At 38.4% G+C, this 71667-nt stretch overlaps 6 protein-coding genes, 1 long non-coding RNA gene and 4 pseudogenes across 8 annotated transcripts; 4 read left to right on the top strand and 7 right to left on the bottom strand.

Annotated features, from left to right (window-relative positions):
• Positions 1–11792: 11792 nt before the first annotated feature.
• Positions 11793–19583, top strand: LOC147482948 (rho GTPase-activating protein 1-like). The gene is made up of 5 exons (XM_086575677.1): positions 11793–12584; positions 15546–15666; positions 16274–16393; positions 18419–18649; positions 18761–19583. The coding sequence occupies exons 1-5, from the start codon at positions 12154–12156 to the stop codon at positions 19352–19354; spliced, it is 1497 nt and encodes a 498-aa protein (XP_086431803.1). The 5' UTR covers positions 11793–12153; the 3' UTR covers positions 19355–19583.
• LOC147482949 (uncharacterized) lies at positions 17124–18312 on the bottom strand. Its single transcript, XR_015203655.1, has 2 exons — positions 18173–18312; positions 17124–18125 (listed from the first exon to the last, which is right to left on the bottom strand). It is a non-coding gene; the product is annotated as an uncharacterized LOC147482949 (long non-coding RNA).
• Positions 19584–20948: 1365 nt separating the features above from the next.
• LOC147482947 (uncharacterized) lies at positions 20949–22260 on the top strand. The gene has a single exon (XM_086575680.1). The coding sequence runs from the start codon at positions 21236–21238 to the stop codon at positions 22034–22036; it is 801 nt and encodes a 266-aa protein (XP_086431806.1). The 5' UTR covers positions 20949–21235; the 3' UTR covers positions 22037–22260.
• A 486-nt stretch (positions 22261–22746) lies between these two features.
• On the bottom strand, positions 22747–27349 carry NLP1 (nitrilase-like protein 1). The gene is made up of 9 exons (XM_086575679.1): positions 27144–27349; positions 27010–27058; positions 25792–25883; positions 24517–24668; positions 24383–24429; positions 24261–24294; positions 23970–24136; positions 23266–23362; positions 22747–23171 (listed from the first exon to the last, which is right to left on the bottom strand). The coding sequence occupies exons 1-9, from the start codon at positions 27227–27229 to the stop codon at positions 22996–22998; spliced, it is 900 nt and encodes a 299-aa protein (XP_086431805.1). The 5' UTR covers positions 27230–27349; the 3' UTR covers positions 22747–22995.
• A 193-nt stretch (positions 27350–27542) lies between these two features.
• LOC147482945 (vesicle-associated membrane protein 727-like) lies at positions 27543–32204 on the bottom strand (annotated as a pseudogene). Its single transcript, XR_015203654.1, has 7 exons — positions 32113–32204; positions 30496–30543; positions 30194–30390; positions 29910–30104; positions 29697–29817; positions 28008–28070; positions 27543–27903 (listed from the first exon to the last, which is right to left on the bottom strand). The product of XR_015203654.1 is annotated as a vesicle-associated membrane protein 727-like (transcript).
• Positions 32205–32468: 264 nt separating this feature from the next.
• LOC147482944 (uncharacterized) lies at positions 32469–34335 on the bottom strand. The gene is made up of 2 exons (XM_086575681.1): positions 34172–34335; positions 32469–32876 (listed from the first exon to the last, which is right to left on the bottom strand). The coding sequence occupies exons 1-2, from the start codon at positions 34333–34335 to the stop codon at positions 32564–32566; spliced, it is 477 nt and encodes a 158-aa protein (XP_086431807.1). The 3' UTR covers positions 32469–32563.
• A 163-nt stretch (positions 34336–34498) lies between these two features.
• Positions 34499–35617, bottom strand: LOC147482943 (uncharacterized). Its single transcript, XM_086575678.1, has one exon. It carries the CDS (start codon positions 35615–35617, stop codon positions 34547–34549), a length of 1071 nt encoding a protein of 356 aa, XP_086431804.1. The 3' UTR covers positions 34499–34546.
• A 10607-nt stretch (positions 35618–46224) lies between these two features.
• On the bottom strand, positions 46225–47487 carry LOC147482942 (uncharacterized). The gene has a single exon (XM_086579457.1). It carries the CDS (start codon positions 47485–47487, stop codon positions 46225–46227), a length of 1263 nt encoding a protein of 420 aa, XP_086435583.1.
• Positions 47488–61958: 14471 nt separating this feature from the next.
• LOC147482941 (rhomboid-like protein 15 pseudogene) lies at positions 61959–62771 on the top strand (annotated as a pseudogene).
• A 4-nt stretch (positions 62772–62775) lies between these two features.
• Positions 62776–63320, top strand: LOC147482940 (uncharacterized; annotated as a pseudogene).
• Positions 63321–65947: 2627 nt separating this feature from the next.
• Positions 65948–67842, bottom strand: LOC147482939 (uncharacterized; annotated as a pseudogene).
• Positions 67843–71667: the final 3825 nt, after the last annotated feature.

Raw genomic sequence — 71667 nt, 5'->3', positions numbered from 1 at the left:
TAGTAGTCATCGAAGAGAATAACTATCCCACATTTTTCGCATCTTTCGTCACTTTAGTAATCAGTGGTTTCACCGCTTGAACATCCAGGAAGAGGCATGTTGATAACTTTGGTAGATTTAACTTTGGTAGATTGTTGCTTTGGTAGATTGTTGCTAACAGAAAGAATATTAGAATGTGAGAGAGATCAAATTTTAGATGACTATTTCAAAGATAAATGTTTGCGGGAAACGAGGCGTTGTAATTATGTGGGGTGGTTAGTTTTCTTTTTCACCTTACCGTAAATGGTCATCATGACACACAAACAATGAAGGGACAGGCAAGACCAAAATTAATTTAGAAAATGAAGTGAATTTTGACCCTTTGTCAAACCCAATGTAATTCGTTTGTTGCCATATTAGAGGACATGCAAGTATGCAACTCGACTAAATTACCCCGAAATTAACCCATAAATGGACCCTAAATGGATTGAATGAATAATTTGGGTACCCATAAATAATTATCAATGTACAAGAAAGTTATCGATAGTCTTAAGGCCACAATATAGTTATTCATCGAATGACTAATATGAATATCATTATTTTCATGGAAATTTGAGGATTGACATGTGTCCCCAATTTGTAGAAGACCTTTTATTTATTTAAAGGCAATCAAACCCTTTTTTTCTTTTTTCAAATACCCATGTTTATTTCATGATATCTAGTGGCAAGCATGCTTCGGCATGTTAAAAAGCTTCATGTAGAATGTTAATCTTTATCTTGAATTTCTTGAATTTTTTTTTAACCTTATTAGAATTAATTATTTAGACAATGTATAGTAAAGTTCTTTGATAGTTCTAGGGTAGGAATATGTTTGTTCATTTGATAGAGGAATCAACATGGACATCAAGATATTTTATGGAAATGAAGTTGGGTACCCAATGAAGTCCGACACGTGGAGGGAAATCACCTTGGAGCGTCGTGTCACATTAACCTAAACTTAAAGAAATCAATTGGGAATTAGGGAAAAATTGTCCTAGTGAAGCTCAATTAAATTTGGAAACCCTAATTTTTAGTTTCACTTCAATCTCCATATTATAACCCCACCCTCATTTTATCTTTACGGTTCGAATTATTGGTGGAGAAATGAGGAAGCTTAACCTGACATGTAGAATGTCATTAGATAAAATGCAGAAATTATTTGGTGGATTTAGTAAGGAAGAAATGGAGGATTTTGAGAATTCCTGTTTTCGAAGCTTTTTGCAAATCCAAAAAAATATGCACACAACAACTACACTAGTTTGTGCCATAGTTAGCCATAAAGTTGGTAGACTTTGCTATCGGATTGGTAACAAAGATTTGGTATTCAAGAAGAGTGATGTTGCATTGATTATGGGTCTTAGTGTAAACTCTGTTGCTAACTCATTCTACACCATCGACGTGAAGAACAAACATCAGAATTTTCGTGCTAGGTTTTTAAAGGAAGCAATCATTAGTGAGACGTAAATATTAGATGTTTTAGTGGTGGCAAAATCCAGTGGTAGTGAAGATAAAAGTGATATATTTAGGCTCAATAGGTTGTATGTGCTGCTCCAAGTTGTGCTTCCTGGATCTTCTAGGACTGTAGATGGAAGGTATGTTGATCTTGCAGAGGACCTAGCTGCTTTTGATCAGTTTCCATAGGGCACACCTTGCTTTGAGATGTTGGAATACTGTTTGGATGATATTTACAAAAATGTGTTAGCTGAGAAGGACTCCTTTGCAGTTTATGGTTGTGTTATTTGTTTTGATATTTGGGCATACCTTCACATCCTTTCTCTTGGGGCTCGTAGGGCATTGAATGGTAAATTCCCAAGAATACTAGATTGGGTTCAGTTGCCTCCCAAGAACTTACATCTCCAGACCTGGAAGAAGAAGCTCGAGCCTCTTAAGGGTAAGGTTGTTGCCTTTGACACTTTGGATATTGAAGAAGAAGAAATGAATGAAGATGTAATGAAGGTGGCTTTTCAACCAACAGCCACACAATAAAAGCGCCGGTTTTTTGAGGAGATGCTTCAGAGACAGGCACACCTACTGAAAGGCCTTGTAATCATATGATTGAAACTCTGCATTGTTGATTATAAACTCTACATTGTTGATTATAAACTCTGCATTGTTAATTATATTCTGCAACTAGATACATCAGCATTGCATTTGACATCTGTTGCATTTATAAGAAAGGTTCTTAAACTGAAAATATCAGGGAAATATATATTACATTTGTGTTGACTCACAAGATAGGTTCTTAAACTTGATATATCAGAAACTCTATGGTAGTTTTATGTTAACTGATAAGATAGGTTCGTAAACTGGATATATCAGGAACTTTATGTTAGTGCTCATAAGGTAGATAGGACTCATAAGATAGGACTCTATGATACACGGCAATGCTTACTTCAACTAACTTTTGAATACTGAGGTTAGGGTGGTGGCTCGGAATGACATCAAGTCTGAAATTAAGAGACAGTTATGGAGACAATACATCGCAAAGGGGTTTTGTGGTGGGAAGAAAAGTGGATTGGGTGAACCATCATCATCCCGGGGGTTGTGAAGGGACCAAGAACAAAGAAAACAAGGGGAAGAAGTCGTGGTACACACCAATGCTTTGATGTTGTTGTCAAAAACCTACTACACGGTTTGTTAAGAATAAGGTTAAAGTTGTTGTGGAAGAAAGCTGCGGTCTACCCCACCTTCTAAGAGGAAGTCATCATCCCCACCTTCTAAGAGGAAGTCATCATCCTCTAAGAAAGTTACATTTGATCTTTCACATGAGGTTGAAGAAAATAGAAAAAGAGGAGTGAATGCGGGGTTTAAAATGGTAAGGAGGAGGGTGAAGAGAAACATAGTATGCAAAGAAGTGAGTCCAAACCACCAAGATTAAGTAAAGTATAGGTGTAAAGGCTAGCAAAAGGCAAACAATTTTGAAAAGAAGTCAAGTCGATTGAGAAAAGAAAAGACATTGGAGGCTAAGAGCAAGGAAGCTAACAAACCAAAAGAAGAAGAAATTTGATTGGTTTAGGTGAGGAAGAAGAAGAAGATGGAGAGGGAGAGGGTAGTGAAACCGATCTTGTTGCAGCAAAGCGGTGATGTTTTTGAGAGATATTAGTGAAGAGTTACCCAAGACTCCTCATGATGACCAGGTGATGGGGGAAGACCATGTACATGGTTTTTTCCAAGAACCTGGACATGAACATGAAGGCCCTTATGATAATGATGAGGGTGCTCCAGAGTTTTTAGTTGAGGAGGTTGAAGAGAGGGTTGTAAATACCTACAAATGTCAAGAGAATGTGGTTCAGGAGTCTTTGAGCAATGAAGTGCAGGAAGAGGGTGTGAAAGATCCTATTGATGAGAATGTGGTTGGCCAAAGTTCCCTAATGGAAGTCTATAATATGGATGTTGTTGAGCATGTGCCATTTATTAGTCCCTTGGACATTGCTCCTGGTGATGGTCCCTGGCCTACACCTAATGTTGATGTTCCCTCCAATGATGATGTTGATATTGATGGGGAAGAAGTCCTGAACTCAGAAATGGAGAAGGTCACATTTTCTCGCTTTACTTTCTTGCAAAGATCGACATAACCGACTTGCTGTATTGTCACCCACAACGCTCAAACCTTTGAGGTAGATAGTCACTAAAATCTATTGTTGTTATGAAATCTAAAAATGATAATGTGATGTTGGGAGAACGTGATAATGATGTAGATGATGATGATCTTTGTGGAGGGGAAATGGTGGTCCCACGATGTAGTGCGATACTGAGTCAAATGGCAAGTGAAATGGAAAAGAAAACTGAAGAAACACACCAAAAAGAAAAGAAGGGAAGGGAAGGGATGCAAGGTCAGTCATGGGAAGAAAACATTGGACGAGGGAATGTGATGAACCGATCAAGTCCGCTCCGCCAAAAACATTTATCAAGAAAACCACCACCAAAGGTGACCTCCTCGCAAATCTTCAAAGATTACTATTGGAAGATGTTCACAAGGTTATGCAGTCCACAAAACTGTTTAGATGCTAGAGTGTTTGGATACAACCGGTCTATTTCGGTGCAAAGTTTCCATTCATTGCATGGAAAGAGTGGGTAGATGGGGGAGGTCAAGATAACAACTAACATATTATCTTACATATTAACCAAAAACAACTAACATATTAACCATCAAAGAACTAACATATTAACCATCAGCAACTCGTGATAATAATGTTTAAAATTCTATGACTCGGTGATCACCATATATGTGAAGTTGTTGATCGTGGAACATCCAACATTGTAAGGAAAATGGCATTCCAGAAGAAGAAACATATACTATCATTGAGGATGTATACTTTTCTGTAAGTTGTATCTCATTGGTTGATGGAATTTGTTTTGTATAGTTCACCTTACTAATGAAGTACTTTATGATTTTGTTGATGTAGAAATTCATGAACATAGAGTATACAAACTTTAAGAAGAAGATGGAAGACCAAACCTTGATTGGTGCAACTCCCCGATGTGAGTAGATAGTCTCGCTGCGTATCATCCATATGGAGTTGTTAAAGAGTACTTAGACCCTTATGAAGGAAGAATTAGAGATCAAGCACACCCATCCAGGGCAATGGGTCTTATCATTCCTCTTCAAGTTGAAGGTAGCCTTGGGTTCTTGAAGTCTACAATTTTGGAAAGAGAAAAATCTACAACTATGATTCTCTTGGTGCGAAGAAAGTTTCGATGAGCAACTTGCTATAGAGACTTGTCTTACTTATGTCATGAGGTGTCTTTGATCCATCGTCACCTCATGATTTGGGAGCCCCTTGGGCTCGTGAGTTAATGCCTATTACTCAACAACCGGATACAAATAGTTGTGGCCTATTTTGCCTAGCCTATCTAGACTGCCTTCTGAGGGGTGTACCTGAGGAAGTAAACAAAATAGATATGCAACCCCATCGAATGAGGAAGAGGATTGGAATGGATATAATTAATTGTGGGTTGAATCCAGATACTGTTTCAAAAAGCAGACAAGAGCAATTGGAGAAGAGTTTGGAGGATGCTAAAGAAGTCGGTACGTGAGCAGGGGAATCACTATGAAACAGCTTGGTGGATGCTACTTCTTCTATTTTGTGTTTAGTGAAACAAATAACTTCTTCTATTTTGTGTTTAGTTGTCTAATTTTAGTATGGTAATATCATTTTGTGGTGCCGTTAATATCATCAGCTACGAATTTGTGATGATGGAATTTGTCATTCATTGCTTCATGCTTTCATGGAGTGATGAGTTAAGTTTTTAGTGAAGCATTTTTTATGGAATTAGTTGCTTTGATAGGTCCCGCGAATGCAATATGGTTATTGGAATATTATGTTTCATCAAACATTTGTGTATAGTTTAGGCGGAAATGTTTTGGAATAGTTTGGCCAACACCACTTGGGCTTGGGGAAAATAATGTGTTTCCTTTTATAAGTACAAACTGGGTTGCCTTTCTTGGTCCATCCCATTTCTCTTTTTCTTTTTTTCTCGTTCAAAATGGGTGGGGGTGAGGATTCTACCAAGAATAATACAAATGTTGGTTCATCATCAACCAACTATAGCAAAAATGTTTTGAGTGTGGGGAAACTGGGCCTTCGGAAGATCAATCGTCCATGGGCAACCACGCGATCATCCGCTATGCTCAAGTACCTAATATGAGGTATGGTGTAAGTACAAAGCCACATAGTGCGGGAAGAAGGTTTCTCTCATGGGGGCCGATCCATGCAAGGGTTTTAAATGGATAGATCTAGAAGGTGAAGGGACACATAAGGCTAAAGCACCGCTAGTGGGTGACAAAGGAAAACCGGTTGCAAATCACCATTGATGGTCCTATTAAAATGAAAATAGAGGGCGTGTTGATGATGTTAGCCTACTTGTAAAGAAACTATCCATTAGAGATCGATATTAATAGTTATCGGTGTTGATGACCATGTCATTGTTATAGTTCTTCGATATATTAATAGTACAAGAAGATGTCCGTTCAAACCAAATTAATTCTGAAACCAAAATTGCCAACCAAAACTATCCAAAATATCAACCCCGAAGTAAAGCCAAGAGTAACAATTTACCACCTTACATATATGCAACTGCAAGTGCCAATTTCAAACAAACAAACCAAAGCTGCCACTATTGGTGATTGGTTAAAAGAAAGATCATATGTACTCTTCATATGCAAAATGGTGGAATCCGGCTGAAAAATCAATCCACTTTCGCATCATCATCGGCGGCGTGCAAGTTGCCTTATTGTGTCCAAAACCACCACAACGCGTACACTTTCTTCTTTGCACTGGGACTCCCTCTCCTTTAGAGCGCTTTCTCTTTTTCTGTGGTCTTCTGGGCATCACCTCATCAACGAGTGGACGGACGATGATGCCATCATAAACCCAAACCCACTGTTCTTTTCCTCTTAATGGTGTCTAGTTCTCTCTATATGTATCCATCATCGTTCCTTTTGTGTACCAATGCAAGCAAAAGTCATATGCACATAGCTTACAATGATCGATTGCCTTCATAGCATGGCTACAAGGAAGACCAACCTGTTGAAAGAAACCGCATGTGCAAGTCCTCTCCAAAAGGTCTACGGTGTCAGTACGGTCTAGTGATTGCATAGAGTTAGGGGTGCAAACGGATATGTTCGGATGCGGATATGTCTGTATCCGAATCCGAATCCGAAAATTTATACCGATATCCGAATCCGAATCCGAATCTGAATCCGAATCCGATGGATATTAAAAAAATTATCCGAATCCGATTTCGGATATCCGAAACAGATATCGGATAATATCCGATCCGAAAATAAAAATTAATTAAAATTTTATTTGCTTTGAATAATTCATTTTACCACTATAAAAACTAGTATAAATATATATATATTTGTCATTTATTATTATTATTTTGTTATTATAGTTTTATATTATTAGTTTATGATTTTATATAATATTTTATAAAATAAAAAATAAATAAATAAATTATATATAAAAACTATTAATTTTTTAAATCGGATCGGATATTATCGGATGCGGATATGTCAGTATCCGAATCCGTATCCGAAACCAGTTCGGACAAAAAAAAATATCCGAATCCAAATCCGAATCCGAAATTTTCGGATAATATCCGATTTTTCGAATACGAATTCGAATCGGATTCGAATATTTGGATATCCACTTGCACCCCTACACAGAGTAAACGTGCTCACTTGCCTTTGTTGCTGTGAAACATCTACTCGAATATCTCGACGAGATGAGCCCTTCCTCAGCTGATTTGGTCAGTTTTGTCTTCAGCTTTGACGCCATCACCCGGTAGTCATAAAAATGTTTCATTATGTTCAACCTGATACCATTGACAAGAGATGTCACTGGCATAGCTCTCTCTGGAAGTATCATCTTGTTCCAGCTCTCTATGTGATTTGTGTAGCAAATGTCATACCTTCTCATTGGAGCAAAAGCACAACACCACGACTCTTTCGGAATCTTTACAATCTTTGCATAACCTTTGCTGTCGGCACAATAAATTTGGCTCATAAGTCTTACAAATTCTGCCTGTTCATAAGTTTCAGCAGCTCTCTTCACCTTCCCTTTTGTCTCTTGCTTAGTCATACAATTTGAAATGTGTTGTGCACAAAAGCAATGGACCGCATTAGGAAGTATTTTAGGCACGGCTTGAAGAATGCTTAGATGCCTATCAGAGAGAAGAACAAAGTTTTGCTCCGTCCCAACAACAAGGTCTCTTAACTTTTCCAGAAACCAATCCCAGTGGTCATTATTTTCCTTTGGGACTATGACAAATGCAATTGGAAACACGTGGCTATCGCCATCATCCGCGATATAGCAGTTAGTATGATTGACTTGTACCTACTGTCATGAAAGTGCCATCAATCATAATCAATGGACAAAGACATCTTTTGTAAGCTTCGGACGGTGATGGACCGTCAGAGCTCACAAACAAACGTTCAAACTTGTGCTCGAGGGCGATGGACGTTTGCAGCTCGGTGAAACAATCTGAATCCACTCTTTTAAGTTCTTTACAATAATTTGGCAACATTTGGTACGACCGACTAAAGCTTCCCCTTATGCGCAAGCAAAAAGCCAAACAAACATAAGTTAGTTGTTGCTACTATTCGTTCATTAGTTCGATATATAACAAGCGATTACCTTTTGCATTGCAATTTCTTTTGCTTTCCAAGCAACTTTATACGACACATTTGTGCGGTGTCGCCTTAACCTCCAAACAAGAATTGTTTGAGAGCCATATCAATATTGTCCCTAAGTTTCGATTTCACAACTTCTGAAACCCATTTTGTATTAGCTTGTTTATTAGTTGCAATTGCTTTATCTTGTGAACACGTATGTACTTCTCTGAAGGTTATAATAACCCATATATCAGAACCAGTGGTCGGTTTTGCAAACAAATGAAATGTGCAACCAAGAGACTTACACTTCATATAAATCCTCTCAGGAGAAGTGCTCGCACGACGCAAATCAAACATGTTTGCTATTGCGTATGACTTCATGTCTTTTATAAGATCATCCCGAGTAGGATAGTGTTGTCCTACTTTAGGAGGAACAAACTTCAGGTTCACATGAGGAGGAGTTACATCCACTTTAGCTGGTGTTTCTGGACTATGGGGAGAGCGAAGAGGATCATATCCTTGATGTAAGTCTTCTGAATTGAGATCTTCTGCACCGAATAGCGTAGCATCAACCATTCCATTTGTTTCGATATTAGGTTCACTTTGGCCTTCCTCATCATTAACAGTCATATCAAGTTCACTTTGGCCTTCCTCATTATTAACAGTCATATCAGGTTCACTTTGGCCTTCCTCATCATTAACAGTCATAGGCGTGCCTCCCCAAAAAAACTCTTGATTACGGTTAGGAGTAGACCATACATCACAATCATCATCCAATAATTGAACTTCATCATCATCATCCAATAATTGAACTTCATCATCATCATCTTGATTACCACCATTTACTACTCTAACTTCATCATCATCAGCTCCATCCTTTACTTGTACTACTTCTTCTTCAAAATTAACTTCATGTAGTATTTCAACTTCATCATCATCACCCTCATTATTGTCAATATTTTGATTCATGGAAATTCTATATTCCTCAGGGACGTCCTCTGTATCACCATATGGATTTTGGGAATCAAAGTCATCATAATCAGATTGATCAAGATCTGGTACACCATCTTGCTCATCACCATCATTGACCGTCCCTATATTATATCGATGAATTAGCTCCCCACTATCAGCAACTGGAACTATATGTTACCTTGCAAGGCTATAGAGTGTACCTTCCATAAACAGAGAAGGCGGTGTGACCATTTCTCTTTTATGTACTGAAGGTTCATGTGTAACTTCAGAGGAAACACCCTCTGGACAAATATTTATATTTCAATGAACACTCAGTAAGTTCCACACACTATCTATCAACGGCAGGTAAGCTATCATCTATCAACATATCCCATTGATATCGAAGACTTACCTACCATCACCTTTTCGAACGTTGACAAGCCGTGGAGGTTGAATGTGTTCTTCGGACGCCGTGAATCTCCACATCTTCCCATTGATGAGTCCCCACTCTCCCACTCGGGGTTGGTCAAGGGGACTTTCTAGAAAACCAAAGATTCATAACTATCGTGAAATAAAGCATGTACCCACCCTCACTAATAATGACCTAACCAAATGGAACTCGCATTACTTACCAATTGCTTCATCGACAAGTTTAAATTGGTTAATGGGGACGAAAACCGACGAGCTAGCTCCTTACGTTTTGAAAAGAGTGTTTCACAGAGAAACAATGCTTGGAGAGTCAGCGTCTTTCTTAAACAACTCAAGAGCAACTTCTTTCTTCTTAACATTAGGCTATCCATTGCTTACCACTTCTACTTCGTTGATAACCCAAACCATCATTGTTTTTCTTGGAGACTTTCTTTGTTTCATAATCATGTTCAAATTATTTGTTTCTTCATCAATTCGACACGGGGACTTCTTCGTCAAGTATCTTATAGAAAAAGTAGATCTCTTTCTCGACAACACACCTTCCACGGTACTCATGAATCCTTCAAATGAAATACCCCCATCACAAACTCTCAATTTCACCTCGCCACCAACATACTTCATCCGGCCATACTTGTCCGCTTTCATCTCCCCATTGTAGTGAATAAGAACATCCAAAGAAGTACCTAACCAAGAAGTATAAAAAACAACAAAAAGCGATGGTTACAAAGAAGTACCTAACCATAAACCATAAAAACTGAAAAGTAAATTCAAACATTTAAGCACAAACTAGTTAAACTAACACTTTTAGGACATTTATGACATAATCTATCTTAAATGCCTTAATATTAAACCCAACATTAAATATAGAATCAACATGGAAACCACAAACATTCTACCACAACTATATAATCAACAAGCATTTATACATGGAGACGTCATAGCTGTCTTCAAAACCCTCTTCCTTGAAAGATGAAACATCAAACAAACAAAACACTAAACTACGTGGAATAAAACCGTAGACCCAAGGCCCTAGATAGCTTAAAAAACAACAAACTATACCTTTATCATGTGAATGTGTCATGTTTTCCATGTCAAACCTTAAAAAATACAAAAGCGGAGGGACAATGGCGAGGAAGAAAAGAAACAACCAAGAAAAAGCGAAACTTTGAGCTTTTGTCCTTATTTTTTAGGTTGGCTCAAAATCTGAAGTAAAAGTTGTAAATGTAATCGACAACCAAAATCACCGAGAGAGTTGCGATAGTTTATTAGTCGGGTTGCTTCTTCATTATAGCAACCACAGATACTACAACATGTTTTGATTAACGTGTTTTCTTGATCAAGATCCAACGGTTGTCTATCACTATAAAGTCAAACTCATCGGTCTGATATGACATAGTTATCTTGCAGATAGGTAAAAAGAGGGAGAGAGAGTGTTGCAGGTCCACGTGGGCATTGTTTGAAAATAAGAAGAAGGGCAAAAGTGTCAAAAGTGAGGTTGAAAAGTCAAAATTGAAGAGTGGTTACTACTTGGGAACAGATTGACATTATGAGTTACTAATTGGGAAATTACCCTTGTATATATGCAGAGAGAATTAATGATAGAGAAGGATAGAGAGTAAAACCATTTGTATATATGCAGAGAGAATTAATGATAGAGAGTAAAATATATTGACTTTAACTCTATTTTTAAGAGAAAATTAACGATAAAAAGTAAAATCTTGATTTTAGCTCTATTTTTAAAGGGACGGATAGTCACTGGACTCAGCCTTAGTCACTAGAATTTGTAATGTAGACTTTATGTACTTTTGCAGCATATGGTCTGTACTAATAATTGACTAATGAGATGAACTCTTGAGATACAAATCTAAGTGAACGCCGAGAACTCCAAAAAAAAATTTCCGCTAGTATGAAAAAGGAAAAGGTCGAAATCAACCTAAGAATTTATTTTTATTTTTTTGGTAATCAACCTAAGAATTTATTATCTTAATCCTTAGCCATCAATCAATCAGACCCACCACATTATTGCTGACAAATACAAATGCCAAACATTTACTCAAAGAAATATGTACATCAAAAGTTTCATAAACCACATGTCATGTAGTTACCAACAAAAAAAACCACATGTTATGTGTCTCCCACTCCCTATATTCGTTGCCAGTTACCTATGTAGGAATCTAGATATATATAGGTATCTTAAACTGCAAAAAGGGTCACCCTATGGAAGTTGGTTGGAGTGGCTTACCCCCAAAACAGTTGCCTTAGATTTGAATGAAAGTGAAAAAGACAGAATTATAGCAAAGGCCTATCTCCATCACCACATTTCTTTATACTCAAAAAAATTTCATTTGTTTATAAGAACAAAATTTTTCTAGTCTTTGCTTCTTCAACAGTAACAACAGAGAAAAAAAAAAACAATAAAAAATTTCCTTAATGATTCCCACGTCCCACCAACACTCCACTCAAATCTTTCCTTCAATCCAACTCTACTAACAAATTTTCAAACACCCCCTCATGTCTTCAATCCAATTTTCTCAAAAAGATTTGTTTTTTATCATTTTTTTGACATTTTGTTGAACCATTCATGTGAATTTTGTGAAAAAGAATTGATTTTGATAAATTTTTAAGTCTTGCCAGGCATGACAGAAGTCCTACACTCCCCATCTCATTTTCCTTCTTCACCAAGTTCCTTATCTTGTGCACCCACACCCAATGATGATACACAACCTCAAATCTCAACACAACAACCTCTTATTAACAATATCAGTAGCCCCAACTCTTCTTCTGTAGTTGAAGAAGAAGAAGAAGAAGAAGAAGAAGAAGAAGAAGAAGATAAAGAAAGGGACAAAGAAGGAGACCAGCTGTCTTTATTAGCAGTTTTGCTTACTGTTTTTAGGAAGTCTTTGGTTTCTTGTAGTACTTTGAGGGAAAATAAGCTTTGTTCTATGGAGATCGGGGTGCCTACTAATGTACGCCATGTTGCCCATGTTACATTTGATCGGTTTAATGGATTTCTCGGTTTGCCTGTCGAGTTTGAACCTGAAGTGCCTAGGAGAGCTCCTAGTGCTAGGTGAGCTTACTTTGTTTTCAGATTTTTGTTTTGAGTCTTTGTGTGATAGCTATTTATATTTTTGGATAAGTTGGTTATTGTTTTTATGTAAGGCCTTGAATTATATATCGTAACTGATGAAGTATGCTACTTGGTTTAGAAATTTATCCTAGGTTGAATTCGAAAAACATTGCTAAGTTGAGGGTAGTCTGGTCTGAAAAGTATTTTGAATAATTAATCACAGAGTAAGAGTGTTGCTATGAGGACAAATTTGAAGACACTCATAATTTAGAGATTATGATTTTGGACTGTTGATTGAATGGAGGAGAGAGGGATTCAATTACATCTTTAAGCATTTTTTATAAGGAAACTATTGTTGTTATTCTATTATAGAAGAATGGTACCGATCCTTTGAGGCAAAGGAACGTTCTGTAACTTTATCTTTTTCAGGAGGAATGTTTTTTCCTTCCATGCCCGCCCTTATTTATTCCCAACGTTTTAAGGACTTGTGGATGCTCCATTGTGTGAATTAGTAAAGAGAAGCTTTAGGTTAATATACAGAAAGAGAATAACTTAGAATTTAGAGAATTAATGGCTTCTATTAATTAGGCTGTGATTATGGGTAGTATTGTTTGTATGGAAAGATTTTCCATTTTATATATTTCCTATGGAAGAGACAAACAATCTTGCTGAAGGAATTTCAGATAGTTGATTGCTATATCCATAATCGGATTTATTTTAGGACAGTGCTATGTGATAGGCCTAGCACAGAAAAATTTCTAAAGGTATTATTTTATGGCTAACAATTACTTGAATTGTTAATACGTGTTTACGGACGTAGTTATGTAAGCTGGTCCAACTTGGTATAGATCTCGGTACATGATACATTTTCCCAAGTCACCTTTCTTACATTATGTCTCTTTTATATCTAAAAAGGAAAGGATTTACATTCACCAATACTTGCAACAATATTTTCCGTCCCCGGCCCTTTTGAGTTCATTCTTGTATTTAATTCTTTTGGGGAGTTTTGTTTTTGTATCAGCAACAATATATGCATGTTCTTGGTGGAAGGAGATTTAAAGTCGATGAACTCCTGGAAAAAGTCTCATGCAGATTTTGCTAATATGTGCACTATGTTTTTCATTGTAAGAATCTTCATAGGAAAAGTTTACCTAAACATAAGTAATAGACAGAGATAACTCTTCTCTTGTCTATGGCACTGACATGAAATGAATAGGCACATGTTTCTCATAATCTCGTGTCAAGGGAAACCTTGTCAATCATCATTAGCATGTTAATACTTGGATAAGATTTTCTCTTCTTCATATGAAACTATGGATTAATTTAACCGGGGATATGAAATTGGTGCATATTTTGCTTTCAAGTTAGATCTATTCCCCAATTAGAAGGCTTACTCATATCATATAGCTGAGTAATATTCAAAGAAGTAATTTTCGAAGAGCATTCTTTTAGGCTAGTTTTTCTCCAAATTTATGAAAATGAGGGCGGAGATAGGTCGATTGATGTGTTTTTCATTATTATGGTGGAAACTTCAATTCCTGATTCTTAAAAACAAATCATACTACCAGCTCCACTCCTGACCACTAAAAGCTTGCATAAATGTGGCGATTGGGTTTCGTATGTAATGTTTCCAGTGAAGTGGCATATTTTGAACCTAGCAAGTGAATTCTGCAATCTCCTCACTCTTCCCGAGTCAATGCAACCCCCTTGATTTTTCAGAGTTACCTCAGCTCGAGTAATAACATTTACTCAATTTCACTTAAAGAGCCAAATCATAAGAGAACTTATGGAAAAGGACAATTGATCCCTTCTCATTTTAGGTGACTCTGTAATAGTTACCAAAATTGCTCTTGGGCAAAGATAACTTACATAAGATACTTTCCCACCAAGGATTCTTTAAGGTCTTGAACTTGTGTTTGATCTACAATAATGCAAACACTCTTTAAAGTACTTCCATGAATTGTGAATCTATTCCATGTGTAATCTCTACAGGATTCTAGAACACTGTCGTCTGTCGACTCTTTTGCTTGTTGCAATATTCTTGTTTACTTTTAAAATTTCAAGTGGAGCCTCTCTAACAATTATGGAATGCTTAAACCTCTTAAAACTGATTATGAAGAAAGAGTAAAGGAAATAACTTCCTCAATGTATGGTAATGGAAAAATTCTTGTACCCCAATTAGCCTGTCTGAAGTTCTCTCCCAATTGAATTTGCAGTCCCAAGTCATATTCTTGGTCCATTCTTACGTAGGTATGCAACCATGCAAGACTAATGTTCCTATCCTTGTGTCATCTCCCCAAAGCAATTTTTGTTCAATTTCTAACTTATACTCACTTTGCCCTCTTGACTTTGACGAGTCTTTATTGATCTGTTGAAGGCTTGTTCCTAGTCGTGAGTCTATTGATGTGGACATGTATAATAACTCAGATTTGCCATAGATTTGGGGGCATCACCTTGTTCCAGAATGTGCTTTGCACATGTGCAGCTTGAAACGAGTACGCAGAGAGAAAATTGAAAAAGAGAAGGCTATCTTGACGGTTACGTGGTTTTAGGTATTGAGAGAACGAAACGTCTGTATTAAGAACATTCTTGCTTGTGCTTAGTTAAATTTGGCTGATACCTCATCTCACCATGAATTCTTATGTTGTTCTCAGCTAAAACTGTTTCAGTTAAGAAATAAAAATTCACCAGATCACATATTTCTGAAATCTGTAATCGTAAATTACTAACTCTTCTGCTAAAACCAAGGGATTGCTCAAATATCTTTCTGTGCTGAAACACTTTTATGTGGTTGGTTAGTTGGTATAAGACCATTGGCCCATTGGGATACCTTGCAACCCACAAACCACAATGCTACACCCTTGATGAGTTTTCCAAGTTCAACTTGCATTGTTGTATTAAATTGATTCTGCTTCTCTGTTTGTATCTTTTGATCTTTATCCTTTCTTTTTCTTTTTGCAGTACAAGCGTTTTTGGAGTTTCAACGGAATCCATGCAGTGTTCATACGACTCTAGAGGGAACAGTGTACCAACAATTCTCCTGCTGATGCAGAAGCGCTTATATGCTCAGGGAGGCTTGCAGGTACATTTACCTTTCCTCTTGTTTTATTTTTAAGCTTGAAGTGAACCCTTTACCTTATAAGTGCAAGACAATAGCGTCATCTGCTTGAGCTTAAGGGTTCAACTCATCCATCTGTATGTACCAAGATATGGAGTGGCCCATAAAGTTCAACTAAAGATACACAGGAGGAAGATTATTCACTTATTGTATCACTCTCAAAAAGAGAAAATGAATGTCACTACAGTTGTGTTCCCCAAAAACAAAAGAGATTGTATTGTTTTGAAACTGAAACAAGATTTAAGATACATTTTAAAAACGAAACAAAAAATAAAATCAAACAAACAAAAAAGAAAAGGGACAAAAGGAATGAAATTTGCTGATATGATATAAAAGAAAAGAGAACAGAGAAGATGGTTGTTTTGTTATGTGTATATAAGAGCTAATTTATTTCTGAAACTCAGATTGTTGATGTCTCAGTGAGGTTGCGATCATTATAACTCGCCCAAATCGCACATTTGAATATTATTTATAAGTTATCCATCAAGCACTGTTTTGCCAGTATGAGGTCCCAATGCTGAGCGTGTTTTCATCTTTCTTTAGTGTTTGACTTTTTACCTTTATTGCACAGGCAGAAGGGATATTCAGAATCAATGCTGAGAACAGCCAAGAGGAATATGTCAGAGACCAGTTAAACAGGGGGGTTGTGCCTGATGGCATTGACGTGCACTGCTTGGCAGGTCTTATAAAGGTATACACTTACCATCTCGGTTACTCTAGAGTTGGTAGTTAATCATCTTACATTCTTACTAGATGTGTTATACTCCATTTAGGGCTGTATGCATGGACGAACGCGAACCCAGGAGGGGTAGAGGGTATTCAGTTGAATACCTTCACTTATAAGAAACTGTTACATGTATAGTATATATTATCCTTTAAGATGAACAAGAAAGCTATAAGCCTGTTCTAGACTGACGCAGTTGCACTCTATTTCCATTGCTTTGCTTTGTGATAAAAAAAAAGAAAAGAAAAGAAATTTTCCACAGCATAGAGTTTGTCGATGGAGAGTGGAAATGGTATAAATTGATATAAACTGGGAAATAGATTCTAGGTAAAACTTAACATTAAAAGCATCCTTTTCCAAAATGAGGCTCCTTGTTAGATATCTCAAGCGTTTTAACATACTCTTTGCTTGCGGTCCTATGGCAGTGCCTGTGAATCTGTGATATTGTTCAAGGCATTAAGTTTTTATGGTTTAATATTCATTTGGTGGGGATATTTGCTTGTGGCCCTTTTTTTTTTTTTTTTTCCCTACATATTCCGTTTTCCCACCAGTTTTCCCCTCTACTGACTCCTTGCTCTTGTATTTATCCTTTTTTTTATTATAAGACAAAGAAGATTTTGGTCATAGCTAGGATAAAGAAAGAGAAGATCAAATATTTATTGATTTGGAGGTATTTTTTGGTAGTATTGTAGGATATGCCCACTTATCCTACATTTCTACTGCTTACCAAAAAAAATAGGAAAAGAAAAAAAAAAAGAAAAAAAAGAAGACACAGCAAAAAAGAATGGGAAGAGATAAGAATAACGAAACCCCACAAGAAAAAGCTATGAGTCTGCAGTTGAAATTCTTTGATATTTTTATACTCCATGATCATGATCGTAACTACGAAGAATTCCAGTTTCCATTGTTCTACCATTTTCTTTTGGTGTAATTTGTTATCAGGTGGATCTCTGCCCTCTTCATTACTTTGAAAACTTCATTTGATATCTTAGATATAGTTTCTAGGTTTGCTGAGTACATTACTTTCTGGATTGCATGATTTGGCTAGCACTTTTGGATTTACGCCATAGACAACTTAAGATGCATAACTTGCCCGCCCATGGGAAAATTTCTGGGTCCGCCACTGGTTGTATGTCAAATGTTGTATCTGCAAATTCGCCCCTTCTTTTTCTGAGGAATCTAAGGTATGAGTACAGTCAGTGGCATTTCCTAGGTACATACTGGGGTATAAGAAAAATCGGGGTATAAGAAAAATCGGGATGACAAACGTCCCAACCATCCCTTGTTCCTATGTGCTGCCGGAGATTACATGAGCCAAACTCCAATATCGATTGTGGGGTTAAGTTGAATTGTGCACTTTCTCCCAGCGTGCTTTTCCTTATTGTTACTTGTGTTATGTGGTGCATTCCTTGATTTCCTCATTGTCGTGATCAGTGTTTAAAAGAACTAATCTAAGCCGCAAGGCACTCTGCCTCTCTAAGGCTTGAGGCTTAAGCCTCAATAAAAGTAAAAGGGGATTTGAGGGAAAAAGGGGTTTGATGATTGAAGTTTGTGATTTCCAGAATTAGACCTACTAGGGGCTTTTTAATCTTTAAAGAAGTTATGAAGAGTTAAGTTGTAAAAGAATGACAGAAAAAGTTATATTTTAAAAATTAAAGAACTAAAGAATAAAAAGTTGAAAAACATATAAGGCTTAAGCCTCAAGTAAAGCCATAAAAGGCTTAAGATGTGCCTTGAGGCTTAAGCCTCACTGTGTTTTTCAAAACCTTGGTCATGATGCTACTATGCCACTTAAACAAACATCTCTGAGCTCATACTTTTTACTGGTTGCAGTGTATGCCATATTAACTCTTCTTGGAATTGCTTTAGATATACCATGAGATGAATAAGAGTCATTGGGTGAGACAAAATATAGTCGCATTTTGCTGTTTATGGGTGATTTCTAAATCTGAACTCATCTTCTGATATTATTTGTTATTGATACTTCTCTAGGCTTGGTTTAGAGAACTACCAAGTGGGGTGTTAGACCCTCTTGAGCCTGAGCAGGTGATGCAATGCCAAACAGAAGATGAATGTGCTCAGCTCGTGAGGCTCCTGCCACCGATGGAAGCTGCCTTACTGGATTGGGCCATCAACCTGATGGCTGATGTTGTTCAAGTAGAACATGAAAACAAGATGAATGCCCGCAATGTGGCAATGGTATTTGCCCCTAACATGACTCAGGTGATGGACGATTTTCATTTCTGTTTCAAAAATATATTCTACCTGTGTGTCATTGGCAGATCCTGTGTGTTTTTGGAAATTGAACTGGATGATAAACTTTTTTAATTGCAGATGGTAGATCCATTGACAGCATTGATGTATGCCGTACAAGTGATGAATTTCCTTAAGACACTGATCACTAGGACTCTCAAAGAACGGGAGGATTCTGTTATTGACTCAGCTCCTAATTCCCATCTGGAGCCTTCAGATGAGAATGGACACCAAGGCCGTTCACTACCCTGTGTGGAGGAAGCATCCGAGGAAGAAGAAGAGGCAGATCATGTCTATATTGCTGAAGAACCCATTTTAGAAAGTCCCCCTCTCCCTAGTGAAAATGATTTGACATCTGAAAAAGAATCCGATGATTCTCAAAGATCTGATGCAAAGGTGGCCAATGATTTCTCTAGCGCGATACCAACTCAAACTGACATTATGCGATATGGAGAAGAGACGACTACTGTAAGTCAACTGAAGCCTGTAGTTTATGGAAACAGTACACTCAAAACTAAGACTGGCCAATCCAGTAATTCAACCATCAGAAAGGGACCTGGGAAAGCAAATGGACTGGCAGTGGTTCGAGTAGCAGGATCCTCCGAGAAGTCAAGAGGAACCAGCATCATAAGCCGTATAAATTCTAGGACAGAAAGGGTCGAAGCATGGCGATGAAAACTCGCTTGACCAGTGGTGTCCTGACTGAGCTGTTCAGGCTTAGACATTGCGAGATTTGAGTGTTGAATGAATTTGTGTAAGATTGTTGTTGTTACTTATATTTCTGGCTTAATTTCTCTGATTTATTCTCACCTGTATGACAACATCTGACATCCCACCTTAACAATGGTTTCGAAGATTTACCATAATACAATGTGTTTGTTGTGAGCTTGTGTTACAACAGAAATTGTCCATTTAAATCTGGGATAATAACTTATAAATGGCTTGTCCTACTGTCCATTTAAACCTTGAATTGATTATGCTTGGAGCATGGAGTTCTTGTAGATTTACAAGCTATTTTTCATTCCAGATATTAGGCATCATAATTCGCTCCAAGAGATACTTAACTAGGTAACAGTATCTGGTGTTGTTTGCCACAAGAGTAACAGCAGTGGACGTCACTGTGCAATCTGCATGCTCTTAAGACTATAGCACATATGGGAGGGGTTAACGTAAACAAACTCAAAATTGTTAGGGCATTTTTTTTGTAGATATGATTTTCTAACTATTCTAAACATTATCACAAATAATCAAAAAAATAAAAAAATTCTAAACTTGCCAAATGTAGTTAGCAATTTACAAAATTTGGCTAATTGTAGACCCTTTATTTTCACCATTTTTTATACTATATTTGGCAAGTTTAGAAATTTTTGATTTTTTGATTATTTGTGATAATGTTAAGAATAGTTAGAAAATCATATCTACAAAAATTAGTCTAATCCAAAACTTATAAATACTCTAACGATTTTAAATTTGTTTAAGTGTTAAGATAAGAATATAAGATATGTCTCCCTTTGTTTATATGAATGGTAGACATTTTGTGCATTGTGTGTCAATGTATAGGATCAGAGCAGTGGCAGGGCAATGAACACGAGGAACCTAGAACCTTTATACGTTTGTTTTCCAATGTACTTGTAAAGCCATTTAGCTGCATGATGCAGATACTTTCGGAGATCATGCATGGAAAGTATTAATAGTCATGTACATTTAGTAAGTGCACTGATAGCTAATGATCCGCCCAGACACCCAGTTGAGTTGTCTATTTAATTTCGATGTGTTCTTCAAAATATCTTCCGACTTAAATGAAATGACTACGTGCTGACGTGCATCTTTCAAGTAATAGAGAAAGATCTTAGGAAACAGGTGGAAGTGTGGAACACAAGTTCATAACACTTAGACTTGACTGATGTAACATCTACGACTCCCAAACGCCACGCTAAAGGTTACATGGGCCACTGAGTTTAGAAAACTAACTCAGTGGTTAAGAACTTAACACGGATCGGTTTGCTTCTTCAGCCTATGGCACACAATGTCACTTGCTAGTGATCGACTCATTGGTGACTATTAACAGCTACACTGAGTGACTCAACTCATCCTATCATTTTCATGGTCATACACTCATACTCAGTGCCCTAGTGAGTCGGTTGCCTCTCTGTAAACTTGTCACGAGTCTTTTGATTCCCAAAGAGTCAGAAATGTGAGAGGTGGTTATGGTATTAGCTATCTTGCAACACGTCACACTAAGTCACAGAAACACTAAATACATAAAGAAAGGGCTTACGTATCCATATATATATAGTCCGAAAAACAAGAAAACAAAACTGAAAAAAAGATGCAGAAGCTGTGGTGTGAATTTTAAATGCATATACACCTCACACAATCCTCGCTCGCACACCACCTTGTTCTGTCAACTGAGACAAAATCCTAACAGTATCTCTATGCATATGCCTCCATACTCTCAGTTCGCCACAAGTGTCTTTCTTTAAATCACCCCCTCATCTTTAACCATATACATATCTTCTCTTCTATAATCCTTATTCATATTTTCACTAGGCAGTCATGGCTTCTTGTGATCATAGTCTACAACAGCTCTTTGAGAATCCAATGCCCGAAAATGCAACTTTCATTGAATCCTTAACCACATGGAATCATATTAAATCCAGGCAAGCCATGGAGATCTCTTCCTTTTCTGAGATATTTGGTGAACTTCACTTTAAAGAAAGTCTTGAATCTTCATCTTTGCCTTTTCTTCCTCCATTTCCATTGTCATCGCCGTTGTCGGATTTGAATCCTCAACCAGAGATTGACAAGTCCACTGATCAGGAATATAACAAGAGCCCTTCATCACATCCTCTGTTTTCTGCTCAAAAGAATAAAAAAATGGATTGTTCTAAGAAGAGAGATGACTTCTCACCCAGGAATTCAGGAAGTCTACAGATGTGCACTGAAGGACTTGGATTTGAGAGCTTTGAAGATGTCGATGAATCAGATAAGGAGGAAGGAGATGACGTGAAGAAACCGAAGGAAAAGGTGAGCATAATGAGACGTTCGTCATCTCAAAGTTCACATAGTGAATATAGAAAAAGAAACTTTCCTCCACCTATTCCATCCATAGGTAGGAATGGAAAGCCTTGGGTTTGTTACAAATCTTTCCGACAAGATGGGAGGCTAGTTCTTAAGGAGATGATGATTCCCACCCAGGGCCAGGAGTTCATGCATGCATGTAGAGAACATGGACGACTAACGCTGCACCTTGTTCACGCAGATGAAGAAATATCAGCTGATGCAGCGGAGGTGAAAGACAATGAAGGAGAAGCAGAGGAAGATGGTGATGATGCAGAAGAACAAGTAGTCAAGTAGATTATGGCAATTTATAGTGACTGAATCAGCTTATAAGCGTGTCCAAAGTCCAGAAACTGCGTTCTTATCAAAATTGAGATCAAGCAGTTTGACACAAGTGTAGACCTTTTACAGGGAAAAAAGGGGAAAGAAAACAGCTCAAAATTACAGTGTTTCAGATACTATAATGATTAGATCCATATAACTGTATGATTTCCAGAAACATAGCACTTTCTTTTTGATAAGTGGTATTCTATTTTAGCTTGTCTAAGTGAGGCAATTCACCCTACTTCTTACGAAGTTCGATCCATCTTGGCAGATGGATTATACTAATCAATTATTGATAGTTCGTTGCATGTCATTCATAACAACAGTGAGCAATCTTCCAATTCAGTGTACATGGCACGCAGTTGAAGTCCAAATAGCGAAGTTTGATTCTCTCCAGCAGCCATAAGTTTGTCAATCACATAAGCAGTACAAGTCAACATCAGAAAATTTTCAATAATCGTCAGCCACTACTGGAATTCCGGACTCGGAGCATTAGATGTATAAGAAAGTGGGAACAAAATTGTTTACCATTTTGTAAGGAAACATGGCTAACTACAAATTTGTATCTTCCTATAAATGTCTTGATAACGACAAGATCACAAGACTTACTTTTCTCTCTTCCTAGTAGCAGCAGTGTGATGCGTTAAAAGCAATTCAAACTGAAGCTTAAAAGAAGTTTGGTGTACTACAAGCAAACCCATCTTAAATCCAAATAGAAACATACTCATCTCAAAAAAGAGAAGTAGGATACGATTACATTGCAAAAGAAGGTAGGGCAGAGAACCCTTATTGCTGATTTCCCCAGAGTTAAAAGGGAAGGGCTGTATAGTTTATACATGCTTATGCTTTTAAAGGATCTTGCCTAAGCTTGTATAGGATCATGCTATCGCTGTTTTACTACAATAGATAACTAACACAGTAAAGCACTGAAATTACAGAGAAGGATTGCGGCCATCTAATGTTAGAAGCACTTTATAAAGGTCAGGTCGTCTATCTCGGAAAATTCCCCAGCTGTGTCTCTTGGATTTGATTTTATCAAGATCAAATTTTGCTAGTAGAATATCTTCATCTTTGTCATTGGCAAGTGACACAATTTCTCCTGTAGGCCCTATTCATCACAAGGTCAAGATTACAACATAAAGCATTAAATTGTGACCTGAGAATAGTTTGAATTCTGCAGAAACTGATATTGAATAACATACCTGCTATAAAAGAGTTCCCATAGAATGTGATCTCACTGTTTCCATGTTCTGTCTTAATTACCTCCTTCCCAATGCGGTTTGAAGCGACTAAAGGTACCTGAATTATCACAACCGGATCAGTTAGCTCCAAGAGACGAGATAAATTGCCCTGCCAAAGTGAGAATTCCATTCATCTCTACCTCCATAATATTTGTGGTAGCCATCACTTGTTGAGCCAACTACAGGACTTGAAAAGAGAATGAATCATCTAGAGAATCCAGGTTCAATTCCATAGAAAACATGGACTTGAGGGGTTGTTTATTGTGATAGAAAAATATTACTCGTGATTTGTATTAATTTTCTTAGACATTTTGAAAAGGGAATTCTGGACCAGGATAAGAAAGAAAAGGTTAAAGTCATTATCCAATTTATCCTTTCAACGACAATAGCAAAGTTTTTTGGGAGCAAAGGTGGGAAAGTTGGCTTGTTAGTATGACAGATCCCCTCCATTTTTATCAACCAAGTGGGTGGCTCACTGATCAACACATTTAGAGAATCACGAGCAATAGACCCATTGATTTGGGTAGTGAAACGAAGTTCACCAAACTAGAGTATAAGTCTATAAGAACGAATCACTGTGATTACAGGATAATCAGATTGCAGTTAACTATCAATTAATATGTTATAAGTGTAGCCTCTAGTTATGAACAAGAAAATTAACATACCAAATTGGCCCCTGCATGTCCTTGCATTACTCGTTTCCAATGCTCACGAGAATCAAGACCGTCATCTTGTGGTTCAGAACCAATAGCAGTGGGATAGAACAATATTTCAGCACCTTGAAGAACCATAGCTCGTGCAGCCTCTGGAAACCACTGGTCCCAACAAATAGCTGCATATATAAAATAAAGCTTTAGGAACAGCTCCTCTTCCTCCTTGCAATATTAGGATCTACTCGAATAATATCTCAGACTTCTCCAGCTCAAGTTTTCCAATCAATGTCACTCAAAACTTACCAATCCCAATTTTTGCGAACTTCGTTTCAAAGACCTGTATTACATAACATAGCAGTTAGAAGAACAAAAATCATCCATTACAAAAATTGTTACAGTCAGATTGAAATATAAAGAAGAATTACCTTGAAGCCGGTGTCACCTGGATTGAAATAAAACTTTTCCTGGTAGCCTGAAACAGCAAAACCATACAATTTTTTATAAAAATACCAATAAAAGAAGCAACTTCAAGGAATAATGCTCATTGATACAAACTTACCTGGTCCATCTGGGATATGGGACTTCCTGTACAGTCCAAGATCTGTCCCATCGGCATCAATTACAGCTATGGAATTATAATGGGCATTATTTGCCTCTTCAAAGAAGCTTACTGGGATAACTACTCCCAACTCTTTCGCAAGTTTCTGCATCCTGCACGTTTTGCAAATACATTTCACAAAAAAGCTTTTGAGTGGGCTGTATGAGCTCAAAATCAGAACACTCCTCGTTTTCGACACAATGTTATTATCTGGAGTACAAAAGTAAAAAACCAAACACGAGATATAGAACACAAACACACAATCAGGCAAAGGTACAGATAGAACATATCATAAAGAAACCCCAAAATATAATCCTTACTAACTGAAACTGTTTCTTTTATCACATCCTATGTTCGTTCAGGATAGATATTTTTGTCAGGGAAACATCTATGTTAAGACATTTATGTTTCTAAAAGTTATTCTGATGTAGATTAAACTGGCGGAAGCTTTAGTTTATCAAATCTACTCTTGAATTAAACAAAACAACTAAAAACTAAAACAAATCTTTATTTCTCTCTGAAATATTCTCAATAACACAACTCTCTCCGAACCCTAATTCCAAGCTCATTATTTATACTAATCCTAAAAACTATAAACCAATAGGAACACGACATGTGTCAACAACTAAAATAGAATAACTTAAACTAGTGGGCTCGCGACCCATGGGCTTGGACTCAGCTAAAGGCTTTTAATTATAAACACTTGATGAGATTTAACTAATGCTCTGCATCATATTCGCTTCTCAAATACCTGATTCCATAAATCAACTCAACAACTAAAAAACTGAACACAAGATATAGAACACAAACACACAATCAGGCAAAGGTACGCATAGCACATAACACACAGAAAACCCAATATAAGATCCTTACAGAACTCAAACTCTTTTTTATCAAATCCTATGGTTGGACAAGATAGATATTTTTGTCAGGAAAACTTCTGTGGTAAGACATCTATGTTTCGAAAATTATTCGCTTCTCAATTTCCTAATTCTAAAAATCAAACTCAACAAGTAAGAACATACTTCCGATAAACTTATTTATGTCTATCGTTTATGGTTTGTATCAAAATAAATTAAACTCTTGTGTGATCTGTAAGCACTTGGAGCATGCAGGCTGCATGCATCATTATGCTATTGGATGATATGTTATTTATACTTACTTGAAGTTGACAGGTACAGTCAATACTCACTCTAGTGGAAGTTGAAAGCCTATAGTTGCAATTTGGTCAGTTACCTTAAGATTGTAGGATGCGATTTATAAGGCTTTGCTCGCTGAATGAAGTCCTCCCTCTGTGCCTGGCAGAAATAATAACCCTCAAACAGTTCCTGAAGAAACACAACAAAAAGGTTCAGGTTTAAAGAAAAAGCAATACTGATGTGTGTCTTTATAAAAAGGTAACTGCCACATGGGAAACAGGAAAAGTAAAAATAGAAATAGAAAGAAAAAAAAAAACAAAAGACCTCCTTAAGGGATACATTACAGATGTAATAGAAGGATTTTGGCAATCGATTGCTTGCCTCCCTCTATCCAGTATGCAGTAAAGGGACTCTTTGCATCTACCGATTTTTGTGCGTGTGCGTGTGCATGTGCTTTTGTGGTGGAGGGGGAGGGGGAGGGGATGGGGGTGTCTGTACACTTGAGTTTCCAAATTCCAAATCAAACTCCAGAAAGTCCTTACTTTCTGATTATTGACTTACTACTACTTTTATACTGGGCAAATAGTTTAGCTCTTATGATGAAAGTTATAACTTTTGACCAAATTGCCACACAACTTGATACCTCAGAATCTTCAGCTTGATGAAAATGAAACTATGCATGTAATGACGGATTTGAAAATGTTTCAATATACCATTTCTATTAAACTTATCTATTCTACCACACGATCTGACTATAATCTACGTATTTTCACTTCTGAAATCCACATGCTAATACGTGACTGTACAAGAATGATTAGGATGAGAGATTATTCACTACATGTGTCTCAATAAAATCCAAGCAATGGTCTGTCATTTCTTGTAAAGTACAATATGCAATAGGTCCAATATATAGCTATTGGATCATAGATTTGGCCCGAAAAAGTAGCAGCACTACTGGATCAGAGGGGATATATAGGACAGATGTTTTAGCTTCATCTAGACAATCTAATAAAACTCAAGAACACAATTGTAAGAGGTCCGTGCAAATAAGGGCATTTCCAAGAAGATAGATAATATACAAATGTGTATATGCATTTACTTGGATCAACTATATGAACTATGGGGGCAATACACAGCGCGTTGATATGCAAAAACTGAAAAATTGGCAGTTAAAACAGTAATTACCGTTATACGTCTTTCTTGAAATATTTCTGGTGGGATGATTTCTTTGAACAAAATTTGTAAATTGTGTGTGTTTGGGAACACATTTTGTTTCACTAAATGCTATTTTATACACAGAGAAGAGCTATAGTACCTGAATGAGAATGATATTTGCACCTTTGGCATGAGCATATCTGACCAATCTGTAACAGTAAGCAAACTAGCGGATAAGGCACGGAAATTTGTGATTAAGATAGTATAAAAAATGAGAGAGAGAATAAGATGGACCTTTCAGCTGTGTCGACATTTTGGGAGACAACATCAGAGCAAGCGAATTGCAGAGCTGAAACCACCACACTTCTTCCCCCCTCCATTTTCAACTAGTGTGGACCCAAAGATTAGAAATTTCGACTATTATTCTTATTATTAGGCTGCGCACGTGGGTGGTTCATTATTTTCTAGTACTGGACCAGTTTCGGTTAAGGCCACTACTGATGTGACCGTCATGGGTGTGTGTCGTTGCATTAGACTCGTGTTGGTTTGTGCATGGGCATGCCTGCTGCGATTCAGTGATTACCAAAACGAGTTGGCTTCAGTAAAATCATCAGTTTCAGAAACAAGGGTATGTACCTTAGTTGTGTTAGGCAGCATCAGTTTATTATACGAGAAAATAAGAGCCCTTATTCATGAGTTTAACTGAGAGTCAAATATAATTGTTAGAGAAAAACTTCGCTGTTAGCTAGCCACATTTACCTAGCAAAAACAAAGAAAAAAAATGGTGGAAGGAATAGGCTGGTGTGATGTACATATTTTCAACAATTTTCTTCAGCATCAAACTCCATGTACAGAATATAGATTTTTTACACAGAAAAACCATTTGTGCTAATACTCCTGAACTTCAAAATCAACATTTAAATCCCCTGCAAATCATCAGCCAAATTATGATAATAAAGGCAATGAGTGCACCGCCAACCATCAACTTCAATTTAAGGTTCTGCAGCCACATCTTTCGTCGCAGTTGCCTTCCCTGCCTGTGAAAGCTATCCGTCTGACACCAATACAACGGACAAGAATAAGACGTACAGGTCAATCTCAATCAACTTTTCTCATATTCCAAGTTTCTAAAAAAGGTTGATAGTAACTACACATTACCTGGAACTGAAGGTTTTCCGTCTTATCCACCAAAACTTCAATCTTCTCCCCTCGTTCCAGAACCTGGAAAAGAATTAGTGACCTCATCAGATAGACTACTATCTACCAATCATTTGGTTCTAATGCAGCAGCAGCATTCAAGCGTCTCACATGGAACATTAGAACCATTTTGTCTATTGAATTGTGGAAGTAGAGCATCTTCGCCAGAGTAATGAAAAAGATGACCTTCATTTCCCAAGTGGCACATTTTTCATACTCAATAAGCTTTGCAGCATTTCCTAAATCCTTTACTGAAAGGATAGGTAGTTAAGTAGCCAAAGGTCTGTCGCTTGAGATCTCAAGCAAGGCGCAGATAAAGTGGCAAAGGTAGAAATATATGCTTTACTAGGTCTGTATGTTCTTGCATTATTACATTGTGATTTACATTTTAGAATAAATCTTGACACCCAATGAAAATTCTTGCAGCTTATCTGTTATGTGAAGGAGATGTGCATAAATCCATTACTTGTCAACTACTTCATAGATGTGTCGATATAGCACTTGCAAAAGCCTAAATTGTTATTACAGTAGTTATTGAGATCCATCAATATTGAAGAGTAAATATTTCCTACTTTCAGCATTCCTAAGGACCAACACACATTCTATGATTGTAATCCATGTACAATTATAAAGAAGGAGAAAGTCACAACATTCACTGTCCAGCTTATCATATTCTTTATTTTCATCTTCATCTTTTCTCCCATCTCATTTTTTGACAGCGGCACCTTCGAAAGTAAATATGCATTTTCTCTTTCTTGATATAAACAAAAAAATAAAAATAAAACAAAAATCCTGAAATCAAGACCACATTTATGAGCATGGTGTGATGTCATCATATCCCAGGATGTGATGACAGAATATGGCATGGGAAGCATGAAGCTTGAGGGCAATGTCCTCAGGCATGCCAAAGAGGCTATGATGCAGCAAAATTGGGCCTAGGGCCTTTAGAATGTCCTAGGAAATTGTCATGGAGTCAAAAGGAATAGCAAGAGATAAGTGCCTAGGACTTGATCACATAGTTTCTGTAAAAGGTCGCACTTGTCAGGCAAGAACAATACTTGGTGGGCATGGTACGAAATAGCTCATAGGCAGGGACGAGGGGCTTGTAGATTTTCATTAATGCTACAGCCCACATTATTTCAGATGGTTCGTTGGCCGGACAACCATAACTTAATGTACACGGTTACAAATTACCCAATCAGAGTGGAACTCCCAAGTCCAAAGCTACATTGTTATCATTACAATAAGACAGACAAACACACACATAAACCCAAGAAGGTGGCTGTGTGTGTATATGGTCGGACTTGAAGTAAGTTGACTCCCCTCAAATCAATTTTCTTACCAATTTGAATATGGACGTCAATATGCCGGTCTGGAACACCTTATCACATAAAGGTTTAAGACAATAGCCATCAATAAACTTATGAGAAAGAACTCTATTGTTTTTTTCTAACCAGCCACAACAAACTGAAAGCTAAAGTATTCATAGGAAAAAGGTTCAGAATTTTCCTTGTAACTTTTGTTCAAATAAAATTCAGTACTGCATGCACAAAAAGACAGGGGTAAAAAGATGTACACCAACATCAAGAGTTTGAAAGTACGGACGTTAATATATACTCTACAAAAAGAATAAAAATAAGTAATACATACCTTATCAATGTTTTCCATCATTATCCCTTTGACCTCTGTCATTTGCGCCTTTATTTTAGATATCTTACTGATTTCCTCTGGATGACTGGTGCAATAATCCATCTGTTGCTTAATCCTTGGCCTATTTAAAAAAAAAAACACACACACACATCAACTGCTTGTGACACAATAATTGGAGGAAACAAAGTAAAAGAGAGACGGGGTTGTACAGACCCAAATTCCTTATCAAGATTATACGCGATACCAAAAGTGTCTTCAAAAAATCATCGTTGTCGTCATCAGCAAGTGGGTGTGGTCCCTCAATGCCAATCCTTGCTCCATAACTCCTTCTGAATTCATCCTTCAACCGCTGAAGAAATGTAAAGGGTAAACCCCTCCCAACTGCCTCGTGAGCAACAACAAGAAAAACTGCAGGGACAATAAACAACTAACTTACCAATAACGATAACAACTAGAACAATTATAGAATAATAAGAATATATTAACAAAAGGCATACCAAAGCCATTGTCGACAAGAAAATTGAAAGTGTGCCCATCACAAGAGTAAGTATACTTATTGCTATTCGTAGGAAGCTTCTGTAGACATTGGACTGCAATGGTACTAAAGTTTCCAGAAAATGCTGTATATTCTGCTAAAACAACAGTACCCTTTGAGACGAAACTATATATTAATCCTCTTTCACTCATTCTCCAACTGTGAATCAAAGAACGCCCAAAATATATTAAAAAAAAAAAAAAAAATCTAAACACGACGGTACAACATGGTCTACTTTAAAATATAAACATGTTTATAATTTACCTTAATGTATTGAGCTACCCTTTTGTAAAACGACTTATTAGTTAAGATCTACAAAACAAAAACAATAATTCTTAGCTATGAATGTATGATAAAAGAAAAGAAAAGAAAAAACGGTTTTTTCTGTTACGTGGAAGATTATGGGCTTTGATGCTTTATGGGCCTGGTTGGGCGGGAAGACATGTCTACATGGTATAGCAATAGATTGTCTTTGGAGGAGGTTGTGTACTAGTGTCACATAATCATCAGTAAGTCAGTAACAGCATAGCCACTGCCTGCTTGCAAATCCTGCAAAATTTGATGAAACTTCACCTCCATCGTTCCATGAAATGGTGTGGAAATGGGACCAGAATGACAGGGAAATAAAGATCTTGCCTCAGTAACAATCAACAACTTTTACAAAAACCTCCTTGTTCATAACAAAAACGGTATTTACAGAACATTCATCTTTCCCTATACATTGCGTAGTTCAGGAATTTTTTCCTCAAATTTCATGACAAACTTTTCCAAAAAAAACTTTATCACTCAATCTTAATCTGTTGAGTTTTCTTAACAACACCATTTGAGACTAAAACTTTGATAACTGAGATCCTCGGAATAGTCCTCTTCTCCAAACTTAAGTTGTGCACCCGCACCACTGGGGTTTTGGAAATTAGTAACAAATAACCCATCTTGTCCACTAGAAACTCCATAGTGCTCATAATATTCTTTTCTGATAACGCCATAACGTGAGGGTGATGTCTGAACTCCATGTGTATCTCCTTCTCAGACCAACCCCAGTTCTTAAAAGTTTCACATTTTGCATCCCAGGAAGATTTACTCAAGCCTGACAATACATGAATTGCTCTAACAAAACAAATGTAGATCGCAAAGGATTAAATTTCATTTTCTTAGTTTCCTCCACAATCTCACTGAACCGATCACCCGTTAAAAAAGAACGAGCACTATTTAACAGTAACAGCTTCAAAATATTTGAATTGGGTACACCATGAGCTCGCAAGATGGCAATGCTGGGTGCAAGCCTTCTTTGTGGATCTTGATTAAGAACCCTTGCTGTGCGTTTAATCACAGTTAGGACATCACTGTCTGTAGGAAGGTTAGCTTTGAGGAAAGAAATGGCAGGTCAAATTCTATTCTCTAAGCTTAGCATCAAGATGTTTGGTTCCCTTGAAATGACCTTGGCAAGGTCAGGATCAGAAAGACCTATAGAGTTGAGAAACTCGAGTTTGGGTTTAAGGGTTTTAGCAGCATCAGATAACAGCAGTCTTGGCAGTTTTGGGATGATTTTGGAGATGTGGATGTTGGTAAAATCATGGTCTCTAAACAAGGTGAGGACTGAATCTGGTTTTGTGGGTGTCACAAATTGGACTTTTTTGGACAAACAAACAGCTTTCTCATGAGATAATCCACATGAATCGACCAGGTAAGAGACCGTGAATGAGTTGTCATGTGTTGGATTACTAGAAATGGATCTAATATATATTGAATTTGGATTGAATAACAAATCTCTTCTCTGAACTAGTAGCTTCTTGCAATGAAAACGGAACATAATCATAGCATGAAGATGAAACCTACAAAGAAAAATTGTGTAAATGGAGTTTGAAGAATAAACCCACTCACCTGTTGTGTAACGATGCAGAGAAAACTTGTGCAGCTTCTTAGGACAAATTGTGCCTGCAACCTAAATCCTTGCAAACTGCTATCAAAAAATGGAAAAGACGTGGAAAAATCGTGGATATATATCGAAACTATTGATATCAGTTCAAAGTGGGCTCAATTATCTCCGAGGCCTAGACCTACAGCAGGGAGCTTTACAGGGATCACATGGAAAGCAGCTCACGAGTACATAGCAGCTCCAGCTTAGACGGCTTGTAGAGTTGTAGGTGAACACTCTACAGAGTACAGATGAAGAATTTTAACGCCTCAATTCTGCAGATGAGTTTTATTCTGGGAATAATGACATAATGTCCACAATATGGTGAAATAAACTTGAATTTACTCCTTGTGGAAGCACAATGAGAAAAATAAGGGGATATTATAGCAGCTTAAAATGATTATGACAGACAATACATCAATCAGAATCATGTCTCCACTTTTCCTTGTCTTTCCTGTGCCTCCTCTTGTCATCGGAATCACGTGAATGTCGCTTATCACGCTTCTTGTGTTTCCTTTCTACACGCTTCTCGTGTCTCTTATCTACATGCTTCTCGTGTCTCCTCTCCTCACGCTTCCTTTTCTTCCAGCTGCTTTCATCATCTGAAGATTCTTCTTTAGTGTTCTGCACCTGTGGCTTGGGCAGAATCGCATTCACCCTTTCAGGTGAAGCATCCCTTTGGCTGGTAGGAAGAGAAGTCGATACTTCCATACCACCACTGCGAGGAGCTCTGCAATAATAATCCAGAAAAAGAATACACACAATCAGAGTGCCAATGGAAATTTTCTTCTTTAAAAGCTTATACAGAGAACAATAATTTTCCTTGTTGCCAGTAAAGAAAACAGTTAAGGCAGACCAAGCGACTATAAACCACAGGCTTAATGCACATTTGCACAAGAATAGGGAAACTCTATTTTTATTCCAGCTGAGAAACCAGTCCATTACGGGGTCCTTGAGAATAAGTGTGTTCCAGGATATGTCCAGCATGACATAGTTTCCGATCACAAATTTATCATCACCAGAAGAGGTAAAAGATGTTTCATAATTGCAAGTCAGCCACAGGATATACACAAAAAAGTGGTCTGTTTTTTTGCATAAAGGATAATTGAATGATATTAAAGTGGTCTGTTTTTTTGCATAAAGGATAATTGAATGATATTATTGTTCATTGAGGGGTGTAACACTACACAAAAAAGTGGTAAAAAATTCATTTAATATATGGACGCCAAATCCAAAAATCCAGATAAAAATTAGCATGCACATCAGCACACATGACAGCATTTCGAATAAACAAAAAACTCAGAAGTCTTTCATTGAATAAAAATGAACGTTAAAGGGAAAATCAGGTAAAAGTAGCATGTACGTATGAGTGTATGACAGTATATGAGATTATAGGTTATGTCACTCTAGGAGGTAAAAGACGTTTCATGATTACAATTCAGTGGCAGGGACATAAAAAATTGGTAAGCATCTCACTAGATATATGAACATTCAAGGCCAAACCAGGTAAAGAGTAGCATGCAAGTGTGGACGGCAGAGGGGATGTACATGTGACAGATAGAAACTGTTGTATTTTAGACTTTCAGAATCTCAAAATTGCTATAACAATTTATCTAAAATTACTTGTTAATAACTGATTCTTTTATAAACTTGACTACACTATCTTTCAAAGGAGACTAGAAAAGGAACCAAATTTCAACGGGAAAAGGAAACAGCAGTATTATGTTGCTATCAAATAAGTTTTTATTCTTTTTACTTATTTGAAACATTTCCCAATCAGAAACCATTATCTAATGGGGCACCTGTGATGAATAGTTCTTATAATGCACTTAGCAACTTATTGCTCATCTCTTCCAAATATGAAAGTCAGTCAAGTTTCTCATTAACATATAACTTTTAAGCACACCTATTAAAAACAAAAACACAGTTCAAGAAAGCTGGCCGCAGCGTAGACTGAGACATGCTCTCAAATTTCCACCGTAGAGGGCAATATAATTACACTAAGTACATGTTTGTTGATCATACCTAGCAAATCCGAGACCCTGCACATGTGCAGCTTTGGCATGACCTGCTCCCAAGTCTTCTGCAGTTGATCCCCTCTTAACAAGCTCCCAGAATTCATGCTTATTTAGTCGATTACCTTGAGGACGACCAGAACGTTTGGGAGCTAAACCAAGAGCCTCATGCATTGCCAACTCTTCCTCTTCTTTAATTCTTTTTATCTCAGCTTTGGCTGCCTCTGTATCCACATCCAAAGAACTCTTAAAAACTAACTTGACTGAATCCTAAATAACAAATAGGAATACTGAATGATGGGGAAATAAAGATCTTGCCTCTGTAGCAATCAACAACTTTACAAAAAGTGTCATCGTGACCTTTGTTCCATAACAAAAACAGTATTTACAGAACATTCATCTTTCCCTGGAATACATTGCGTAGTTCAGGAATTTTTTCCTCAAATTTCATGACAAACTTTTCCAAAAAGACTTTATCACTCAATCTTAACACACTATGTAAGCTGTGAGTTTTATTAACAAGACCATTTAAGACTAAAACTTTGATAACTGAGATCCTCGGAATAATCCTCTTCTCCAAACTTAAGTTGAGCACCACTGGGGTTTTGGAAATTTGTAACAAATCGTAACCCATCTTGTTCACTAGAAACTCCATAGTGGTCATAATATTCTTTTCAGATAACGACATAAAGGCAGGTTGAATTCTGAACGCCATGCTTGTCTCCTTCTCAGACCAACCCCAATTCTTTAAAACCTCGATTGCTCTAATAAATTGATATTGTGAAGGATCAAATTTCATTTTCTTAGCTTCCTCGACAATCTCACTGAACCTATCCATCAATAACGTGATAGCATATCTTCGTACTAGCTTCAAAATATTGTCATCCGGTACGCCAATCGTTCTCAAGAGCGCAATGTTGGGTGCAATCCGTCTTTGTGGATCTTGATTAAGAACCCTTGTTGTGCGTTTAATCACATTTAGGACATCACTGTCTGTACGAAGGATAGCTTTGAGGAAAGAAATGGAAGGTCTAATTCTATTCTCTAAGCTTAGCATCAAGATGAATGGGTCTCTTGAAATGACCTTGGCAAGGTCAGGATCAGAAAGACCTATAGAGTTGAAAAACTCGAGTTTGGGTTTAAGGGTTTTAGCAGCATCAGATAACAGCAGTCTTGGCATTTTTGGGATGATTTTGGAGATGTGGATGTTTGTAAAATCATGGTCTCTAAACAAGGTGAGGACTGAATCTGGTTTTGTGGGTGTCTCAAACTGGACTTTTTTTGACACAGAAACAGCTTTCTCATGAGATAATCCACATGAATCGACCAGGTAAGAGACTGTGAATGAGTTGTCATGTGTTGGATTACTAGAAATGGATCTAATATATATTGAATTTGGATTGAATAACAAATGTCTTCTCTGAACTAGTAGCTTCTTGCAATGAAAACGAAACATAATCGTAGCATGAAGTTGAAACGTACAAAGAACGGTGTTTCAAGGATAAACCCGCTACTCACTTGTTCAACTTCTGAGGACAAATTGTGCCTGCAACCTAAATCCTTGCAAACTGCTATCGAGGCAAAAATCGTGGATATATATCGGAACTATAGATATCAGTTCAAAGTGGGCTCAAATGCTCAAGGGTCCTACTATTGACACCCTCCCAATTGTGTTGGGTAGACCCCGGCCCAATTTAGGGTATGTACTTGTGTTGGGCACATCACCACGGCATCTGTCCATAGAGGGGATCAAAAAGCAGATGATGCCGATCCGAGTATTGTAGGTGTAGGTGATTTAGAGTTAGTAGAGAAAAAAAGAAGAATGGGGAAAGAAAAAAAAAACTTATAATGTTCCGAGTATTGAAGATGAGAATTTAGATTTGGATTTGGATGTAGATTTAGATGAAAATATAAATTTAGATAAGGATGTGGATGTAAATATGGTTCTTGGGGGAAGGGGAAGAGGAAGATGAAGAGGCGGATGGTGAAGAAGAGGGTAATGACAATGATGTCGATAATGGGGAAGAGTTAGGTGAGGAGGATGATGATTTGGAGGGGGATGACAATTCGGAAGAGGATACAGTGGAGGAAATAGTGGAAGCACCGATGGAAGTACGTCCAGTTGGAAATATTGTGAGAAAATCCAAGAAAGACAAGGAGTCCCAACTAGTTGTATATGGTGGTGGCTCTTATATAGTGCGTGGACGTGCAACAAAGCAACTTCTGTATGACTATGCAGTGCACGTGGCTCGCGATGTTTGGGAGGGGCAGGTAATATTAATATCATATAGTATGCACTTAGTACTTTAATTTTTTATTACAAAACCTTCTTCTCATTGACTCTTTGTTGTTTTAGAAGGAGCGTGGAGCGTTGAAGTGTGGTCAACACCTAATCAAGTTAAATCAATAGAATTTGAAGTTAGAATTTAAAAACTCCCCTAGATTTTAAAATGAGCTTAGAATAAAGGGATTGTATGATATCGTGATGGGAGTATACGAGCATCAGGATTATGTGTTGGTCTCTACATTTGTGGAGAGGTGGCATCCAAAGACCAACACATTTCATATGCCATTTGGGCAGATGACTATCACTTTGGATTATGTCTCCCAAATCCTAGGAGTCTCGATAAGGGGAAGATTCGTGCAAAGGAGCAATGATTTGAAGTTAGAACAGATTGAGAAACTGGTCAACCACACTCTTAATATATCTATGGGAGTGATTAAGGCGGAGTTGCAAGCTAGCCACTTCATATCAAAAGTAAGGTTAGAATTCTTGAGGCATCACATGGTTGGGAAGGTGCATGATAGTGATATTAAAGCAAAAGGAAAACTTGTGAAGAAGGCGTTGACTTTGAGGGAGGTACAACGTGTTGTTAGAGAGCCTCTCCAACAGTTATAGCCTACTGTGATGCTGACTGGGTAGATTGTATCTACGATAAAAAGTCTACAACTGGATTAATAATCATTTTTTTTATGGATTATGTCCAATCAGTTGGAGTTCAAAGAAACAAAATACAGTTTCAAGGTCAAGCACAGAAGCAAAATATAGAGCCTTAGCTCACACAACAACATAACTTGCTTGGTTATGCATTCTTCTTAAAGAATTAAAGGTATATCTTCCTCAACCACCACTAATATGGTGTGACAACTTGAGTGCTATATTATTATCCTTAAATCCAGTTTTTCATGCAAGGACAAAGCATATTGAGGTAGACTTTCATTATATTAGACAAAAAGTTACAAATGGTTCTATGAAGCTTCAATATATCTGCACAGAAGATCAAATTGCAGACATAATTACCAAGGGTTTGTCTTTTGCAAGATTTTCTAAGCTTCAACAACGACTGGCAGTTTTACAAGCCCCAGCAACTACAACTTGAAGGGGTGCATTTTCTCTACTGACAAGCTCATTTGGACTTCATCTCAATTGATCTTGAGGGGGTGTATTGGAGTATATAACTCAATATATACAGTACAGACATACCACTAGATCATTAGATAGAATGTACAGGTGTCAATATGTAATAGATCTAAGGGTCCACTATATAAATGTAATACTAATTCAGAGATCAATAAGACAGAAATCATTTTCTCATTATTTGTCATGGTATCAGAGCTGTGCGCTCAAAAGCAAAAAAATGATCTGCCATTAATGAATTCTAGAAAGTTTCTTCAATAAGCTTCTTAATCAGCTTTCTTCCACACAAATCATCTCTTTGAATTAGCAAATCAGCTAATCTTCTTCTTCACTGACCAAGAATTCAAGAAATTGACTACATCTCATTTCTTGATCTCTAAGTTTCTTGATCAATCTGTCTGTCTTCAATCTCAAAGATTCAAGATAGGTTTTCTCTGAATATCTACTATTTTCTTCAATTTGATATAAATCATTAGAAATTAAACTTCTTGTTATCAATTTCATCGTCTCAAATTACAATTCTTGTTATCACAAAGTCATCATGACAACTTTTGGAACAACAACAATTCCAACTTCTTCATCAATATCAAATATGAGTTATGTTAACACTACAAACTTTGTTACTGTAAAGTTAACAAAGGATAATTACCTCTTATGGTGTCAACTATTTCTTCCAATTCTTATTAGCAACAATTTACTAGGGTTTATTTATGGAAGTGAATCATGTCCCTCAAAATATGTGGTTGATTCAACTGGAACAACTACTAGTACTGTGAATTCAAAGTATATGCAGTGGATGAAACAAGACCAGACCATTCTTATCTGGATGCACGTTACTATATCAGAATTTATTCTTCCTTACATCATTGGCACATAAACCTCAAAGACATTGTGGATTGTTTTGGAAGAGAGGTTTGCTTCTATGACTAAAGCACACGTGAGTCAGCGGAAATCGAGGTTGGAAAATACAAAGAAAGGAAATTTAAGCATGTCAGCTTATCTATAGCAATACAAAGAAGTTAATGATTTATTAGCAGCACCTGGAACTATTCTAAGTGATGTTGATATTGTCCACTATGTGGTAAGAGGATTGCCAATTGAACATGATGCGTTCAATACTTCCAGAAGACTCAGGCAATCTGACACAACATTTGATGAGTTACACGGTTTGTTACTAAGTGAAGAAATCAATATTTTCGAATGACAAAAGAGACTATTGGAAGCTTCTTCACAAGCATTTGTTGTATATCAGAATCCTATTTACAGAGGAAAGCCTAAAGGCAGAGGAGGTCGTGGTTCTTACAACAGAGGAGATTTTACTTAAAACAACAACAATGACAATAACTCAAAAACATGTAATCCAGTAGTGAATCCCACAAGAAGAATAATATGTCAAATCTGTGGTCATATTGGGCATTTTACAATCGACTGTTATAAAAGGATGAATCACTCCTATAAGGACAAACAACATCCAGCCAAACTTCAAGCTATGGCAGCTCAAAAACAACAAATGCTTGACAACTGTGGATATAATATCAATCAAGTTAGCAACAACCAATCTACCAACATTTCAATACAACATATCATATACTTTAGCAGACACATCTTGGATAGCTGATACAGGAGCTACTTCTCACATCACTAATGATATCAACAATCTCTCGTATCATCTTGACTATTCTGGCTCAGATAAAGTGATAGTTGGCGATAGCGAAGGTCTGTCTATTTCTCATATAGGTTACTTAACTGCTCACACACCTACATCTTCATTTCATATGCATATATAACATTTTACATGTTGACAAAATCTTTTATCTGTTCAAAAATTTGTTAAGAATAACAATTGCTCAATTACTTTTTCACCTACTTCTTATATTGTCAAGGACAATGCATTGGGGAAGATTCTTTTGCAAGGGACTTCTGAAAATGGACTATACCCAATGAAATTTCAACACTTCACTTCACCACCTTCAGATCATTACAAGTCTCCAGCTCATTCATCTCATCAAGCTGTTTCAGCACAACTTCACACTTCAAATAACACAGTCAATCACAATGCCTACATTAGAGTAAAAACTACTGCTTCAGTATGGCATGACAGATTAGGACATCCATCTCATCCTGTTTTCATCAAAATAATATCATATTCTAGTTTACCTGTTAATGGGAAACGTACTATTTCATTTTGTAATGCTTGTCATGATGGAAAAGTGACAAGACTTCCTTTTGTGCATTCTCCTTCATGTATTAATGCTTCTCTTCAATTGATTCATAGTGATCTATGGGGACCGTCAATTATTCCTTCTATCAATAGATATTTGTGCTACGTGTCTTTTGTAGATGATTTTTCCAAATATACATGGATTTTTCCTTTACATAAAAAGTCTGACTTCTTCTTCATTTTCAAAGTATTAAAAGCTACTGTTGAAAACAAGCTTGAAAGAAAAATCAAAACATTTAGAAGTGATGAAGGGGGAGAATACAAAAGTACTATCTTAAAATATATATATATATATATATATATATATATATATATATATATATATATATATATATATATATATATATTTTTTTTGAAATAACTAGGGTCATTCACCCCCAAACTTTATTAACTTCATTTTCTCAAGTACATAGTGCCTTCCTTATCCCTCGTGATCAGTACATGCATTTTTTGATCCATCGAGGGAATAAAGAGCATCAATCCATTACACTCGTCTCTATTTAATTTCGATAAGTAGTCACTACTTGGTTACCTTCCTCAAGACATGGACAAAGGATACTATGTCGAACTTTGAGCTCATTTGTTTGAATCGTGCTACGGTGTTCCTACAAGCATTACACGGTGGCTTACCTTTCTTTGTTAATATCTGTACCCCTGCATAGAGTCGATTGCACTTTAATTCGTGTTATCCTCGGCTGCTCCAAGACACATTCCCCCTTTAGAACAGCTAGCAGTTCCTCGATAGATCACCGATTTCTTCTTAGAACTGCCGCTATCGCTGTAGCACTTCCCCATCTCTATCCCTCAATACACCTCCATAATCTGCCATCCCTCTTGTACCGACCCATCCGTGTTTTAGAGCCACTGTCTCTCCCTAGTCTCTCCCATTTGACCCATCTTTCCTCCTTTTGTATCACTTGGACCCTAATACCCAACCTCTCCAACATCACTTTGGATCCCACGTCCTCCTGTATAGCTTCTAGCGTCTTCCCCATGTATATTCTTGCCCACACACTCCTCAGCATAATGGCATTGCTGGGAGGAAACACATACATGTTGTTGACATGGCCAGAAGTCTTATCTGCATGAGTAATCTTCCACCACAATAATGGTTGAGGTGTTTCAAACAACTACATTTCTCAAAAATAGAACTCCCTCTCTAAAACCAAACTCTCTAAGTATCTCACCATGGGAGAAACTATTCAACAAAACTCCAAACTACTTTATTCTTAGAGTGTATGGATGTGCTTGCTTCCCCTGGCTAAGGCCTTATACCATGTACAAATAAACTTCAGTCAAGAAGCACTGAATGTGTCTTCATAGGATACAGTCTAGACCACAAAGGCTACAAATGCCTCAATCCTTCAACTGGAAGAATTTTTACCTCAAGACATGTCATATTCAATGAACTGCATTTTCCATACAAGTCATGTATTCCTACTTCTATTTTATAACTTCCATCCACTACAATTTCATCACCTGAAAATCATTCTTCTTCATCTATATAATTTATACTTCCAATCAATACTATTCCACAAGTTCAACAAATTGTCAACCCTCCCCAACATCATATGGAAACAAGATCCAAACATGGAATCTTTAAGCCAAAGACATATTTCAACCATGCACAACTAAACATCCTATTTCACAAACCCTTCTCTCAAAACTTGAAAACAAAATCCCAATTCCAACTTGTTTTTCTCAAGCTGTCAAACATTCAAAATGGAGAGAAGCCATGCAAACTGAATACAATGCTCTTATTAAAACAAACACTTGGACTCTTGTTCTTCCCTATCCATCACAACATATAGTTGGCAACAAATGGGTTTTCAGACTAAAAGAAAAGGTTGATGGGTCCATTAATAAGTTCAAAGTCATATATGTTGCAAAAAGATATCACCAAAGGCCTTGTGTTGATTTTACTGAAGTATTTAGTCCTGTAGTGAAACCTGCAACTATCAGAATGATTCTTGCATTAGTTGTGCAACATAATTGGTCGTTTAAGCAATTGGATGTCACAAATGCTTTTCTGCATGGTGATTTAAAAGAGGATGTATATATGGCTCAACCCCTTGGTTTTGTTGATCCAATAAAGAAGGATTATGTGGGCAAGCTTAACAAGTCACTCTATGGTTTGAAACAAGCCCCAAGGGCCTGGCATGAGAAACTAGTAAATGTTTTATTGGATTTAGATTTCACACTTTCTGAAGCAAACTCCTTTCTAATGATAAGAAGAAGATCAACGGATATCATTTTTCTTCTAATCTATGTAGATGACATCATATTAACTGGAAGCTCAATGTCCAACTGTACTCAGCTAGTCTCTGAACTAGGAAATAAATTTGATATGAAAGATTTGGGTTTGGGTAATCTTCATTATTTTTGGGCATTGAATTTAAAAGGACAACTCAAGGGATGTTTCTGTCACAGTCTAAATATGCTTTAGATCTCCTGAAAAAGGCAAATATGGAAAGAGCTAAGCCCTGCAACACTCCTTGCTCTAATACAATAACGCTTGATAACACTTATGGTGACATTTTGTCAAAACAAACATAATACAGATCCTTAGTTGGAGCACTCCAGTATCTAACTTGGACAAGGCCTGATTTATGCTTTGCAGTTAATCAAGTCTGCCAATTCATACATCAGCCAAGAACTCCACACATGGCTGCAGTGAAAAGGATATTAAGGTATATTAAAAGTACTCTCACTCATGGTATTCAACTACAAAGAGCCTCTCTAATAGTTATAGCCTACTGTGATGTTGACTGGGCAGGTTTTATCATTGATAGAAAGTCTACAACTGGATTAATCATTTTTTTATGGATTATGTCTAATCAGTTGGAGTTCAAAGAAACAAAATACAATGTTAAGGTCAAGCACAGAAGCAGAATATAGAGCTTTAGCTCACACAACTTTTGGGTGAGAACTCACGCAAATACACCAATAATCTTGTTGGAGAGGTTGATATGAAGTGAGAGAGACTGTACCACCAATGGCTGCCTATGTATCCAAATCGTTCTCTGGAATCAATTCTAAAAAATACACGTAATTCTTTGTTTGAAATGATTGTTGGGTATTTATAGAAAAATGAATATGTTAAGCTTCTTATTGCTTAAAATACCCTTTCCTTATTTGATGAGATATTTCTCTCTTTGTATGAAATCTTTCCAAAAGCTTTATATGGAAAAAATCCCTTAACATATCTCCGGACCTCCTATATATAACTTGGGTGCTATATTAGTGGGCAGTGTCATTGCTCCAATAGAGGGCATGCCCGAATGTCACACTAGTAGGCAAGCGGGAATGCCACAGTAGCGGGCAAGCAAGCACGCCTCACTAGTAGGCAAGCGATGCCACAGTAACGGGCAAGCAAGCACGCCTCACTAGTAGACAAGTAAGAATGTCATAGTAGTGGGCAAGCAAGCATGCCTCATTAGTGGGCGGCTCTTATAGTAGTACCCAATGATGGTCGTTCGTAGGGGTACGAGTACACTGGTACATACACCGCCCCCTCTTCGTCAAATGGAATTCATTCCTTGCGGCGAAGAATAAACATTATATTACTGCAAAAGAATGAAACAGTATGATTGAAATATCTGCGATGCAAGTGCATGACAAAGCTGACAGTAGCAATCACCCATTTGACATGACATATGTTAATGCTAGTGTTGGTATTGATGCCAAAGGAGCTGGTTAGGGGCAATTTACCCAGGGTGTTGAGCATCAGCCACATCATGTTGCTTTAAACCATGAGGCTATGATTACTGATATTCTTGTTTTCGAAAAGGACGTTGAAACTATGGAGAAGCAGCCATTGTTTACGGAAATCGAACGGGTTCAGCCGCCCCAATCGTATTATTGAAGATGGGACTAAAAATGGTGTGCTTGGTGTCTCCTTGTATGCCACAAATGGTATACCAATCCACAACACAGATCACATTCCCACTGTATTTCTTGATGATGATGAGATAGAGGCGCTGAAGCCGATAGATGATATAGTTTTCTCTATCAAGATAGTCGAAGAGTATATGAATAATCCATTGGTAATGGAGATGAGTTCGAATAATAATGCGAAAGACGTGGAGGATGTTTCAGACATGTGTATTACTTGGATACACAAATTGCAAGAAGTAAAACAACTGCATATACAAATATATACTCCTTGTTTTGTTGTTTGATATAATTTATGATAAATAAGTCATGACTTTTTGGTGTGTGGAGAGAGGTGTTGAAAACGCAAACTCCACGACTTTTGGTGCATGGAGAGAGGTGTTGAAAACACAAACCCCATGACTTTTTGGTGCGTGGAGAGAGGTGTTGAAAACCAAACTCTATGACTTTTGGTGCACGGAGAGAGGTGTTGAAAACGCAAACCCCATGACTTTTTGGTGCGTTGAGAGAGGTGTTGAAAACGTAAACTCCACGGCTTTTTGGTGCATGGAAAGAGGTGTTGAAAATGCAAACTCCATGACTTTTTGATGCGTTGAGAGAGGTGTTAAAAACGCAAACTCCATGACTTTTGGGTGCATGGAGAGAGGTGTTGCAAACGCAAACTCCATGACTTTTGAATTTGTATATGTTTTTTATAGTTTAGTTTTTCTATCAACTGCTTGTCTTTAAGAATGGTAATTGAGTAATTGATATATATTATTTTTTACTAACTAACTGAATGAAAATAAAGAAATGTGGAATAATGCATTTTATTGATGAGTGATAATCTGAAAAACAAATGAAAATTACTTCAAGGACCAGTTATAAGGAACTGTCGGCCCAAACTACTAATTGTCTGGCTTGATAAAAGCCCATCCTAATCCAGAGCTGGCTTTGTTGTATGAGACGTCCGTGTAAACCATCTATGAATCGGGTGATGGGGCTGTAAGATTTGTTGGGCCTTCTTCGCCCCCAACTGTTGGCGCTTCACTAGAGATGCCCTTATCTTGGTTGATTTCAGGGACAAAGTCGTCAATTGGAAAATCTGTCATTAGGGATGCAAAGGTGTGACCATAGCTAGTAAATTCGTGGACGGCAAAAGTTTGATACGACAATTATTCGCCTAAGATTCGAAATTTTCAACAATAATATTTTTAAATATTCGGTCCAAGAAAATGCTAACGGTAAAAATACGATATACGTGTTTTAAACGGATATAATACGAATGCATTCCTTTAAAATTCGGCTATATATTTTACATTTAAAACTTTAATATATAAGTACATAAGGTTTTTATTTTTATTTTTACAATTTTATTCATGAAAAAATAATACAAATGTCAAATTTTTGGTAACAACTAAGGCCCGACCCATTTGTTTGAATTCGGAAAGCCTAGTAACCAACACTGTGCTCTTATGGAATTGCAAAGTGTTACCAAAAATGGGGAATAGCTAGAACCATATCTAGAAAAAAACGGAAATTTTGAAGTCGATGCCTGTCTGATGGCCATCAAAGATTTGACATTCAAATCCCATGTAGCGAGGAGGTGTACAATTCATGCGTTATTTCGATCATTGTTAATTGTGTACATCAAACTAGTAGTGTGTCTTAGTTGGAACCATAACACTATGTTGGTTACTAACACATTTAAGGCCCGTTTACAATTAGTGAGTTCCAAAGTTTACAATTAATACTAACACATTTATTTTTGGTTCCAATTAAAGCCCAGCCCATTTTTTTGAATTTCAAAAATCCAGACATTATAATTCGGCAATTATAAGCCCGGCCCAACCAATTCGCGAATTAAACCGTATCATTCAAAAATTTACCGACTTATTCGTTTTATTCGCCAAACCTTATAATTCGCGAATAATTTGGCAAATTACTATTTATGGGTGTGACCCTTTTCTGAAACGCGAGGTTCAAAGACAATGCTGTAAGCGCTTAAATAGATGTCCCATTTAGCCAGTCTGCTTGATTCTTGAGCACTGTGGAAAACTTTGCGAAGTGGGTATTCAGTGTATACCTTGACCAATCTTCCTTGAAAGTATGGCTTGAGGTGCCTGGCAGCATGAACCAATGCTAGAGCGATTTTTTCAACTCTCGCATATCTAGTTTCCACCCCCATTAGGGTCTTACTAATGAAGAAGATTGGACGACCGTCTTCTCCATTGATGAATAGTACTGCACTGACTGCAATGTCTGTAGCGGTCAAGTAAACTCCAACAAGTTACCCTGTGGATGGGCTGGCCAACATTGGTAGCGAGACTAAATATTTCTTGATGGATTGGAAGGCATTTTCACAGTCATCATTCCACCCTGCTGAGTCCTTTAAAGTCTGAAAGAAAGGATGATGACATCTGTCCGAGTATTTAGAGATGAAACGGTTGAGAGCTGCTAAGCGTCTTGTGAGCTGTTGAATCTCATTTTTTGTTTTTGGCACTAGCATGGCTTGAATGGATCAGATATGCTCTGGGTTAGCTTTGATGCCTCAACGAGTCATCAAATACCCCATAAAATTTCTAGAGATTAGCCCGAAAGCACATTTTGAAAGATTGAGCCGCGTGTTGAATTCTTCAACTCTCTCAAAAGCTGATTGTAAGTCAGAGATGTGATCTCCCTTATGCTTGGATTTTACAATCATGTTATCAATGTACGCCTCCATTATCTTGCCTAACATATCTCCAAATATGGTGTTGATCATTCTTTGATAAGTGCCACCCGTGCTCCTTTTTAAACCAAAAGGCATGACCTGGTAACAAAAAATTCCTTGATCAGCTATGAATGCAATTGCTTCTTGATCATTAATAGATATCAAAATCTGGTGGTATCCTGAAGAAACATCCATAAATGATAATCGCGGGTAGCCAGATGTGGCATCTACCTGTTTTGATATCCGCGGAAGAGGGTATGGATGAATCGGGCAAGATTTGTTAAGGATCGTGAAATCGATGCACACTCTCATTTTACCATCTTTCTTAGGTTTGACTGAGAGTAGACGATCGATCTCCTCTTTGACCTTGAGTTTTCTATCCGGTGCCATACGCCTAGGTTTCTGTCGCACTGGCTTGATTGTAGGATTAATGTCAAGCGTGTGGCATGCAATATCTGGGCTAAGTCCAGGCATTTGTTCTACTGACCAAGCAAATATCGTATTGTTTTTTTTTAGGAGGACAATCATCTCCGCTTGTTCGCTTTCTGACATTTCCACCGATATGAAAGTTGTTTCGCCGCTTGAACTCCCAATTTGCACTTCTAAGAGGCGGTCTATAGTTGGTGGCCCTTCATTTCGTGAACTAGGAGTACAAAGGTGTGGTACTGATTCTGACTTAGACACCTCCTGTGAATTGCTGAGAACTGTATTTCCTCGCATATCAGACTGACGATACTCCTCCAAGACTTTTTCGTGACAACTGTGGGAAGCCATTTGGTCGCCCCGTATCTTACAAATTTTGTCGAGGGATGAGAATTTGACTGCTTGATGAAAAGTAGAGACTACTGCCCCCATACTGTGGAGCCAATCCCTTCTTAAGATTGCATTGTAAGGGGATTTGCAATTCATCAGAAGGAATTCAATGTCTGCCATCTTGTCCATGAGTGTGACTGGTAAAGAAACTCTTCCCACTGGGGTTGTTGCTAATCCATCGAAATTGACTATTGGATTATTTTCTGCAACCACCAAATTCTCTGAAAGCTGCGTGTTCTTGTAGCAACCTGCAAAAATGACGCTGACAGAACTCCCAGTGTCTATCATTATGCGGTGAACTCGCCATAATCCAATGAAAGCAGAGATGACGACCGCATCATAATGAGGATGATGGACGCCCATTATGTCTTTATCACTAAAACATAAGGGACTGGGTTCGGTAGTTTCTGATCAAATTCTTTCTAAAAAATCAATGTTATTTACGTGATAAAATTCACGCAAGAAACCAAACTTGGCTCGTTGCTCATACGTCTGCCTTGTTCGTGAAATGTCATTAATTTTGGCATGACCAGCTAAGATGACATTGTTGCCCGTCATTGCTAAATTTTGCTTCATAGTCTTTGAAAGTAAAAACTCGTCTAACTGTCCTTTTTCTACTAACCTCTATATCTTTCCCCTGAGGGATCTGCAATCTTCAGTTTCATGACCGAAATCATTATGGAAATGACACCAAAGATTTTTGTCACTCTTAGACTTTGTGTTTTCAAGTAAGGGCATTGGAGGAAAAAGTAAGTTACGTCCTTTAATCTTATCATATATTGCTGCATATTTGGCATTTAATGGAGTAAGCTTCATTTCTTCGTGAACCGTGTCTGATTTTTGTTGTTGTCTTTCCGTAGTGTTTTGCTTCTGTTTGGCTTTACCATCGCTTGAATCTTTACTTTGAAAATAATCTTTGTCTCTCAAGGCTTTTGCTATAACATCTTTTTCGACGTTAATGAACTGTTATGCTCGTGTAAACAAATTGGACTTGGACTACGGGGGGTTTCGTACAAGGGAATTATAAATTCCATTTTTATCGAAATATATTCATTCCTTGAATGCATGAACGATCATTACGTCAGGGACATCAGTAACCTCTGCTTGCACTTGGCGGAAACGAATTACAAACTTTGCCAGAGTTTCGTCCTTTTGCTGCTTGTTATTTAGCAAGATGTTGATATCCTTAGGACATGTTTAATTATGCTTGAACCGGTCTGTGAATTGACTTGCTAATTATTGGAATGATGTGATAGAACGAGCTGGTAGGCCGGAGAGCCAATGGAGAGTTTCTCCTTTTAATGTCGACGGAAATTTTTGCATAAAAGGGGGTCATCTCCACGCCAGGGAATTAGTCTACTTTTAAATTATATGACATGATCATTCGGGTCACCTCCTGCTTCATCAAACTTAGGAAGATCTGGTTGTTTGAAGCTGTCTTGATGTTTTGCATTTTGTATGATCAGAGAAAATCGCCCAACGACATCTTCGTTCACTGCAAGGTCTTTCCATCGAGTTTCAACCACATCCGTACTGGTCATTGTTTTCTTGATAATGTCTCTAATTTGTTGTTCCGTAAATGCTGCTCCTACGGCCTCTTGACTTTCGACTTGAGGAGTGACTTCACTATGTTACATCTTACGGTGTGGTCGCCCCCAGTTGTTGCTTACTTCTAGATTTTGCTGGTGCCTTGGACTACGGGATTTGTGTCAGTAAGATGAGCTAGGTTGTCGTTCTGGGGAATAGTTCCTTTGGTGTGGTTGCATTTTAGGCTGATCTGTGTTAAATCTTCTGTATTGGTTTGCCACATTCAAACCATGCATGTCTAAGGTCATTATGCAATTCGGCTCTGAGGTCATGATCTTGGCTTCCAACACTGCCTCTTATTGTGGCTGTTGTCCACCTTTCTGACGCGACTACGATCAACGTTCAATGACCTTGTCCTGTTAAGGGAGGTATGATGATTACCTAACAATGTGTATTGTTGTTCTTCATGCCCTGTGTTATGACCACTACTACGCCTAGTGTTGGTATTTCGAGATCTGGATCGCCCTCTTGAATGGAATGAATGTCTGCTTGACCTCAAGTAATCTTGACAATGTTCGGGGATGGGTTCCAATGGATGGGATCTGCCATTATTATCTTGTATTCGGTTGAATACACTCCAGTTTTTGCCAGATCTGGGGGCTCTTGCCGATGTGGAAGATGCAGCATTGACGTCATCCCTCTGTACTTGCTTCCCTTGGTCCAGTTGTTTTTGCAAGTTTTTGTTGCATTCCTTCTCTCTTATGGATTTTTGACATATCATTTCTAACGTAAGGTAATCATCGTTTGCCGCCATATTTTCAGGATCTACTTCATTTGTATTTGTAGCATCTAGATCTTGAGGGTGAATTACTGGAGCCTGAGGTGGTGGACGTCTAGATCTGGGTTATCGTGACACTTGGAGCTGTGAAGGCTAATCTTGCAGATCTGTTGCAGCGGATTGATCTATCACTTCCTGATTGACTAGAACTTCCAGATTTTGTTGTTGTTGTTGTTGTTGTTGTGTTCTTGCATTCTTGTTTGCCTAGGACCTTGTAGTTTTTGTCATTAATGGTGTTTGGAAGAAGTAACATGGAAGAGAGCCCGTCAATAAGGACCACGGATGGCGCCAATTATGTTTGGGTGAGAACTCACACAAACACACCAATGATCTTGTTGGAGAGGTTGATATGAAGTGAGAAAGACTGTACCACCAATGGTTGCCTACGTATCCAAATTGTTCTCTGGAATCAAGTCTAAAAAATGCACGTAGTTCTTTGTTTGAAATGATTGTTGGGTATTTATAGGTGTTCCGGCCCCCACAAATGTGGCCCAATATAAGCCCAATTCAATACAAGCCCATGCTCAGAGCCTAACTATAAACAAGCCCACGCTCAGAGCCCAACTATAAACAAGCCCACGCTCAGAGTCTATGCTCAGAGCTTAACTATAAACAAGCCCACGCTTAGAGCCCAACTATAAACAATCCCACGCTCAGAGCTTATCTATGAAAAAGCCCATGCTCAAAGCCTACATTCCACGAGCTGACAGTTCTCCCGCCAGTTCTCCAACTTCATCCCACGAGCTGACAGTTCTCCCGCCAGTTCTCCAACTTCATTCCACGAAGCTGACAGATGTCCCGGCAGTTCTCCAACTTCATCCCATGAGTTGACAGATGTCCCGACAGTTCTCCAACTTCAATCCACGAGCTGACAGATGTCCCGCCAGTTCTCCAACTTCATCCTACGAGCCGACGGATGTCCCGGTTCTAACTTCATCCCACGAACCGACAGTTCTCAACTTCATCCCACGAGCTGAAAGTTCTCCGCGAGTTCTCAACTTCATCCTACAAGCCGACAGATGTCCCGCCAGTTCTCAACTTCATCCCACGAAATGAGTTCTCCCCGGTTCTCGCCCTAACTTCATCCTACGAGTTGACGGATGTCCCGCAAGTTCTCAACTTCATCCCCGAACCGACAGTTCCCGCCAGATTCTCAACTTCATCGAGCCGACAGCGGATTCTCTAACTTCATCCCTACGAGCCGACAGATGTCCGCCCGTTCTCCAACTTCATCCCACGAGCTGACAGTTCTCCCGCCAGTTCTCCAACTTCAAACCACGAGTTGACAGATGTCCCGCCAGTTCTCCAACTTCATCCCACGAGGTGACAATTCTCCGCCGGTTCTCAACTTCATTCCATGATCCGACGGATGTCCCGCCAGTTCTCTAACTTCATCCCATCGAGCCGAGTTGGTTGTCCCGCCCTCTCTCAACTTCATCCCATGATTGGGCCAGTTCTCCTTGGTTCTCCAACTTCATCCCACGATTGGAATATTGGAGAACGAGGAAGTAACTATCACCAATGCTACCTATAAAATCCAACCTTCGTCATTTTTCCAGAACTACGCAATCGAGACTTTATCCCAAGCAATATCTTTGGGTACGTAGGCAACTTCAAAACCGAAGTCCAGTCTCATCTTTCCCCAATCACCATCTCCAAAAAAACATTACTTCCAACCCTCAACTGGTGTGTTTTGGCAAATCTTGCTGAAACATATTTGGCGCCGTCTGTGGGGATCGAACCCACGACCACGTGGTTAAAAGCCACGTCAATGGCTTCTCGAAAAACAAACAACGGTGAAAGTAAGTTCAGCATTCACCTTCTGCTGGGAATTCACTTTCCAAGTCCGATGGTCCTCGGCCATCTGCGACTGAGAGAGTGGGTATTCATGTATCCGATCCATCAACTCAGGTAGACCGTCGTCTTCGACAATTGGAGAGCAAAAATAACAATCTGAAGAAACAGCTGCGTCAACTTCTCGAAGATGATTCAAGGTCTATAGCAAAAAGTGTTTGGGATCGTTTGAACACTGAAGCATCACTGTCAAAGACTCCGAGTACAAACTCCCGCACCAAGAGAAACCGCGGCGAAGTAAACTACGAAGGCTTTCACGAAAACAAAATGTGCAACGCCGAAAAGCCTACACTTTCGGTGTAATCGTAGTTTAATCCACAAACTCTCCTTTGCCGACCTTTGATGCCGACCACCCAATGGGGGATCACCAACTCACAAAAGATCTAATGATGAAAACCGGTTTTACCGATTCGAACCGTACTAAGGGAGATCGGCAAAATATTCATATAGGTCGGCAAGATAGACTACCCAACCAACGAAAAACCAATGAAGTTCCTACCCCAAGCTATAGAAGGGGTAGGCAAGCCATCGAAGTCCTCGCCGCATGGCAGCGGTATCGCCCGATCTCGACAGCTGAATACTATTCACCAAGCGGTTCAGTTCTGAACAAAGTCGCTCAAGTTGTAGTCCTAATCAAGAGCTCATTGTCGGCCAAAGTATGTTGACAATGGTAGCCATGGAGATGGAGACTCACTTGTATCAGTCAAAAATGGTTGTGGACGGTCCAAAGACTCCGTCATATTATTCTCGATGTTCACCATAGGAGACGAAGGAACCGAACTCCTCTACTGGCTCGGTCACCTTCACCTACATGGACGGGTCGACGAGAACTCACTCCACCTCCTCTGAAGAAATCTTGGCCAAAACGTCCACAGTTCGGTCGTGACCATCGTCAAGAGAATGTTCCATTTTTTGAACGACGTCTACACAAAATGATCTTGAAGGGCGTAAATGATAAGGAGTCACGAGAAAATAAAATACGAAATCTTGCTATCGAGAGTGGTATCGATTCTCCCTTCTCTCTCCGAATCCAAACAACTGTTCATCACAAGGACTTCAAGCAGCCAGAATTCGAGAAGTATGATGAGATTGATGGAGATCCTTTGATGCATCTTGTTAATTACAGAAACAAGATGATCTTATGGACTTTCGACGATGCTCTTCTTTGCAAGTTATTCCCGTCCACACTCATTGGAATTGAGTCGATGAGATGGTTTAACATGCTTCCAGAAAGATCCATCCACAATTTTACTGATCTGGCTTACAAGTTTGCCGAGCATTTTCGTCACAACTGGAAAGAACCGAAACATATTGATTCTCTATTCAGTATTAAACAACAAAAAGAAGAAAAGCTCAGTAAGTTTGTTGCGAGATTTCGGAAAGCGGCTGTTGAAATCCCAGATGCATCTGATATTCTTGTCATTTATGCCTTCAAGGAAGGCATTAATTATGATAGGGACGGCATTTACAACTCTATTGTAAAAGATGTCCCAACAACTCATTATGAACTTTTTCTCGAACTCAGCCGGTTTATTCGAGTTGAAGATGATGCATCGGCACAAGTTCACAGAGATAGAGATCGAATAAGCAAGCCGCAGGAACAGAGTCAAAAACCAAAGTTTCAACAAACAACCGATCAAAAGTCCAAGAGTGATGGTAGGCCACAACAATGGAACGACAAAGAACAAAAGAAACTTCCAGAGTTAAAGCTTACCGCCCTCAACGAGAAGTACGCTGTTATCTATGAGAAGATTAAGGGAAAGAATATCTTATCTCCACCTTTTCCTCTCTCCGAAGATACCAAGGCTACACGTGACAAATCCCTGTGGTGCAAATTTCACGATGATTTTGGTCATGAAACTGAACAATGCCGATCTCTAAGGGGTAGAATCCAAGGTTTGATCGAGAAGGGTATGCTCCAGGATTATGTGTTGGGTAAAACAAAACAAGCTTTAGTCGTTACCGCACACAATGTAATCAAAGTCGGTCATGCCAGAGTTGATTCAATGTCTAACACCTAGAGAAAGAATTTCAATCACTCCAAGATCACTGATCTCAGCCACCACTATGTTTATAGTGGATATGATTTTCTCCACAGAATGGGTACTGAAACTTATGAGGAAGGACCTCTCTGTTGGACTGACAATGACCTGATAGGAGTGCACCATCCTCATTAAGATGCTGTTGTAATACAAGATTTTGTTGGAATTCATCGTGTGCAGAAAATCATGATCGATACAGGTAGTTCGGCAAGTGTGATCTACAAGCGTTGTTACAAAGGACTCAACCTCCCCGAGAAAATGATAGTTCCCGATCCAAATCCTATCATTGGCCCGATGGGACAAAGACAACATCAGTTGGTAGATGCTCTCTTCCGGTGACATTAATGAACAAGGAAGTTACAATTGATTTTCTTCTCTTGGATTGTAACTCCTCCTACAATGTCATTCTGGGAAGAGATTGGATTCACTCAATGGGAGCTGTCGTTTCTACTTTCCATCAGGCTATCAAGTTCTGGTGTGATGGTAGGGTATGCAAAGTTCGAAGTGATCAGATAGCAGCTTTGAAGTGTCATGAGTCTGTACTCGAAGATTATAAAGATTCGGAAGTCAAGGGTAACACCATCCTAAATGTCGATGGGAAAAAGTAGCAATTACAGAATTCCATTGGCCGGGTAAACGCTATGGAGCAGCGTTTAGGTGGCCCCCCGACCATCGACAGACTCCTCGGAAGTCTAGATCGGCAACAAGGAAGAAGAAACCACTTTTATTTCTCAAGGAAATTTCCAAGAAAGAACGGGATAATCTCATTGAGCTTTTGAAGAAAAATTGCACGTGATGTTTTGTGGACGGTCGAACAAATGCCGGGATTGATCCTTCACTTGCATGTCACAGCTGGATATCGACAAAACACAAAAGCGGTCGTCGAAGCCTCGCCGAATGGCTCCCGATCGAAAGCTCAAAGTGAAAGAAGAGATCGACAAACTTCTAAGTGTTAATTTTATTAGGCCTGTACTATATCCGAAATGGATATCAAATGTAGTAGTAGTCCCTAAGAAAAATGGGAAACTTAGAATCTGTGTTGATTTTACTGATGTCAATAAAAAATGTCATGTTCACCCGTATCCTTTGCCTCGTATTTCTGAAATGGTTGATGCCACTTCAGGGTTTAAACGAATTTCTTTTATGGATGCCTCATGGGATTTTATCAAATTGCATTAGCAGAAGATGAACAAGAACTTACAACTTTCATAACAGACCAAGGCTTATTTTGCTATAAGGTAATGCCTTTCGGTCTAAAAAATGCACCGGCAACATATCAGAAATTCATTAATACATCATTTTCAGACTTCTTAGGCAAGTTTATGGAAGCTTATATTGACGATATGGTCATCAAGTCGCATGAAGAGTCATCACACCTTCATCACTTGCAAAATATTTTGATCGGTGATACATATTGAATCGCGTCTAAATCCATCAAAATGCGCATTTGGATTAGCATCGGGAAAATTTCTTGGATATCTTATGACCAAACGAGGCATTGAAGCTAACCCTGATCAAATCCGTGCAATTACTAAAATGCCCTCACCAAAAACCAAGAAGCAAATCCAAAGAACTTCACGGGTAGGATAGCGCTTTGGGTAGATTTATCTCAAAATATTCGGATCGGCTCCACCCCCTTTTTCCAAGCCATTAAGGGATCCCCAAAATGGACCGGATGAGTGTGACGTAGTTTTTGAGAAAATGAAAGAATACCTAGTACGACCGCCAATTCTTGCTAGTCCGACCACCACGGACAAACAATTGGCATCTATTTGGCAAAACATCGAGAAATAGGCGTGAGTGCCGTCTTATTCATTGATGATGAAAATGAACAACCAATTTTCTTCATAAGTAAGACCACTTACAGCTCGAAACAAGGTATTCACAGATTGAGAAAATAGCTCTCTCACTTGTCCATAGTGCTTTTAAGATTGAAGCCTTATTTTCAGGGACGTATCATCAATGTCTACAATCGAATACCCCTTTGAGAAAAGTTCTTGAAATGCTGATTCGAGCCGATTAGCGAATGGGAAACATATTTGAGTGCCTCTAAATTATCTACAAAGCCCGATCATCCGAGAAAGGCCACGCGAATGGCATCACTTATGGCCGATTTTCCGTCGATGACATACCGACCATGGAAGAAGCAGTTTTCGAACCTCCTCCTAATCCACAACAAGGATCGGCCGATCCATCCACAAGTGCCGACCCCTACTTTATGGATTATACACACGGACGGTTCCAAGAACAAATCAGTCCAGGCCTTGGTTGTGTTTTGATCCGACCTGATGGCGAGAAAATTGAAAAATCTGTTCGCCTCGGATTTTGCACATCAAACAATGAAGCTGAATATGAAGCGGTTCTTTATGCAATGCGAACGGCACTTGACCTAGGGGCGACAAAAATCGAGTTATTCACTGACTCAAAGCTTGTTGCGAATCAATTTGGCGGATCTTTTGTTGCTCGAAATGATAGGATGGCTGCATATGTCCAAAAATGCATGAGCTATCCATTCATTTCAAATCCATTCTTTGTTCACCGGCTCTCATAATGATAATCGTCATGCCGATGCCTTAGCCTATCTCTCGACGCAGATTGATGTTAACAATGAAAGAAAAATCTATATTGATTTCCAACCTTTTCCAAGCATAACCGTCATAGAAGAACATGTTCAAAACTTATATATTGCTCATCTATGCTATATTTCGGGCGACATCTCGGAATTGAATTCGAGCAAGTGAATGCCGTAACAACAAAAAAAGAAAGAGAGAAGAGCTAGCTCAATCAGCCGGCACAAGTTCAGAATCTCACTCAGAGGAAGCAGCTCAAGAAGATTTAGCCGACCATCAAGGTTTGGCTGATCATCGTGTTAAGAGTGATTCTCCACCGACACATGATGCCGACCAAATCAATGTTGATATGGAAGATGAGTCCCACGAAGCAGATAATTCTCCAGAAGTACCACATTTGGATCTCCAATCTATCGATGGTGACACTTCACCAGATGATTGAAGACCTATTTATTTAGAATTTCTGCAACATGGAACTTTACGAGGGATTCGCCTTTCCTACAAAATTAAAGAGATGCCCGGAAATTTGTCATAATTCCAAATTCTAAAGGAAATCTCCTACTCTATAGGAAAGCAAATAATTTGATCATCTTTTCAGGATGTCTTTCCAAAGATCAAGGTCATCTAGTTTCGAAGAGATACTCCGGACTTTGTGGAAACCATTCGGGGGGGCGTAGTCTTGCTCATAAAGCCATGACTCAAGGATACTGGTGGCCTAGCATGCAAAGACACTCAACGAGAATTTGCCCAAAAATGCATACCATGTCAAAAACATGCAAATATGGGCAAACTTCCAGCAACGGAACTCCACCCAATTCTAAGCCCTTGGCCTTTTGCGAAATGGGGCTTGGATATTGTGGGACCCCTACCAAAGGCTCCTGGAAGTGTACGATTTTTATTGGTTGCGACTGATTATTTCACTAAATGGGTAGAAGCTCAACCGCTTGTCAACATCTCAGCAACAGATGTACGGCGTTTCTTATGGAAAGACATCGTTTGTCGCTTTGGAATTCCATCTAACATCGTCTCTGACAATGGTAAACAATTTGATGCGGAAGAAATTCACAAATTTTGCGCCTCACTAAAAATTCAGCATAATTTCTCCGCTCCATATTATCCACAAACAAATGGACAAGCAGAAGCAACCAATAAGACGATTCTCTCGACTTTGAAGAAGAAGCTTAATGAAACAAAGGAAATTGGGTTAAAGAGTTGCGGTGATTGCTTTGGGCTTATCGCACCACTCCAAAGCATTCTACCAATCTTTCCCCTTTCAATCTAGCTTATGGCATGGATCTTTGTCCTCGGCGTAATTAATTGCACCAACTACAAGGACGTGAAGCGATTACAAACTGGTAACAATGATCTTTGCTCTAACTTTGGTGGCGAGACTTAATTGATAAAACTTCGAGAAGAAGCTTTACAATGTCTAATAAAATATCAGGCAGCCATGAAATAAAATATGATAAAAGCTTTGCCTCAAGAGTTTTGAACACCTAAGATTGGGTACTTAGCCGCAAACAGAAGCTCATTGAATCTGGGAAGCTATCAGAGAATTGGGAAGGACCGTTCATTATTGATAAACCATCATCCAAAGGGTCTTATTTCCTTCGTCGAATCACCGGAGAAAAATTTGCCAAGCCATGAAATGCTTTTCATTTGAAAAAGTTTTATCGTTGAATGTTTGTTTTTCATTCATTGTAATCATTTTATAATTCAATAAAATTCGATCCATCTTTCGTTTTAACTAGAGATCAAATATCCCAAATTATGTTATCATTACAAAATGGGGGCGGCGACCCCCCAAATTTCATTACGTTATCATTACACTATGGGGGCGGCGACCCCCCAAATTTTATTATGTTATCATTACACTACGGGGGCGGCGATTCCCCAAATTTCATTACGTTATCATTAAACTATGGGGGTGGCGACACCCCAAATTTCATTACGTTATCATTACACTATGGGGGCGGCGACACCCCAAATTTCATTACGTTATCATTACACTATGGGGGGGTGACACCCCAAATTTCATTACGTTATCATTACACTATGGGGGGCGACACCCCAAATTTCATTACGTTATCATTACACTATGGGGGCGACACCCCAAATTTCATTACGTTATTATTATATTATGGGGAAGTGACACCCCAATTCGTTATCCTTAATACTTATATCTATTTTGCCGACCTACCTCAAAACCAGATTACACAACTATTATATAGTTTGACCGACCTATTCTGAATTCCAATCTAATAAAAAATAGATAAAAACCAAATATCATGAATACAGTGGAAAAAAGAAACATAATTGAGAAAGAAAAAACCGTAACCTAACCTCACATCATCATAACAATAAAGAATAAAAACTTCACTCAAGAAGTTGTGGCATAATGCTATCCTCCACTGGAACTAGAACACCTAATAGATCCGACGGAGATACATCTTCCAACTTCCTATAACACATAGTATAATAATCGGCAATTTCTTGCTGCAATTTTTTCCCGTTTCTCAAAATCTCTTGATTTCCAAAGTCCAACACTTGCCGATGCTTCACGCAACACCGCTCTAGATTTCTTAATTTCAACTGCATGCTTCCCAATTATATCATCCTTCTCTTCACACCCTACTCTAAAATTTTCCACCCTCTCATGACATTCATCTAACTCCTTCTTAAAAAATGCATTCTCTTCCAATAGTACCTTGTAGTCTCCTCTAATCCCCTCAGCCTCACAAACTCGTTTTGGCAATTCCAATTTCTCACATTTTAAAATCGAAACTTCATCACTCAAAACCTTCTGCTCCTTGAGAACAACAATTTCTTGATTCTGTTTTCGACACTTCGACTTTCATGATATTCATTTTCATCTCATAGTGGGTGCAAAACTACTTCATTTCTCAAAATTACTCCTCTCAAATGTTCATTCTCCGAAAGATGAGCTCTCTCTTCCAAATATTTCTCAATCTTGCATATTCATTTGGTTTTAATCTTATAATTTTCTTTTGCTTCTAAGATTTCTTTAGCACAATCCCCAAGCCCGGCCTAATAGAAAAAATAATGTGTTACTCAAAAAAAAAAAAAAAAAAACACACACACACTAAAATTACCTACAACTAAAAAGCTTTGAATGAATTCAACATACTAACGGTTTTTCCAAAATCTACACCGTTGATAATCCAAACACAATAACTCTCGGATCTGAAATATTAGACAAAAGGATTTAAAATAATAATATATAATAATCAGTAAATACTATTTAAATAGCTATTCAACATCTAACCTTCAATTGCCAAGGCTTGCGACGCGGAGTGATGAGCATAGGTGTTGTAGAACAACCGCTCATCCCCATTGCGCAGCGAAGAAGGTACAGATTGATCCAACAATGATGTCGGCACTAACAAAAGTAGACACTTCGGTTGACACACTGCATCGATTGTCGAGGAAGTCGGCAATCCAGCATTTGTACCAACAATCGTTGACACTTCTGTTAACATACCTGCATCGGTATTAACAACAGAAGTCGGAATCCAGCACTAGTGCAAACAATGGTGCCATCGGCAGAAGTTGCTACACCAACATTGGTGCCAACAACAGGTGTTGGAACTCCAATACTACTTCCACCAAAAGAAGTTGGCAGTCCAAAATTGATTTTGACAACAGAAGCTGAACCCATTGTATCTCTACCATCGTCAACTTTTTCCATCTACATTACCAAAAGAACCATTAAACAATAAATAACGAATATTATTCAAAATCACAGAAGCAAGATCAACACTAACATCAAGTCTAGATATCTTTGTTAGTCATCGCTTCCCCACCGATATCATCATCATCATCAATATCAAGCACATGGTAGTTTTATGTGCGGGGAAGACAAAACCTGTGACAATGAAACATCATTCCAAAACATATTATAGGTATTACATATATGTTATTTTAAAAGAAATATTATATCGCATGCCGGTTTCGACTATCAATCTCTTCCTCAATTTTACTTGAGTTATCCCCGATTTTCTTTTCCTTCTTTTTTTGGACGTACATTTCTTTTCTTCTTTCTAATATTTTCTTGTCCACTATCCTCGAGTCATCTCCTTCTACTTCTTCGTCATCTTCACTTGCTATCATCCACAATAATATTCTTTCTCTTCTTTGAGCCACAAGAAGGTGCTAATTCCCTAGGCTCATTCAAGTGAGCCTAGTTTCTATATCATGATAATAATCTACTATATCGATGCGGAAACGAAAGATCATAGACATCTGCATTATGACTAAACAAACTAACAAATTTCTTTTTTATCATCTCGCTGCTAAACACTGATTTATTTGGAAACTTCAGAAAATCCCCTATAAAAAAATTTAAAAAATAAAAAAATAAAAAAAAAATAACAATTTAATCAAAATGTGATGCTAACTATTAAAAATTATAATTATAAGAATATTAAGTTTATATCTTACCTGATATATTGTTAGGATAATCAATATCTTCGAACCTCCAATTGCCTTTAATCTTAAAACCATACAATATCGCATTCTTGTAGTTCGAAGGCATCCCATAAAACCGATAATTCTGGTTGTGATGGTTATGATATCCCAATGCATAACTTTTAGAAGAGGCCTTGTTTTGCCGCAGAGGCTTCAATAACTCAAACAAAAGGTCTGACGACATACTATTTTGATAAACCTTACAAATTCTCGCTACACGGGCAAATATAGCCCAATAGCTAGGAGATAATTGTGGGATGTACTCTCCATCGAAGCTAATACTTCGAAACCGATTTCGAAATGGAACACTACAACCAAGCCAAAAATGTGAAAACAATAAGATTATCTCATCCTTTTCACATTTTTGGTCGATATCGCTACCAACATACTCAATAGAAACATCATCTCCAATATCATACTTTGCTCTCAAACTATCAGATCAATTCCCTTAGCCACCCTATTCATATTAAAATCCCTCTTATCACCCCATCTCCTCTTCAAGTTATAATTCTTCTCCATTATCAAATATTTTCAATACTGTCAAAAAATAAAATAATATCGGTTAATCCTTCTCTTAAAAAACAAAGACGAGTTTCTTTGATAATAAGATCTAAACACATGGTTTTCTTGTCTCGCGATCACTCTGAGAGATCCAAATCCTAATATACATTCCCAAAAAAAAAAAAATAAAATAAAAAAAAATAGTGTGTTAACGTGAATAGAACTAACCTTGCCGCCGACGGGTAAAACAAGAACATGAAGAAGAAGCGGGGAACTTTTATTATTCTCCTCTCAAACCTAACTTTCTCAATCTTTTTAATTGTGAGTATTTAAGACATCAAGTACTCTTTTATATTTACATTCTAATTTAGAGTATACTAAACCAATAGGACTCTCTTTCTTTCTTTGAAGCCCAATACATCCAACACTTGGTTTCCTAGTTCGCCTCTTATTAGCTTAGTTCAATCATTCTATCCGATACTAATGTGAACCAAGTTCAAATTAACAACCCAACAATTATATAACAACTGCCGACCTATTAATTTTCTTGATTTGTCGATCAAAACTAAAAGTTTGAATTGCCGCTCGAGTAGCCGATCCAATAATGCCGCTCGCATTGTCGCATTGCCGCTGGTGTGATGATCCATAGAATAGCCGCTGAAGAACTTTGAATGCCGCTGCTATTTTTTTTCCGAATTGCCGCTGCCTTACTAGTGCAATTCTGCTTGTTGGTGGCACCCCGAAGTTAATGTAAGCACCATGTGTGAACTTGGGGTCTGGTGGTGTCTCTGGTAACAATGGCCACAAGAACTCTGGGGAAAGTTGGAGCTCAAATTGTTTGATGGAAAAGCGCCACACTGTTTTCATTGGTTTTGAGAGGTGTGTGTTACTAAGGAAGCCAACGGTTTATAGGGGCCATTAATGGGATTCTAGTATTGAATGCCGCTGTATGCCGCTGCCTCAAGTAAACTTGATTTGCCGCTGCTCAACAACCAAACTGCCCAGTCAATACTGAAGCAGGATTACAAAGATGATATCACAAGGGAGGAGGCTGTCCAACTTGCACTTAAGGTGCTCAATAAGACCATGGACATCACTAGCCTCACTCCAGCCCTGGTGCCTTTGGGATCTGAACTGGAGAGAATTATGGGATCGTAAACTGGCGTATGTGATAATAATTCTGGCTATCAGCAATGCTCTCATTCATCTTTCTATTGCATTATTGGTTGCCTATAATCCCTTTTCCCAACATCAGATCTTGTGAATGAATGCGCAATAGGATTCTCTGGAATCTTATTTTCCATGATTGTTATAGAGACAAGTCTCAGTGGCGCCCAATCTAGAAGCGTGTTTGGACTTTTTAATGTTCCTGCTAAATGGTATGTTTGGATCTTGTTGATTGTATTCCAGCTTTTGATGACGAATGTCTCCTTACTTGGACATTTGTGCGGGATTTTGTCTGGATATGCCTATACCTATGGGTTATTCAACGTTTTTACTACCTGGATCATCTTTCTATTCTACCATCGAGAGCTCCTCGCGTTCTTTGTCAACATGTGTGAGACGACCCAAATTTATTTTGTGCCTTTGGAGGCAATCCATCCGGTTATATGCCTACACATACAAGTCCAAATTCACCACCCAAGAGTTTAATTTCCAGCAATATATGGAGAAACCTTTCCTCATGGATGCCACAAAGAGAAACAAAGCAGATTCTTCTTTCGGTCAACACAAGATAGCAAGTTCCCCGGTAGCGTGCGAAGCTGCGACTATGTCCATTGGTAAAAGAGCAATTCCCAATGCCTCTTACGTTGTGAAGCGAATCAAGTTGTGCGTGGAAATTGGCTTCAAGCGATTGAACAAAGCATTATCAAGTGTGTTTAGTAAATTCTATGATCAATGATATATTGGATATCGGTTGTTACGTTGGTGTTAGCACAAGATTTCTTGTGGTTTCCTTCAACCAAAAGTTTCGGGTTGGATCTATCACCTTACTTTCTTTGTCAGAGTACGGTTCAAGGAGAAGGAGATGATCCCAAGAAAAATCCAATTAGTTGGGTTCATGCAAATGGTGAAGCCACCGGACCTTCCATCCAATTCTTTTGACCTTGTCTCTCTTGCATATGTGATTCATGAATTTCCTACAAGAGCAATAGTTGGTTCTGGTGAAGGAAGCCTTCGGCTTCTCCATCCTGGAGGCATGCTTGCAATAACTAATAATTCGCCAAAGTCTAAGATCCCGGGGAGTTGTCACCGGTATTGTTTACACCGATGAAAAGCCACGAGAACCATTTTGGATGAGTACTACGACCGATGTGGAAGAGACAATGACGAAGTCGGCTTTGTAAATGTCTATTCGACTCTCTTACGGATCCAAGACAGGATGTGATGGGGCGTACCTTAGTAGAGTATCTAATCGTCAACAATGTACATTGTAAACTTTTTTATTCAAAGGAGACATTCTTACTAAAAAAAAAAAAAACCTTCTTTGCCACACGGGCCTTGCCCATGTAACAAAGAGAGGGCGATGTTCCGACCCCCACAAATGTGGCCCAATATAAGCCCAATTCAATACAAACCCATGCTTAGAGCCCAACTATAAACAAGCCCACGCTCAGAGCCCAACTATAAACAAGCCCACGCTCAGAGCCCATGCTCAGAGCTTAACTATAAACAAGCCCACTCTTAGAGCCCAACTATAAACAAGCCCACGCTCAGAGTCCATGCTCAGAGCTTATCTATGAAAAAGCACATGCTCAAAGCCTATATTCCACGGTGGCGGTTCTCCCGCCGATTCTCAACTTCATCCCACGAAATGACGGTTCTCCCCGCCAATTCTCAACTTCATTCCACGAAGCCGACGGATGTCCCGATTCTCCAACTTTATCCTATGGTGACGGATGTCCCGCCAGGTTCTCAACTTCATCCCACTGGTAGCGGTTCTCCAGCGATTCTAACTTCATCCCACGGTGGCGGTTCTCCCCGGGTTCTCCAACTTCATCCTACGAGTGACGATGATGTCCCGGTTCTCAACTTCATCCCACCGACGGTTCTCCCCGCCAGTTCTCCAACTTCATCCTACGAGCCGACAGATGTCCCCGCCAGTTCTCAACTTCATCCCATAATTAATCGACACTTCTCCGCCAAGTTCTCCAACTTCATCCCACGAGCCGACAGATTCTCCACCGGTTCTCAACTTCATCCTACGAGCCGACAGATGTCCCGCCGGTTCTCCAACTTCATCCCACGAGCTGACAGTTCTCCCGCCGGTTCTCAACTTCAAACCACGAGTTATGGATGTCCCACCAGTTCTCAACTTCATCCCACGAAACGACAGTTCTCACTTGAGTTCTCAACTTCATTCCACGACTTCGGATGTCCCCGATTCTCTAACTTCATCCCACGAGCCGGTTGTCCCGCCATTCTCCAACTTCATCCCATGATTGGGACGGTTGTCCCCGATTCTCAACTTCATCCCGCAGCCGACGGTTGTCCCGCCCGACTCTCAACTTCATCCCATGATTGGAAAGTTCTCCGCCGGTTCTCCAACTTCATCCCACGATTGGAATATTGGAGAACGAGGAAGTAACTATCACCAATGCTACCTATAAAATCCAACCTTCGTCATTTTTCCAGAACTACGCAATCGAGACTTGATCCCAAGCAATATCTTTGGGTATGTAGGCAACTTCAAAACCGAAGTCCAGTCTCATCTTTCCCCAATCACCATCACCATCTCCAAAAACATTACTTCCAACCCTCAACTGGTGTGTTTTGGCAAATCTTGCTGAAACAATAGGAAAATAAATATATTAAGCTTCTTATTGCTTAAAATACCATTTTCTTATTTGATGAGATATTTCCCTCTTTGTATGAAATCTTTCCAAAAGCTTTATATGGAAAAAATCCCTTGACATATCTCCGGTATATAACTTAAGTGCTATATTAGTGGGCAATGTCATTGCTCCAATAGAGGGAATGCTCGAATGCCACACTAGTAGGCAAGCGGGAATGCCACAGTAGCGGGGAAACAAGCACGCCTCACTAGTAGGCAAGCGATGCCACAGTAGCAGGCAAGCAAGCACGCCTCACTAGTAGACAAGCGGGAATGCCATAGTAGTGGGCAAGCAAGCACGCCTCATTAGTGGGTGGCTCTTATAGTAGTACCCAATGATGGTCGTTCGTAGGGGTATGAGTACACTGGTACATACAACAACAGCATAAATTGCTTGGTTATGCATTCTTCTTAAAGAATTAAAGGTATATCTTCCTCAACCACCACTACTATGGTGTGACAACTTGAGTACTATATCATTATCCTTAAATCCAGTGTTTCATGCAAGGACAAAGCATATTGAGGTAGACTTTCATTATATTAGACAAAAAGTTACAAATGGTTCTATGAAACTTCAATGTATATGCACAGAAAATCAAATTGCACACATATTTACCAAGGGTTTGTCTTCTGCAAGATTCTCTAAACTTCAACAACGACTGGCAGTTTTACAAGCCTCGGCAACTACAACTTGAGGGGGTGCATTTTCTCTACTGACAAGCTCATATGGACTTCATCTCAACTAATCTTGAGGGAGTGTATTAGAGTATATAACTCAATATATATAGGAGTACAACTAGATCATTAAATAGAATGTACAGGTGTCAATATGTAATAGACCTAAGGGTCCAGAAATCATTTTCTCATTATTTGTCAGTTGTGTCTAACAGCATAACCACTGCCTACATGCAAATTATGCAAAATTTGATGAAACTTCACCCCCATCGTTCCATGAGACCAAGCACTAACTTGACTGAATCCTAAACATTGAATGACAGGGAAATAAATATCTTGCCTCAGTAGCAATCAACAACTTTTACGAAAAAGTCATTGTTCATAACAAAAACGGTAGTTACAGAACAATCATCTTTCCCTAATATACATTGCGCAGTTCAGGTATTTTTCCCTCGAATTTCATCACAAACTCTTCCAGGAAGACTTTATCAGTCAAAGTTAACACTCTATATAAGCTGCAAGTTTTCTTAACAAAACCATTTGAGACTAAAACTTTGATAACTGAGATCCTCGGAATAGTCCTCTTCTCCAAACTGAAGTTGAGCAACACTGGTGGGTTTTGGAAATTAGTAACGAATTGTAATCCATCTTGTTCACTAGAAACTCCATAGTGCTCATAATATTCTTTTCAAATAACGACTTAAAGACAGGTTGATTTCTGAACGCCATGCGTATCTCCTTCTCAGACCAACCCCAATTCTTTAAAATGTCACATTTTGCATCCCAGGAAGATTTGCTCAAGTATGACAAAACCTCGATTGCTCTAATAAATTGATATTGTGAAGGATTAAATTTCATTTTCTTAGTTTCCTTGACAACCTCACTGAACCTATCCATCAATGACGTGTTAACATTTCTTCGTACTAGCTTCGAAATATTGTCATTTGGTACGCCAATCGTTCTCAAGAGTGCAATGTTGGGTGCAAGCCTTCTTTGTGGATCTTGATTAAGAACCCTTGTTGTGTGTTTAATCACAGTTAGGACATCACTGTCTGTAGGAAGGATAGCTTTGAGGAAAGAAATGCCAGGTCTAATTCTATTCTCTAAGCTTAGCATCAAGAAGTTTGGGTCCCTTGAAATGGCCTTGGCAAGGTCAGGATCAGAAAGACCTATAGAGTTGAAAAACTTGAGTTTGGGTTTAAGGGTTTTAGCAGCATCAGATAACAGCAGTTTTGACAGTTTTGGGATGATTTTGGAGATGTGGATGTTGGTAAAATCATGGTCTCTAAACAAGCTGAGGACTGAATCTGGTTTTGTGGGTGCCTCAAATTGGACTTTTTTTGACACAAAACAACTTTCTCATGAGATAATCCACATGAATCGACCAGGTAAGAGACTATGAATGAGTTGTCATGTGTTGGATTACTAGAAATGGATCTAATATATATTGAATTTGGATTGAATAACAAATCTCTTCTCTGAACTAGTAGCTTCTTGCAATGAAAACGAAACATAATCGTAGCATGAAGTTGAAACATACAAAGAATGGTGTTTCAAGGATAAACCCGCTACTCACTTGTTCAACTTCTGAGGCTGAGTCCAATGGCTTGCCACTCTCTATCTCTATCCCTCCAAAAAACAGTGTTATACGGATAGAGTGTAGGTTTTGTTGAATCAATGGTGTGAACAATCCTATGCCACTTGAATTTGAATTGTTTAAATAGGAAATTTGAAACAACCAAGTATTTTTTCATGTTTTGCATTGCTATAAACTTCAATAGATAGCTCGTGAATGAAAACGGTATGAGAATGAAAAAAAAATAATTTAAACCATTCGACTCCTCTTCAAATGGCATAAAATAGAAACCCAAATTTTGCAAAAGACAAAACTGTCCCTACACCCTCTTAAACATAACTAGCAAAAGACGATACATCCGTAATAAAATAGAAGTAGTGGGGGTAGTGTAGTAATTCGTTGTTCTCATAATTAGCATGTGGTTTGGTGGGGACACTTCGCAAACCACTCCACTTCAAATGGCGCAGTATGAAATTGTATTTTACATTCCACGCCACTTCAAGTGGCGCCGTTTGGGTTTTTATAAACCACGCCATTTCAACTCGCGTTGAATGCACTCTTCATTCCTCAATAATACTCTCTATATATAGAGAGTTATATAAAGATAGGAGGAGAAAATCACCGCAACTCCTACCGATTTTAAGGGAATGCGGAGCCATTGCACCCAACTTGAGGACAAATTGTGCCTGCAACCTAAATCCTTGCAAAGTGCAAACTGCTATCGAGGCAAAAATCATGGATATATATCGAAACTATTGATATCAGTCCAAAGTGGGCTCAAATGCTCAGGGGTCCTACTATTGACACCCTCCCAATTGTGTTGGGTAGACCCCAGCCCAACTTGGCCCAATTTAAGGTTTGTACTTGTGTTGGGAACATCACCTCGGCATCCGTCCGTAGAGGGGATCGAAAAGCAGATGATGCCGATGCGAGTACTGTAGGTGTAGGTGATTTAGAGTTAGTAGAGAAAAAAAATAAGAATGGGGAAAGAGGAAAAAAAAAATCTTATGTTCCGAGTATTGTAGATGAGGATGTAGATTTGGATTTGGATGTAGATTTAGATGAAGATATAAATTTAGATGAGGATGTGGATGTAAATATGGTTCTTGGGGAGAATGTAGATGTATGTGATGATGAGGAAGAAGAGGGTGATAGTGAAGGCGAAGAGGAAGAGGAGGATGGTGAAAAAGAGGGTAATGGCAATGATGTCGATGATGGGGAAGAGTCAGGTGAGGAGGATGACAATTTGGAGGGGGATGCCGATTCGGAAGAGGATGCAGTGGAGGAAACAGTGGAAGAACTGGTGGATGTACGTCCAGTTGGAAATATTATGAGAAAATCCAAGAAAGACAAGGAGTACCAACTAGCTGTATATGGTGGTGGCCCTTATAGAGTGCGTGGACGTGGAATAGAGCAGCTTCTATATGACTATGTGGTGCACGTGGCTCGCGATGTTTGGGAGGGGCAGGGAATATTAATATCATATAGTATACACTTAGTACTTTAATTTTTTATTACGAAACATTATTCTCATTAACTCTTTTTTGTTTTAGAAGGAACGCGGAGCGTTGAATTTTGGTCAACACCTAACCAAGTTAAATCAATCGAATCTGAAGTTAGAATTTAAAAACTCCCCTAGATTTTAAAACGAGCTTAGAAGGACAGGGATTGTATGATATCGTGATGGGAGTATACGAGCATCAGGATTATGTGTTGGTCTCTATATTTGTTTAGAGGGGGCATCCGAAGACCAACACATTTCATATGCCATTTAAGGAGATGACTATCACTTTGGATTATGTCTCCCAAATCCTAGGAGTCTCGATAAGGCGAAGATTCATGCAAAGGAGCAATGATTTGAAGTTGGAACATATTGAGAAACTGGTCAACCGCGCTCTTAATATATCTATAGGAGAGATTAAGGCGGATGATAAGAGCCAAAAACTGTAGTTTTAACCCCTTAATAATACTACTTTTAGACCAATTATGCGAGTAATAAATAAGAGTTAATGCTAATTTCGTGCTTTTATGTATTTCAGGCATGGAACTCAATTATGTGCAGAAATGTGCCACTTTGGCGATATAAAGGAGCAAAGGGTTGGTTGCTAAGAAGTTCTGTGATAAAGGCCAAGATTTAAGGAGACAAAACCTTTATGAAGCCCGGTCAAAAGCTGAAAAAGTCAACACGGGCAGAAATAGTGCACAAGTCAACAGAACTTCCGAAGACCATATCTTTGGACTCAAGCCTCGGATTTGGGCCTACCTTACGTCAAAACGGTCGGCTCAGAAAGAGCTTTCCAATGGTCCAAGTTTTGACCAATCAGAGGAGCAGAAGTGGACGAAAAGTCTACTTAAGTCATAGCCAGTTGAAACGGGCTCTGTAGACTGAAGAAATTGGGCTTTGGGCTCGATTTTCCGGCCCAAAACATGGCTCCTCAGCCCATGCAAGAAATTGTGGATCTGGTCTCCTCCTTTACATAAAACAAGACTTAGTTCTTAAGAAAGGGATAGTTAGATAGTTTAGATAAAAAAGTAGCCATTAGAATAGCTTCTAGATCTAGTTTTAGAATTCAATTAGTTAAATTAATTAGTTTCATACATTGTTTTAGATTAATTCCTTGAATCATAGTTCTTCATTGATTAGATAAATAAAATAGTTATTTCTTGTTCATTTCGATTTTGTCATTTAAAATTGTTAGATCTAATTTCAGTTGTTGTTATTCAATTCTTAGTTATTAATTTAGAATTCAATTATTGTTCAGTTAAATTTAATAAAGTTATAATCTTTATATTACGTCTAGTTTTAATTCAGATCGTAGTATAATTCACACCATTGCTCTCATTAGACTTTGAATAGATTAGTTAATCTAGGAAACTTGAATGCTAAAGAACTAAGAGTGGAACGAACTTTTTACTCCGCTCTATTTCGATATAATTGAGAGTATAGAAATCTTTGATAGCAACGCGTAATTAAGTTTAGTTTCACTTATGTTTTGAGTTTCATCGTTCATTCGTAGGTAAATTATTCAATTTTACGTTTACCAAATGGCGCCGCTGCCATCTTAGTACTCTTTAGTATTGTTTTCTTTAGAATTGATAGTTTTTCAAAGTCCCATAACCCACCCACGCTTGTTTGGATTCTCACTGTGGTTGTCTATTTCAGGTTTGCAAGTTTCCTCGGAAAAAAATTACTCAGAGCGCACCTGCGCCCTGCCAAGGCAAAACACGAGCACACCTGCGCTCACACGCCTGGAATTCCAACTTTTGCCTGAGCGCCACCTGCGCCCTACCAAGGCTAACTTGGAGCGCCACCTGCACTCACATGCCTGGAATTCCAACTTTTGCCTGAGTGCCACCTACGCCCTACCAAGGCCAACTTGGAATGCACCTGCGCTCTGATAAGAGCCCAAAACTGTAGTTTTAACCCCTTAACAATCGTACTTTTAGACCAATTATGTGAATAATAAGTAAGAGTTAATCGACATTGCGATGTTTTATGCATTTAGGGCTTCAAAGTCCATTATGTGCAGAAATGTGCCACTTTAGTGAGATAAAGGAGAAAAGGTCGGTTACTAAGGAGTTCCGTGATTAAAGGCCAAGATTCAAGAAGATAAAGCTTTTCTAAAGCCCGGTCAAAAGCTGAAAAGTCGACACGCGGCCAAACAAAGATAAAGTCGAGAACTTCCGAAAGCCGTATCTTTGGACTCGGACCTCGAATTGGGCCTACCTTATGTCAAAACTACCGGCTCGGAAAGATCATTCCAATGGTCTAAGCCTTGACCCAATCAGAGGAGCAAAAGTGGACGAAAAGTCTGTGGAAGCCAACTGCAGCTGAAGAGGCCTTTTTGGACTAAAAGAATTGGGTTTTGGGCCTGATTCTCTGGCCCAAAACATGGATCCAAGCCCATGCACGATTTTTGGATCTTAACATATAAAAACCAAAGATTAGCTCTTTGTTAATGATAGATAGTTAGACCTAGATTAGAAATTAGATTAGTAGCCTCCATTAATTAGTTGTAGATCTCAGTTTTAGAATTTCATTCCCTGTTTTAGATTAAAACTTTAAATCATTGTTCTTTATTGATTAGATAAATAAAATAGTTATTCTTGTCAATTTCGATTTTTGTCATTTACAATTTATTAGATCTAATTTCAATTCTTGTTCTTATTTCATTTTAGTCATTAAATTAGATGTCATTATTGTTTGATTAAGTAAATTTCAATTCTTTACATTATGTTTAGTTTAGATTCAATGGGAAATGTTAGTTTGATGAATCAAGGCTAAAACCTCCATTAGAGGGGTTGATGAAGCCTTGATGAAAACTTAGTTGTTAGTGTAGAATTGTTTGTAGATTCTATTCCACTCTAGAAGGTCGTGTTTCGCCATGAGAATGGGTGGACGACCTCACATGCTAGTTAGTATTTGGTAGAAATGCCACGAACACTAGGGATTAGAACTCGAAATTCTTGCCGTAAGAACGTAAGAATCGAGATACAACAATCTATGCTAGGTTATTAAGTTGGATTCGAGGTGGATTCAATTCCCCTCTAACCCTTATCTA

Source organism: Coptis chinensis, chromosome 8 (assembly GCF_015680905.1).
Source record: "Coptis chinensis isolate HL-2020 chromosome 8, ASM1568090v1, whole genome shotgun sequence".
Taxonomy (NCBI): domain Eukaryota; kingdom Viridiplantae; phylum Streptophyta; class Magnoliopsida; order Ranunculales; family Ranunculaceae; genus Coptis; species Coptis chinensis.
Note: the sequence above shows the minus strand (reverse complement) of the source record. Positions and strands in the feature narration are given on the sequence as shown.

Coding starts and splice junctions, on each gene's coding strand:
- LOC147482948 (XM_086575677.1), top strand. CDS start 12,154: ATGACAGAAGTCCTACACTCCCCATCTCATTTTCCTTCTTCACCAAGT. Junction 15,667..16,273: donor ATGCTCAGGGAGGCTTGCAG/GTACATTTACCT, acceptor TTTATTGCACAG/GCAGAAGGGATATTCAGAAT. Junction 16,394..18,418: donor GCTTGGCAGGTCTTATAAAG/GTATACACTTAC, acceptor ATACTTCTCTAG/GCTTGGTTTAGAGAACTACC.
- LOC147482947 (XM_086575680.1), top strand. CDS start 21,236: ATGGCTTCTTGTGATCATAGTCTACAACAGCTCTTTGAGAATCCAATG.
- NLP1 (XM_086575679.1), bottom strand. CDS start 27,229: ATGGAGGGGGGAAGAAGTGTGGTGGTTTCAGCTCTGCAATTCGCTTGC. Junction 25,884..27,009: donor CAAATATCATTCTCATTCAG/GTACTATAGCTC, acceptor GTGTTTCTTCAG/GAACTGTTTGAGGGTTATTA. Junction 23,172..23,265: donor TGGGAACTCTTTTATAGCAG/GTATGTTATTCA, acceptor TGTGATGAATAG/GGCCTACAGGAGAAATTGTG.
- LOC147482942 (XM_086579457.1), bottom strand. CDS start 47,487: ATGATAGACACTGGGAGTTCTGTCAGCGTCATTTTTGCAGGTTGCTAC.
- LOC147482943 (XM_086575678.1), bottom strand. CDS start 35,617: ATGTTTCGTTTTCATTGCAAGAAGCTACTAGTTCAGAGAAGACATTTG.
- LOC147482944 (XM_086575681.1), bottom strand. CDS start 34,335: ATGCATGAGGCTCTTGGTTTAGCTCCCAAACGTTCTGGTCGTCCTCAA. Junction 32,877..34,171: donor CAGGGTCTCGGATTTGCTAG/GTATGATCAACA, acceptor TTATTATTGCAG/AGCTCCTCGCAGTGGTGGTA.